The sequence below is a fragment of the Lactuca virosa genome, chromosome 5 (assembly GCF_052849685.1).
Source record: "Lactuca virosa cultivar CGN04683 chromosome 5, Lactuca_virosa_CGN04683_v6, whole genome shotgun sequence".
Taxonomy (NCBI): Eukaryota; Viridiplantae; Streptophyta; class Magnoliopsida; order Asterales; family Asteraceae; genus Lactuca; species Lactuca virosa.
The window spans coordinates 5,253,506-5,325,594 of record NC_136430.1 but is presented as its reverse complement, the minus strand read 5'-3'; positions in this window follow the sequence as shown (position 1 = coordinate 5,325,594).

Below are 72,089 nucleotides of genomic sequence, written 5' to 3'. Positions count from 1 at the left end.
TTGTAAACCTGCTCGCACTCCTGCTGATTTGTCAGCCAAGTTTGACGACTCCGGTTCCCCGGTTAAAGATTCTACTCTTTATCAAAGTCTGCAGGTGCCCTACAATATCTTACATTCACGAGACCAGACATCACATATGTTGTCCAACAGATCTGCTTATACATGCACAACCCTTGAGAATCACATTTTAATGCTTTGAAGCGCATCCTAAGCTACGTCTCACGACCTTCAACTCTTTATCTCTCCAAATCGTGACCTGATTGCTTACTCCGATGCTGACTGGGTGGTTGCCCTGTTACTGATGATCTACTATAGGATATTGTGTCTTTTTAGGACACAATATTCTTTCATGGTCGTCCAAACGTCAAAACACAGTCTCAAGGTCTAGTATAGAAGCTGAATACAGAGGTGTGGCAAATGCAGTGGCAGACACATGTTGGATCCGAAATCTTCTTCTTGAACTCCATTACTCACCACATCGGGCAACCATTGTATATTGTGATAATGTGAGTGTGGTTATATGTCGTCCAATCCAATTCAGCATCAACAAACTAAACATATCGAAATAGATCTTCATTTTGTGCAAGATAAAGTTGCTACCAGGCACATTCGAGTTCTTCATGTTCCGTCTTTGTCTCAGTATGTTGATATATTCACGAAGAGCCTATCGTCTCCTGTGTTTCTCGATTTTCAGTCCAATTTGAACGTCACAGATTCTCCTCCTGTTCTCACTGCAGGGGGCTGTTAGCGATATATATTATTTGTATTTGTATTATTTAGTATATATCCTGGCCCATCTGTATTATATCGGCCCTCATGATTTGTATGATGTATATATTGTTATTAATGAATGATAGATCACTTTTATGGGAAAATATTGATTATTTCAGGTTCCATTATAAGAAACGGTAATTAACTTCTTCTTTAATTCCTCTCTAACCAATTACCAAACCAAATGGGTAAGAAAATAAATGGATCACATTCCCTCCCACCAACAATCCAATAATCCAACACTAAAACAAAGTTATGGAAGATATTAGATATGCATAGAGGTAAATACTCGAGACCTTAATCACGTATAACAAACATGAATGGTCGTTCATTTTACTAAATAAAGTGCTAGCCGATACAATACTACTAAACTAGTAGTATTTATTTTCAGGTAGTAACAAAAAAACACAGCACTATATATACTACTAAGTCATGAACTTCCGAAAATGGTTAATTGAAACTTGATATATAGAAAGATAGGGATATATTTAAACTAAACTACCTAGATGAATAATATTTCTCAATTTCTTATCCTACAACTCTTCCTGACATTTAAAAACTAACAGCTCTGTTAATCAGCTAGCTAGGGTTTATCAATCGAAACATTGATAACCCTTTATACGAATTTCCAAATCCGAAAGAGTGATATGGTAGGTAGGAGTAAGATTGTACCTATTTACGTAAACATGGATAGCGATATTTGATTTTCAATCTCTATTCTTCGGAACTAATATACTCCCAAATAAAAAACTTCACACCATTGGCATTATCAACAATTGAGTGTTTTCTTGTCCTGGCAACATATACAACTCACAAGACATATAAGATCCAACCCACAGAGTAGTAAGTAGTTGTATATTTTTCTGGTGGGAGGTGATGAAAATTCCAAGAAGATTTTTCTGTTCCAAGAAGATTCATTGGGTTACCTGGGATCTTACAATTGCTTCAAAAGAAAAGAGGTGGTATTGGAATTGGAAGTTTAGAAGCTTTCAATCATGCGCTTCTTAAAAAATGGTGACAGAGGTTTATGTGTGAAAAAGACGCATTATGGGTTCATGTTGTTAAAGCAATCTGTGGGAAGAATGCATATATGGTGGGAGGTGTAAAACCTCGTGGGCAAAGTATTTAGCCAAGGATTATGAAGGCTTGGCATAAAATGAATGAAAAAGGTATTGTTCCAATGTCTTCTTTGTGTAGAAAAGTAGTTAGTGGCGAAGATATTATTTTTTGGGAAGATGTGTGGGTTGGTAGTATTCCTTTAAGTATTCGTTTCACTACTCTTTTCGGTCTTGAGAACAATAAAGGATGCATGTTAAATGACCGTTGGGTCGATAACTAGTAGAGATGGAATTGGCGTAGGGACCTTCATGAGGAGGTAGAAATTGATCAATTAAATTCTTTATTATCTTTGCTAAGTAACGTTGTAACGTCCCAAAAATTAAGATGAAACATTCCAAAAATACGGTCCAAAAATTTCGTTTTCAAATCATTATTAAAACCATAAATCATCCATACTCATAAATAAAATCATGTATCATGAATCATAAAGTATCATAATATTTGTTACATGTCAAAATCTCATATCAAAATATCAGAGTAAAACTCCCAGGCTGAAGACTGTGGTGTGTGCCATGCGATCATCCCGAGCCCTTCCCCTTACTAGTGGAAGTACCTGAAACCAAAACTAAAAATTGTAAGCACGAAGCTTAGTGAGTTCCCCAAACTACCACATACCATACAAATAACATGCAACTAGGAGATACACGCCCCTCCCACTCTCATGGAGATTCGGGCCCCTCCCACACTCCGCTGTCTAGGAGATTCGGGCCCCGCCCACACTCCGCTGTCTAGGAGATTCGGGCCCCGCCCACACTCCGTTATCTAGGAGATTTAGGCCCCACCCACACTCCGCTATCTAGGAGATTCGGGCCCTGCCCACACTCCGCTGTCTAGGAGATTCGGGCCCCGCCCACACTCCACTACTAACATGCATACGAGTATCACACACACAACAAGTACATCTACCAATGAATCACATATCTATACTCAAATAATAATATAAGCATCGGGCCCCTCCCACTCTAAACTACTATGAGCTTTGGGCCCCCGCCCACTCTATGCTACTACATATCACTTATACGGGTCGGCCTTGGTGCTGTAGACTCATTCCTACTGAAGGAAACTCACCTCGCAAGACTGACTACTGAAATCTTGAGCGAGGAATCCCTGAATGCTGCTCCGACGACTCTCCGGCTATCAATTCCATAATAACACTTAATCAGAATCTGTTAAACCTCTCTTAGGGTAAAATAACCATTTTACCCCTAGTCAAAGTCAAAGTCAAAGTCAAGGTCAACTCCCAGTCAAACCCAACTGGTCGAGTTATCTCTCAACTTGGCGAGTCCTTGAACGCTTAAACCTGTGGTCAACTGAGTCAACTCGTCGAGTCCCTTAACAGACTCGTCGAGTTCTTGCTGTCCTAACAATCGGGACAACCCGCTTCGACTCGTCGAGTCCTTCCCTGGACTCGGCGAGTTCCCCTGTCTGATTGAGGCATCTCAATGGATTAAGCTCCTACCATTTAGATCTATGTTCCTTAGTTCGTTTTCTCACTGGAAAGGCCATTCTAAGGCTAAAGTTTCGAACTTTACCCGTTCATAACTCTTCTTAAAGGGTTTAGACAAAACCCTAATTCCTTTAGGACATGAATCTTGTCCAAAAAACCTTAGAATCTCAAATCCACTCATGCAAACCTAGATCTAAGGTCTAGCTATCAGATGATCACTGAAAGTCTCAAGCTTGCTTCCATGCATGGCCCTTTTTGGCTCAAAAGGCCATAAATACTTCTTTAGCACTTGCATGAGGACTCTAAGGGCATAAAGTTTGCACCTTTATGTCCTCAAAGCCTCTAAATGAACTAGATCTAGAAGGACAACTCATGGGTCAATCCTTACCCACAAGTTAGCAAATCTTGGACCAAAAACCCTCAAAAGAGGTCATAAATAGATCTAAGAAGAGAATGATCAAGTTTGAGGCTTTATTACCAGAAAATGCAGTGAATGAAGTGTAGCTCCTGGATCTACTTCTTCCCCCTTTGAACCTTGTTGAAAAATGTTTTTATATGTGATCATCACTGAAATAAGACGAATTGGTTTTATATTATCTAACAAATATTATCAGTTATTTCAGGTTGCATGGATTCGTGCTTAATTATGAAATAGAAAAATATGCAAAAGACGAAATACGCAAAGACGGAAAAATAGACGCAATATTTGATCGTTTGAAGACAAAACAAATCAAGACTAAAATTGTCAAGAATTTAAAAACCTCAAGGGTCAAAAATGGAAATTCAATTCACAATTGGATATATATATATATATATATATATATATATATATATATATACAAGTGTTCGTGTGTATATATATATATATATATATATATATATATATATATATATATATATATATATATATATGGAAAGAAATGAACAAAGCAAAAAGAACCCAACACCATGTGTGCTACCAATTATTACATCCACCAACAAATTCTTTTTCATTTACAAACACTAGTGGAAGATTTCTTTTGATTAATTTTGCATATATATATAGATAGATACGTGAGTTTGTTATAGAGAGAGTTTAAGTGTGTTTTGTGTTTCCTTGTAATATATCTCCTATTACTCTCTCATCTCCAGAAGAATAAACACATAGCCAACCTCAAAATACTCTCCAAACACCCTCCAAATACCCTCCTTAAACCTCCTCCAAAAACCCTTTCAAATCACCACAACCATCATCACCTTGCTGATTTTCGACTTCAGAATTTGCAAGTTAAGAAAAAATTCACCGAGCACAACTCAACAAGATAATACGGGAGAGATTTGCACCGCAAATTATTCAGGACCTTACCTACATCCAGGAATTTTCCTCGATTTTTTTGACCACTGCAAACCCCAGAGAGACGCGAGAGAGAATTGGCTATCCAGAGAGATTTACTACGAAAATATATATTCGTAACCACCCAAAGCTCTTTCAACATCACCCTCTTTGTTACCTTATACCACCAAAACTACAACCTTATTACACCTTCTACCACCCTCCAAATACCCACTTCAACCTCATCAAATCACCTTAAAAAACCCCATACCCACATAAAAAAAACATTACCCGTGTATTTTGTATCGTTTTGAAAACAATTCATTGTTACATAAAAAGAACTTATTGTTACTTACCGGATTGAACTTTGAACAAATAGAGACACAGTCTATTAAGATCCAGTCCAATTCTAAACCAGTTCAGTTAATTTATTGACGAACCGACTTTATATATATTTATATATTTATATATTTTATTACAGCTTTACGTCATTTAAATACTGTCATTTATTTCATTTATAGCTTTCAGTCATTTATAGCTTTCCAGTTTATATTTATTCCGCACTTCTTATTTTTTTTCCGCATCTTATCTCCTTAAATATATATATCTGTCACCCAGTAACTGGTATCTGAGCCTTTATTCGTGGTAATCAGATCGTATATTTTCAACAATTGGTATCAGAGCTTGTGTGATTTACCTTGAAATTTTTGTCGAAAACTTTTGGTTAGCGTTTATAAACCTTCCATAAGCTTTTCTTTAAAAATTTCATTTTAATATCACTTGTTCAAAATCCTTAAAAAAAAATTAAAAAATTAAAAAAAAATAAAATCTTAAACAAAAAAATTCAGAGCTTGTGTGATTTACTTTGAAATTTTTGTCGAAAACTTTTGGTTAGCGTTTATAAACCTTCCATAAGTTTTTCTTTAAAAATTTCATTTTAATGTCACTTGTTCAAAATCGTTTCAAAACAAAAAAATGTCTTCTGCTAATTACTCCAACATGAACTCTGTTTCTATTGCTAACAGCTTGGGATCTGGTTCACGGGCACCCATACTTATTCCTGAAGAGTATAATTCGTGGGTTGGCCGTATGAATCTTCATCTTAACACCATAAGTGAAGATGTCTGGAATTGTGTAGAAGGAACATATGTTACTCCAGAAAATATGGCTACTCTTGCTACAAATCAAGCCACTCTTGCTGAAACCGAAAAAAGGCTGCAACTCCAAGCCAAAAAGGAACTTGTGTCTGGAATTCCCCACAGTATTCTAAGTCAAATGGATGACATAATACTGTTGACTGCAAATCAAATCTGGGAAAATTTAAAAAATCGTTTTTGTGGAAATCAAAGAATTATTGGAAACAAAAGAACATCTGTTTTAAATGAATTCGATAATTTCAAGATGCTTTCATCAGAAACCATCCATGATGCTCATGATAGGTTCAATTTTATCATGGTAAAAATGAACAATTTGGGCATCAAAAAGACACAACACGAGATAAATCTCAAGTTTCTAAACAATCTTTACGAAAGCTGGAAGATGGTTAAACTCATCATTCAGGGAAATCCAGCCATTCATACTGAAACTTTATACAATTTGTATCCAGAGAGATTTACTACGAAAATCTATATTTGTAACCACCCAAAGCTCTTTCAACATCACCCTCTTTGTTACCTTATACCACCAAAACTACAACCTTATTACACCTTCTACCACCCTCCAAATACCCACTTCAACCTCATCAAATCACCTTAAAAAACCCCATACCCACATAAAAAAAACATTACCCGTGTATTTTGTATCGTTTTGAAAACAATTCATTGTTACATAAAAAGAACTTATTGTTACTTACCGGATTGAACTTTGAACAAATAGAGACACAGTCTATTAAGATCCAGTCCAATTCTAAACCAGTTCAGTTAATTTATTGACGAACCGACTTTATATATATTTATATATTTATATATTTTATTACAGCTTTACGTCATTTAAATACTGTCATTTATTTCATTTATAGCTTTCAGTCATTTATAGCTTTCCAGTTTATATTTATTCCGCACTTCTTATTTTTTTTCCGCATCTTATCTCCTTAAATATATATATCTGTCACCCAGTAACTGGTATCTGAACCTTTATTCGTGGTAATCAGATCGTATATTTTCAACAAACCTTATATCTTCTTCTCCTTCCACAAGCTTCAAAATGCACAACAACACTCAAAAATGGCAATAACAAACTCCAAATCACTCAAGGTGGATTAGTCTTTCGATAATAGGGTTTGGAGGTAATGGAGGCTGGGGTGGAGGCCAGATATGATGCTTAAATAGGGTGCAAACCCTGAAGATTAGGGTTTCCCCCTGATGGAACTACTCGCCAAGTCCAGGCTCTGACTCGTCGAGTAGACCATTTAAATCCTGCGGCCATGCTGGCATCTACTCGATGAGTTAGGGCTACCAACTCGTCGAGTAGCTCTTACAAAGTGAATATTTTAATAAATTAAATGTGTACCAGGAACGGGGCGTTACAATTCTCCCCTACTTGTTCTATACTTCATCCTCGAAGTATGTTGCATCTAAAAACAACTCCGGGTAGTGCTCCCTCATCTCCTCCTCGGGCTCCCATGTCCACTCTGATCCCTTGCGGTGTTGCCACTGCACCTTAACTAACTCCACCCTCTTGTTCCTCAGTTCCTTCCTCTTGTGATCTAAAATCGCCACTGGTCTCTCGATGTAGTTCAGGTTGTCGTCAACCTGAATGTCCTCAAGGGGTACCACTGCTGAGTATCCACTAAGCACTTCTACAACTGAGAAACATGGAATGTGATGTGTATCTGGCTGAGTTCTATAGGAAGATTTAACCGGTAAGCAACTCGACCCACCCGGGTCAACACCCTAAACGGACCTATGAACCAGGGGCCCAACTTGCTCTACTTCCGGAACCTGATAACACCCTTCCAGGGTGACACCTTCAGGAGGACCATATCACCCACCTGGAACTCCAAGTCTGAACACCGCTTTTCGGCGTAGCTCTTTTGTCGACTCTGAGCAGTCTGGAGCCTGCTCCGGAGCTGCTGGATCCGCTCAATGGTCTTGAGTGCTACCTCCGTACTTCTAATAACTCTCTGACCGACCTCACCCCAAAAGATTGGGGTCCTACACTTCCTCCCATAGAGCATCTCAAAGGGAGGTCGGTCTATGCTGGAATGGTAACTATTGTTATATGAAAATTCCGCTAACGGAAGATACGTATCCCAACTGCCACCGAAATCTAACACGCATGCGTGTAGCATGTCCTCGAGAGTCTGAATCGTCCTCTTACTCTGCCCATCCGTCTGGGGATGGAAAGCGGTGCTGAAGTGGAGACGAGTACCCATCTCCTCGTGAAACCGCTTCCAAAATCTGGAAGTAAAACGAACATCTCGGTCTGACACCACCGAGACAGACACTCCATGACATGCCACTACCTCTCGAACAAAAATCTCGGCTAACTTCTCGGCCGAGATGCTCTCCTGGATCGGTATGAAATGGGCGCTCTTGGTCAATCGATCTACGATGACCCATATCGAATCGGCCCCACGTGCGGTCCTGGGAAGCTTAGTGATGAAATCCGTGGTGATATCTTCCCATTTCCACTTGGGAATGTTTAACGGCTGCATATTGTCGTGCGGTCTCTGGTGCTCTGCCTTGACCTTCCTGCAGGTCAGGCATATTTCCACGTACCAAGCCACGTCCCGCTTCATGCAGGGCCACCAGTAATCGGGTCGAAGATCTTTGTACATCTTTGTCACCCCGGGACGGATGGAGAACCTCGACTTATGGGCCTCATCCATCAAAACCTGTCGTACTTCGCCCCAGTACAGAACCCAAACCCTCCCATGCAGGGTAAACAACCCTCGGCTGTCATAATCAAACGAGGCCACCTGGCCCACAATCCTCTCACACTTCTGACGCTCCTCCTTCAGGCCCTCGACCTATGCCTCTCTAATATGCTCCAATAGTGGAGTAACCACTGTCATCCTCAGACAGATGTTTCGGATCGGGTCCGCTATTGCCATGCGGCTCAGGGCATCGGCCACTATATTGGCCTTGCCCGGGTGGTAAAGGATCTCACAATTATAGTCCTTAACCACATCTAACCACTGACGCTACCTCATATTCAGATTCGGCTGATCCATGAGGTACCTCAAACTCTTGTGATCCGTGTATATGGTACACCGGACCCCATAGAGGTAATTTCGCCAAATCTTGAGGGCGAATACCACATCCCCCAGCTCTAAATCGTGCGTCGGATAGTTAGCCTCGTGAGGCTTCAACTGTCTCGAGGCATAAGCTATCACATGACCCCGATGCATTAATACTGCTCCCATGCCTGTGATCGAAGCATCACAGTAGACTACGAAGTCATCCACACCCTCTGGCAGAGTGAGAATTGGCGCCTCGCAAAACCGCTGCCTGAGCGTCTCGAAGGCTGCCTGCTGCTTAAGTCCCCAGCGAAAAACTACCGACTTCTTGGTCAGTCGGGTCAACGGAACTGCTATCTTGGAGACGTCCTGAATAAATCTCCTATAATACCTTGCCAGACCCAGGAAACTCTGAATCTCGGTTGGAGACCTCGGAATCTCCCACTGCATCACGGCCTCTATCTTGGCTAGATCGACCAAAATACCCTTCTGGTTGACAAGATGCCTAAGGAATTGCACCTTGCGCAACCAGAACTCACACTTGGAGAACTTCGCATACAGTCTCTCCCTCCTCAGTGTCTTTAGCACCTCCCTCAGGTGCTCCTCATGCTGCTCCTAAGTCTTGGAGTAAACCAAGATGTCATCAATGAAGACTATTACAGACCGATCCAGCATCGGTTTGCACACGCAGTTCATGAAGTCCATGAACGCGGCTGGAGCATTGGTGAGCCCAAACGGCATCAACACAAACTCATAATGACCATAGCGAGTCCTGAAAGCTGTCTTCTGCACATCATCATCCCTGACTCGCATCTGGTGATTCCCTGACCGTAGATCAATCTTGGAGAACCAAGATGCACCCTGAAGCTGATCAAACAAATCATCTATCCTCGGAAGTGGGTAATGGTTCTTCATCGTTACCTTATTCAGCTCCCGGTAATCGATACACATGCGTTGTGACCTGTCCTTCTTCTTCACAAACAGGATCGGGGCTCCCCATGGTGAACTGCTCGGCCTGATGAAACCCTTGTCTAGCAGCTCCTGCAGCTGCGTAGACAACTCCTGCATCTCGGGAGGAGCCAACTGATATGGTGCCTTGGCTATCAGAGCCGCACCTGGAACCAGGTCAATCCTAAACTCAACCTGTCTCAACGGAGGTACCCTAGGTAAATCCTCTGGGAATACATCCGGGTACTCTCGCACTACCGGCACATCATCAACATTCGCCTTACCCTTATCCCGGGTATCCATGACATAGGCGACGTATCCTGCACAACCCTGCTGGAGGTGGCGCCTCGCCCTCGCTGCTGAACATAAGATCGGTCCGCGCTGTGGCCTCTCGCCCTGAGTCACTATCTCTCCCCCACTAGGAGTACGAACCCTAACTAGCTGCTGCTCACAATCAATCATTACCCCATTCGAGCTCAACCAATCCATACCCACTATGAAATTATTCCTACGCAGGGGAATAGGAACCAGATCCACTGAAAATGGCTGACTGAATAATCGTAGTGTACATCCTCTATCAACCCTCGCAACCCTGACGGTCCTATCGTCGGCTATCTCTATATCAAGTGGGCAATCCAGCTCCCCTGGAGCTCTAATAAATCACTTGCTAAGTGCGAGCGACACAAAAGATCGGGTAGTCCCCGATTCAAACAATACCATAGCTGATATGTCGTTCACTAAGAACGATGCTATACACAAACATACAAACATGAGTAATAATCAGAAATAATAAAGAGATAATGGAGAAGATATATACCCGTAACCACATCAGGGGCTGCATGTGTGTCACACCCCGCTAAAGTGGAAACACGAGGCGTTGCAGTATAAAGGGTTTCATAGCAAAAGTTAAAAGACAACACCAACCATAGTATTAAAAATCATTACAATTTTACAATGGGTTTGAACAACTTTTAAAAGAAATTACAATGTAAATTGAAATACAACACATGCGAATGCTCCTAAAAGTGAAGTGTCCCTAAGTGCCACTTACTCGATGATTCCTGAAAAAGCATGTAAAACGAGCGTCAACTATAAAAATAGTTGGTGAGTACTCACAGATAAACAAAATAATATTGGTTCCATGAATTGAAATCAAAGTTTTGATAAAAGTTTCCAATAATAAAAGTATATTGTTAAAATGAGTAAATAAGTTTGTAAAAACAAAGTTCTTTGTCATCATGAGAGATAAAGTATGTTGCCTAATAAGATGCAACATTCATATTCTCATGGAAGATAAAGTTCGTTACTCAAACGAGTAAACAAGTTTCATTGCTAAAATGAGCAATCAATTTCGTTGCTACAAGGAGCAAACAATTTCATTTCTAAAACATGTATATACGTTTTCAGTAATAAAAGTTCGTTGTTGTAATGAGAAACAAAGTTCATTGCTATAATTAATAACAAGTTTATTGCTATAACGAGAAACGAGTTTGTATGTTTATGAGCAAACAATGAGTCTCAACCAAACCTATGACTGAAGCCCTATCAAGATCTATGTTTATCGTTCCATAGATGAATATGGTATCATGCACTCCAGCAATAGGGCGAGTGAGGAGTTGTCAATTCCTAAAAGCGCTATCCATAATGACCATTGGCTCAAAGAGTTAATGGTTAGAGATAAGGGAAGGGCCTTAATACGATAAGTTCTCATGTTCCGTGTTGCATAGACATACATAGAGAGATATAGCAATAAAATAGCAATCATGTTTGATACAAATCAATTTAAATACAACATTCAAATAATAGTTTTTCGGGACATGTTTTTCCACCCCAAAACATAAAAACTGAAAATAGGGGAGTGCGTGAATACTCACAATATGCAAAATATAGCAACCAAGTTTATACGAGTAAAATAAAACAACGAATATAAATAGTTTAGGACATGCTTTTCCACCCCAAAACATTTAAAAACCGAAAATAGGGGATTGGTGAATACTCACAATGTATTTAGATGATGCAAATGGTGCCTTGAACTACGTTCCACGTGTACCACTACCGATTCCTACAATAATGGTATTCGCTAGTGAGTCTCTAATCGAAATCTAACACTAGTATACTTACTACTACAATAGAATTATGCCAATAATGTGTCAAAATTTAATATTGATAAGTTACAAACATTTTTATGTGGAAATTAAGTTTCAAAGAATTAATTGTTATATAACAATTTAAGTGGAAAATTTCCATTATTGAAATGTTAATATTTAACATTTTAGAGGTGTTCCAATGATTAAATATTCAAAACTAAATCAATTTAGTTCTAAACTTTCCCAAACTTTGCATTTAAGTTTTAATTGAAGTCAAAGACCTTAAGATAAATTTTCTTGAATTTTTGATTTGTCTGACTATTTTTCACGATTTTAGTTTCTTGAATAACCATAAAATCATGAAAAATACTAAACAGTTAATAAAAATTATCAAACTTCAGGTTTTGGTTCTAAATGTACTAAAACACTTCTAGATAAATTTTCATGGATTATGAATATGTATAACCATTTTTCACATATTTAATTCTCTAAATACATACAAATTCATGAAAAATAGAAATCAGTTATGAAAATACCCCAAACTTTTTATAACAATGTCATTACACATACTTAAGCTGGGAAAAATATAAAAAGGGATTTCTAAACTGTTTAACCCAATTTTATGATTTTTATGCATTTATTCTAATAAAAATGGGGATAAATAGAAAACAGTTTCCAAAATTACCCAAAATTTTTGTAACACTTTTACTATACATGTCGAAGCTGGGAAAAATATAAAATATATTTTTCAAATAGTCTTTCTATTTTTCTTTGTTTTATCCTCTTAAATAACCATTAATTGGAGAATAATTATTAAACAGTTAAAGTAAATTACCAAAATTTTTGTACACTTCATTTACAGAGTAAATAATCTGGGAAAAATACCAAATGTGGTTTTTATATACTGAAATCCGATTTTGTGTATTTAAGTGTATTTAATCTTAGAAAATAGGAGAAAAATAGTATACAGAAGAGAAAAATCATCAAAAGTTTTATGTAGCCTCCTAATGTACTAAAAAGTGTTCTGGTAAATTTTCATGAATTTTGGGTGAGCAGAACTATTTTTTCGATTTTTAGGCCATTATAAATACAAAAATCAGGGACAAATAGGAATGCATTATGAAAAATTCTGAGAATATTTTTCTGAGTCTTATACCTCTGGTAGTAACTGCGAAAATTGTTATAAATCATTTTAAGATTTTCTAAAGTGCTTTTATGATTTATTGGAGCGAAACAAAAAGAAAATTCAAAACCATATTAAACAGTAGCAAAAATCGATGAAACTTAATGAGGGATCATTATTTATCATAGGGGTCATCCACGAATTTAACTAGGATTTATAGACCCCAGAAAGTATTTTATATGATTTATTGCCCTATTTTCTTGCATTAATTATAGTAATTCGAGATAAATGAATTATCTTCTGGAAGTTTACAGAGCATCTTATTTTGTTGATGGGAATCTGGGAAAAATTGGATTTGGTCAGAAAAGGAGTTTTAGATATTTATTTGGAAATAAATCCTTCATGAACATCTTTGAAAGCTTTTAACAACATACTTTGATGATCTAGCATCTAAGCTTGAAGAGCATCATATGCATGTTTGTTTGAAGACCATTCATGAGTTTGAAATATTCAAAAATCGTTTTTGAAAGAAAACTTAGAGTGCATGTGGTGATTTTACACCAAAACTTGTAGAAAAGTGCATTTTCATGATCTTGACTTAGGTTTAGGTCCTTGGATTTCACCATTTTCAACATGCATGTTGTTTTTGGATGAAATCCTACCACCATCATCATCAAAACTGAAGTGAATGAACATTCACACAAATTTTCTAAGAGAATGGTGTAGAAGAACAAGGAAATGCAAGAAAAACCTTTAAAACTAGAAAGAAAAGTGAAGGAGATTGAAGGATTTTCGTGATTACCATGAAGAACAACCCTAGAAGATGAAGATTTGAAGGTTAAGAGATGTTCTTGGCTGGAGAATTTCGTGGTTTTAGAGAGGGAAAGAGAGAGTTTGAGTGTGGTAAATGGTGGAGTGTGAGAGAGAGTGTAGAGAGAGAGAGAGAAGTGAAGGAGATGGAGTGTGAGAGAGGAGTGATTATGTGTTTTGGGAAGAGGGGAAGCATCTTGGGAAGAGGGTGGACGGTTTTGAGTGTAAAATGACCTCCCTCTCTTTTAATTTTATAAAAAAATTCAATTCTTTTATAAAAATATCAAACTTTTTATAAAATATACACCCTAACCAAGTTTTTGCTCATGAAACCTTGATTTTTGACTTATAAATTTAGGGCAATTGTTAATGACTTAAATTTTATTTTCCTTAAATGCATTTTCATAATTTTAATTATTATAAGATCATATTATAAGTTTCATAATTATTTTTATAGAATTTTTAAGGTTAAAGTTTATAAATATGAGTTTTTATGGCTTTTAGGGTCTTGAGATTTTGTAAATCTTTGGATATCAAAATAAATAGAATATTTGAGACTTTAAATTATCTTATGGTATTATAACTCTTTTATAGTTATAAATAATGTTTGTAATTTATTTTTATCGGTTTATTGGCATTCTATGTAGTGATTCCGAGATTCAAGCGAAATTGAGGAATCAAGTATACTAGTCATAGTCTTCAACTTTGACTTAAGTTTCTATGAGACTTTGACCTAATTTCTACTACTAGGTCAAGTGCATGATGTGTGTATATGATTCATGAAATGGTGTTCGAGTCAAAGAGTGACCCAAATATGGATAGTCACTACAGTTAAGTAGTAGTAGAATTCACATATCAATGTGAAATCTAAGTACACTATCATTCGATCCTACTTGTTTCCAAGTTTCTAGTAGGTTATAACTTAGCTTCTAGTTACTAAGTCTATTATGTGTCGTGCCTATATGTGCAACTAAGTTTATTCAAATCTAGAACCGACTCGAATTTTGACGGTTGTCACATTCTCCCCCGGTTAAAAGAATTTCGCCCCGAAATTCAATTCGTGACGTATTCTATTAGAACTCAGTCGAATACAATTATATAGCTGGAGAGGCGGTGACTTGCAGTGTTCTTTGATTATTTCGGGTTTATTTCCTCAAAGGAGGAACCCAATTCTTTAGCTATAGTCAAATTAATGTTTTCTTAATTCGAGTTCTACAATTTAGATTGCGAGAAATTAGGATCATGGAAATCATGATCCAAACATGGCGACCTAGTCGAAAAAGATCATCTAGTTAGATATTATCTGAATTAAGAGAGCTATAAGTTTTGCTGAAGCACTAACTGCACTGAGCGTTAAATCCGCATTGATCCTTAAGTCGCGTTCTAAATTAGCACTAAGTGTAAATTCACCGCCTAATAAAGAAGAGATTAGGAACAATTTGTTCACTTCCGGGTTGGCTACTACATCTGGAAAAGATATATTTTGAAATAAGAAGGGGTAGCATGAATGTAAGAGAAGCGATTGAGGGTAAGTTCCTAAAAATACGTACTAAGGGTAGGCAACGAAGTTTTGGTACATCTCAAATGTAAAGGCTAATTAAGTGTCGTCGACAAAATAAATTACGAAATGATTGAGCATCTCCGAGGCTATAATTACTACTACGGTTACTCTTACAATAATAAAACCTTATTCGAAGAATAAATATATTTAGAGAGTCATTGGTGCAAATGGAGGCGATGAAAATTTATGATAAATTAAATCACATTGTGTATATAGCATTTTAAGTGTTTAGAAGTGAAAAAATCTCATTGTTATCAAAATGTGTGTTTAGAAATGATAATTAATCTCACTATTATCAAAATGTGTAATAATTCCAAGATAATGAAGATACATGTGTGGCGATCCAACAAAGTAGTAAAATAATATAAAGATTAATTAAGGTTAAAGGTTTAAGTCGTCATTAAAGGAATTTGTATAGAAATATTTGTATTAAACTTTTGAGAAATTGTCCAATTGTCTAAGTCAGGACAAATTCAAGTTTACGAGGAGTCAGAATACTTATGAAAACAAGTTTGAGAGTTTAGAAACTCACTGAAAATTGCAAAGTAAAATACTATTTTAAGAAAGGTGTAAAAATGTTAATCTTTGAAAATAGTGCATTCATAGTTTAGTGTTTCTACAAAAACAATCATTTAGAGAATAGATAATCGTAAAATTCAAAACTTTTGATGTATTTAAAGAAAAGAAGAAACATAAGGAAATATATCTTTCACATATATTTTCCGGATATAGAAAAATTATAAGCATAAGAGTATTCATCTTGTGTATTAATTATAAGGAAAAATACAATGAAAATTGCATTTTATATCAAGTTTCTGAATTTAGAACGAAAGAGCAAATGTAAATAAGGATCACTTGTTTATAGAGATTTCAAAATAAAAACAAGATGTATATGATAAAAGGCGTAATTGAATATATCAAAGTTGATTAAATAAAAATTATTCCTCACGGCTATACATGTATTAATCGCTCAAAACGAAAGGATAGACTTCTAGTATGTATGTGTACAAACATGATACCAGAAGAAGCAAAATAGACAGAAACAAGGTTAGACAATGTATTATGTTACTATTATGGGTGTGCGAGATCTAAAATCATAAGGAGAGCAAGAAATCAAGTGCGGGGGAAAGAAAAAGGAAGGTAGCGGCGGCAATGATTGTTATTGTTAAAATTATAAGAACAATACCAATAGGTAGATTAAAACCAGGTTGAGATATATTTCAAACTTTAATATTTGATGTATATTGATGATTAAATAGACATGTGGGAGTTTTAAAGTGTTTTCTAAAAATTTATGAGTTATCTATTAAGTTAAACTCCATTTGTGAAAAAGAAGAAACACTAAAACTTGTAATTGAAATTCCGACAGCTTTGACATTTTTGACTGGAGTCCAACAATGGTTAAAACGGATAAGGTAAAGACTTAACATATTTAGATGAATAATTGTGCATTGTCGAAAGTGCGCCACTGGAAATTTAAAAGTGAACACTAAGTTTTGCAATGCTTTGTATTTTAGAATCTTTATAGATTATAAAACTATATTGAAGCAAAGTACACAAATAAGGTATGTTTTGAATTACAAGCGTTAGATATGTCTTATAAACATGTTTGAAGTAGACATTTGCATAAATATCATGTTGTGTTTTCGAGAAAACACATTAAAGTAAATTACAATTTCTAAATGAGAAAGCGGTTAAATGTGTCAAAGCAAAAGTGGTTTGGAAAATCCGAGGACGCTTTTACATATAATAGGACTTCAATGTTATATGTTTAAGTTTTATAGAATAGAGTTTAAATACTTTTATAAAAGAAAATGTTTCTAAGTTTTTCGAAAACGTGTCAAAATGGTAATCAAGGTTTAAAATGGTTTATATGCCCTTAAAAGCACATCTATCCATTGAAATGGATTGAAATGAAATTGAAATAGCAATGTTAAAACCAATATTGGTTAAATTGAGTTTTGAAGAAAAGTGTTAAATTAAAGCAAGTTGTCAAAATATTTTTTTTTTAGCGAGAATATGGCTTACATTGTTAGGAAATGTCTACTAAGTTGACTGAAGTGGTTATAAAATATTTTATCGATGATAAATAAAACCGATGAAGCGAAATAATTTTTCGATGGAAGATTAAGAAGTAAGGAGAAAGTATGTTAGTGTAGTTGATCGTACCTAAATACTAAGGCGAGTATAAGGGGAGTACCGATGTCTTTTTCCCCAAGATAAAGGACAAGAAAAATTGTTTGAAAAACATTTTATGGTGTCAATGCAGTCGACGACCTTTTATAGAGGTCAAAGGGATATCCTATGTTAAGTTTTAACCTCGAGGTGGAAACAACCTAGAGCTAAATCGTAGCGTAGAAATAAGACCTCACATATAGGTTAAACCTCTGTGTCTCCTTGTGAGTCAAATCCGGAATGCCCGCCAATGGTATCCAAGTGATTACTTAGTGGCGAATCATCTACCTCCTTACGCGATGCTCCAATTATCATTCGTGTCGGTATCGAAACGCTTTTTCCTAGTTATAACTCTAGTACGAAGACGATGAAGAGGTATTGAGGAATAATTGGTATAGGTTTCGACTTATGATTATTACTAGTGTATATCTAGCTACTAACCTTATATCTAAAGTCAATAGCTACTGAGGAATACCCATTCGTATTACTATGTGCATTGCTCCTAGAGTGGCTAGTGATATAACCTAAGTGGTTAACCTAGCACTTGATAAGGGACATGAATATTTCTAAATAAAGGCATTTTTATAAAAGTGCACTTAGTTTCTAAGTGTATCTAGATGAATGCCTATAATATGCAATGCCCGTACGCACACCGAAAAATTTTGTTTTTCAAAAGTTTAAGTTGAAAAACGTTTTGAACATAATTCTACTATAACCGTTTCAAGCCTCACATTAAGTTTCCTTAATTAAGCATAGTTGGCCAGGCTATACTTAATTAAAGTCCAATAATGCGTACTCGAATTAGTTCTACCAGTAGTATGTTCTATATTTTAAAAACATTTAGAATTTTTTTTTTGGCTATAGTTGTGGTTTTCCAAAGGAAAACCGGTATTCTCTATAACCTTCGGCTCTGATACCATTTTCTGTCACACCCCGCTAAAGCGGAAACACGAGGCGTGGCAGTATAAAGGGTTTCATAGCAAAAGTTAAAAGACAACACCAACCATAGTATTAAAAATCATTACAATTTTACAATGGGTTTGAACAACTTTTAAAAGAAATTACAATGTAAATTGAAATACAACACATGCGAATGCTCCTAAAAGTGAAGTGTCCCTAAGTGCCACTTACTCGATGATTCCTAAAAAAACATGTAAAACGAGCGTCAACTATAAAAATAGTTGGTGAGTACTCACAGATAAACAAAATAATATTGGTTCCATGAATTGAAATCAAAGTTTTGATAAAAGTTTCCAATAATAAAAGTATATTGTTAAAATGAGTAAATAAGTTTGTAAAAACAAAGTTCTTTGTCATCATGAGAGATAAAGTATGTTGCCCAAATAAGATGCAACATTCATATTCTCATGGAAGATAAAGTTCGTTACTCAAACGAGTAAACAAGTTTCATTGCTAAAATGAGCAATCAATTTCGTTGCTACAAGGAGCAAACAATTTCATTGCTAAAACATGTATATAAGTTTTCAGTAATAAAAGTTCGTTGTTGTAATGAGAAACAAAGTTCATTGCTATAATTAATAACAAGTTTATTGCTATAACGAGAAACGAGTTTGTATGTGTATGAGCAAACAATGAGTCTCAACCAAACCTATGACTGAAGCCCTATCAAGATCTATGCTTATCGTTCCATAGATGAATATGGTATCATGCACTCCAGCAATAGGGCGAGTGAGGAGTTGTCAATTCCTAATAGCGCTATCCATAATGACCATTGGCTCAAAGAGTTAATGGTTAGAGATAAGGGAAGGGCCCTAATACGATAAGTTCTCATGTTCCGTGTTGCATAGACATACATAGAGAGATATAGCAATAAAATAGCAATCATGTTTGATACAAATCAATTTAAATACAACATTCAAATAATAGTTTTTCGGGACATGCTTTTCCACCCCAAAACATAAAAACTGAAAATAGGGGAGTGCGTGAATACTCACAATATGCAAAATATAGCAACCAAGTTTATACGAGTCAAATAATACAACGAATATAAATAGTTTAGGACATGCTTTTCCACCCCAAAACATTTAAAAACCGAAAATAGGGGATTGGTGAATACTCACAATACATTTAGATGATGCAAATGGTGCCTTGAACTACGTTCCACGTGTACCACTACCGATTCCTACAATAATGGTATTCGCTAGTGAGTCTCTAATCGAAATCTAACACTAGTATACTTACTACTACAATAGAATTAGGCCAATAATGTGTCAAAATTTAATATTGATAAGTTACAAACATTTTTCTGTGGAAATTAAGTTTCAAAGAATTAATTGTTATATAACAATTTAAGTGGAAAATTTCCATTATTGAAATGTTAATATTTAACATTTTAGAGGTGTTCCAATGATTAAATATTCAAAACTAAATCAATTTAGTTCTAAACTTTCCCAAACTTTGCATTTAAGTTTTAATTGAAGTCAAAGACCTTAAGATAAATTTTCTTGAATTTTTGATTTGTCTGACTATTTTTCACGATTTTAGTTTCTTGAATAACCATAAAATCATGAAAAATACTAAACAGATAATAAAAATTACCAAACTTCAGGTTTTGGTTCTAAATGTACTAAAAGACTTCTAGATAAATTTTCATGGATTATGAATATGTATAACCATTTTTCACATATTTAATTCTCTAAATAGATACAAATTCATGAAAAATAGAAATCAGTTATGAAAATACCCCAAACTTTTTATAACAATGTCATTACACATACTTAAGCTGGGAAAAATATAAAAAGGGGTTTCTAAACTGTTTAACCCAGTTTTATGATTTTTATGCATTTATTCTAATAAAAATGGGGATAAATAGAAAACAGTTTCCAAAATTACCCAAAAATTTTGTAACACTTTTATTATACATGTAGAAGCTGTGAAAAATAAAAAATATATTTTTCAGTTAGTCTTTCTATTTTTCTTTGTTTTATCCTCTTAAATAATCATTAATTGGAGAATAATTATTAAACAGTTAAAGTAAATTACCAAACCAGAACGGCGGAAACGTTTGGGGGCGGAGGACGTCATGTACAGTATCACAACAATGCATAATAGTAAAAAAAGCAACAACATCATCCATTGCATTAATAGTATAATTTAATACAAGTGTGTTATGTATAGTTTATAAGACACCAAAATATGAATCAAAATTAAAGACTAGTCTTGAACGTGCTCCGTCTTCTCAAAGGTGTTCATCGGTACCTGTCTACTGGTGACCTGAGAATACAAGTTATTTTGAAAGCGTAGATCAGCATTAAAGCTGGTGAGTTCATAAGTATTTTAGTGTCATTGTTTGTATAAGTTTGATGAAAGTGTTTGTAAATGTTTAATGTAAATGTTTGTAAGTGTTTTTTGTAAATTTTTGAATACTTCCTAGAAAATCCTATATTTTCTACTAAAGTAGCCTTCTACCAAGACTCGACTGTTTTGTAAGTTTGTTCTTTTGTAAAAGTGAGTGTTTTTCCCAAGTATGACTATCATTACCAAAATATAGTTTACATTACCGTTTATGTGAGAAGATCACAGTGTGAATGTAATGGGAAAATAAGTATGTATTGTAGTATTGTATATAAGTAACTACTGATGCACTAGCTACCTTAAACCAGATTGTTTAATTAAGGTAAAATGTGATGAGGTTATAACCATACTTGATTGACTAGTAAAACACGATGTTCGAGATGTCAAAATGGTATGACATTCGTCACTCGTAGACCTGCAGGTCCCACTGTAGCTAGCAACAAGGTGTAGGATGGTCAATCCCGTATAGATCTATACACAAACTCACGCTCTCCCTCTAGGAGACTCTGGTTACAAAATGTCACACAGCAGTATATTGTCGCGCCATGAAGTAGTGGCTCACATAAATGTTATAGTATTCTTGTATTTGTATAATATGTTCTCTCTGTTCTAGTGTATAGTATGTTCTCTAGAGTATAGTATATTCTCTCTGTTTCTCATTATAGTATGTTCTCTCTGTTCTAGTGTATATTATGTCTGAACTGACTCATGTATGAACTGACTCTTGTATGTTTCATTGTTCTAGAATTAGTGTGTAGTAATCCTCTAAACTATACCTATTATAGTTTACTAGTAATGTTGTTTGTATGACTGAATCATGTTTGTACACCTTTGCTAACCAACAGTATTGAACTGATGTAAGAAATTTTATATATATACACATATACATAATATATAACTAAGATTCAAACGACACTCGGACAAACAGCCGACACCCTAAGTCTACAACCAAACAAGGAACAGGAAATAAGGCGAGTGTTCAATCCTAAGCCCTTTCAACCTTATTTATATAACTATATCTGTACAGACATGATTTTGACGATATATAAGTTTAAAAAGAGTTTTGTAAAATGATAAAGAGTTTAACATATAAAAGAGTTTATAAAACGATTTGAAGCAGTTTGTTTGATAACACAGTTTTGAAATATAAGAAATCCACTTGTTTGATAGTTATTAATCACATGTGATTGATACAATAACTATAATGTTTTCTACTTGTATTCACCCCCCCCCCCCCATAAAAGCATTGAAAATCATTTAAAAGATAAGTTAGGGGTATGAACTCACCTGTAGTGAGTGATTCGAATGTAAGATCGATAAAGGATGCTAAGTGTCAAGTGAAGCCTCGAGCACAAACGGGTCCTATTAAGCATATAATGACACATATATGTATATAATTAGTGTATATAACAACTAATCATGATAGGGAACCACCTTAGGGGCTAGGAATCACTTGGATTGAAGTGTTACAATCACATGTGATTGTACTAAAGGGGTTTACGGCCACACAAGGGTGTTTACGGCCAAGGTGTATACGGTCAAGGAGTATACGGTCAAGGAGTATACGGTCAAGGAGTGTACGGTTGTACACTAATGGAAGAAACATGCAAAAGAGGTGCTTTACGGCCCTATCTAGCATCCATTAAGTGTTCACGATCCTATGTTGGAACATAAGATGAGTTTGACGCCAAGACATGCACCAAACAAGGGTTTACGGCCAAGGGAGATGCTCATGGCCGTAAACTCTTATTGTTCTTAGGAAATCGTTGTTTCCAAGGTGTAAGTTAAGAGCTTCTATAGGATAACTATCATATGGAAGGATTCTTACGTTTTGAAGCTTGAAGGGTGTGTTCACGGTCCAAAGAGCTAGTGTGTGTTCTTGGTGTTCTTGAAGATCTAACCCAAAAGAGGTGATTTCACGGATGAAATCAAGGGATTTTACTAGATTATGAAAGGTATCAACTAATAAACGGATGAATCACTTACAAATTTGTCAGGAAATCGAATAATGAAGGATTATCCTCCATAAAGGAGGAGTTCACGGCCACCTTGAGTTTACGGCCGTACACTCATGTTTTCGGTCGTAAACTCCTCTTAATGGAGTTTTTGGCTCGAATGCAACCCGATGAACTTAAGTTAACTCATCCCTAAACCCAAACCTTGAATGTACTAGGCTTAGAACACTCTATCAGACCCTAAACAATGCTAAAAGATAGTAGAAACGAGTCTGACTTTGATTGAATTGAATGACTGTACAAGATAGAAATTTCGGGTTGTTACATCATCCCCCCGTTAGAGAGAATTTCATCCTGAAATTAGAGTTTAAGCAATTAAGAAATTACATATAATAATGTAATTCCGGCGAACCTTCATTTGATCCGGAGAATTTCATTTGATCCTCGCGCTTCCAAGTGAATTCAGGTCCTCTCTTGGCATTTCGGCGAACCTTCACTATCGGGATACGACTTTGCTTCGTTTGCTTGACCTCTCGGTCCATGATCTCTACTGGTTCTTCCACGAAGTTGAGGCTCTCGTTGATCTCGATCTCTTCGAGTGGGATTACAAGAGTCTTGTCGGATAGACACTTTTTCTAGTTTGAGACGTGGAAAGTAGGATGTATGTTACTGAGTAGTTGAGGTAGTTTGAGTTTGTAAGCTACAGGGCCAAATCTAGCGAGAATCTTGAAAGGCCCTACATATCTTGGATTTAGCTTTCCACGCTTTCCGAAGCGTATCAAGCCCTTCCAGTGTGAGACCTTCAATAGAACACGGTCGCCCACCTAGAATTCCAAAGGTTTCCTTCTCATGTCTGCGTAGCTTTTCTGTCGGTCTCTAGAGGCTTTCAATCGCTCACGAATCAGAACAATCTTCTCTGTCGTTTCCCGAATGATCTCTGGACCTGTGAGAGTGCTGTCAGGAACTCGTCCTTTAGCTAACTGAGTGCCGCCCACCTCAGCCCAGCACAGAGGGGATCTGCACTTACGGCCATAGAGGGTTTCAAATGGAGCAGCCTTTATGCTCGTGTGATAACTGTTATTGTAGGAGAACTCGACAAGGGGTAAATGAGTATCCCAAGCCTTCCCAAAGTCTATTACACATGCTCGCAACATATCTTCCAAAGTTTGAATAGTCCTCTCACTTTTTCCGTCGGTTTGTGGATGGTAGGCTGTACTCATGTCCAGCTTAGTTCCCAGGGAACTTTGTAGCGACTGTCAGAACCTTGAAGTGAATCTACTATCTCTATCAGAGATAATGGATATGGGAACACCATGCAGTCGTACAATCTCCCTAGTGTATGTTCTAGTTAGTTTCTCCATCTTGTCAGTTTCTTTGATAGGCAGGAAGTGTGTGGACTTTGTTAACCTGTCTACAATCACCCAAATGGTATCGAGACCACCCATTGTCTTAGGTAACTTGGTTATGAAGTCCATTATGATCCGCTCCCACTTCCATTCAGGTATCTCCGTTTGTTGAAGTAAACCTGAAGGTTTCTGGTATTCGACCTTAACCTTGGCGCAAGTAAGACACTTACTCACGAAGGTAGCAATCTCTGCTTTCATGTTAGGCCACCAGTATAACTTTTTAAGATCCAAATACATCTTATCTGAACCTGGGTGGACGGAATATCGAGTGTTGTGCGCTTCGGTCATGACCAAGTCTCTGAAACCACCGTGCCTCGGTGTCCAGATCCGATCCATGAGATATAAGGCTCCGCCACCCTTGACTTCTAAGTTTTTATCCATCCCTCTCAGGGATTCACCCGCCACATTTTCAGGTTTCAAGGCTTCTAGATGAGCCTCCTTAATTTGTGTGGACAAGTGTGAATGGATAGTCATAGTCAATGATTTGACTCTACGACCAGAGTATTCTTTCCGACTTAGGGCGTCAGCTACTACGTTGGCCTTGTCGGGATGATAACGAATTTCGCATTCGTAGTCACTGAGTAGCTCAACCCACCGTCGTTGTCTCATATTGAGCTGCTTCTGGTCGAATATATGTTGAAGGCTTTTGTGGTCTGTAAAGATAATGTTTTTTGTACCATACAGGTAGTGTCTCCATATCTTTAGAGCAAATACCACTGCTCCTAACTCAAGATCGTGTGTGGTGTAGTTGACTTCGTGTGTCTTCAGCTGTCTTGAGGCATAGGCGATGACCTTACCGCGTTGCATCAGAACACAACCAAGCCCTTGGTTGGATGCATCGCAATATACCACGAAGTCTTCTATCCCCTCGGGGAGGGATAGTATCGGTGCGCTGCATAAGGCTCTCTTTAGCGTTTGGAACGCCTTTTCTTGTTTCTCTTCCCAGTCAAAGGCCATGCCCTTCTAGGTCAGTGTAGTAAGCGGTTTTGCGATTTTCGAGAAGTTCTGAATGAACCTGCATTAGTAGCCAGCGAGACCTAGAAATTAACGAATTTCAGTAGGCGTCTTCGGAGCTGACCAGTTCTCAATGGCCTTTATTTTGGAAGAATCCACGTGAATTCCCTCTTCACTAATCACGTGACCCAAGAATTCGACTCTTCGGATCCAAAATTCGCACTTAGAGAACTTCGCATAAAGCTTCTCTGCTCGTAGGGTTTCTAGAATCTGACGTAAGTGTTGACTATGCTCTTCCTTACTACGAGAATAGATAAGAATGTTGTCGATGAATACAATAACGAATTGATCTAAGTAAGGACGGCACACCCGATTCATTAAGTCCATTAAAAATTGTGGGCGTATTGGTCAATTCGAATGTCATCACTACAAACTCGTAGTGTCCATAACGAGTTCGGAAGGCTGTCTTGGGAACATCCTCCTCTAACACTCGTAATTGGTGATACCCGGATCTCAGATCTATCTTTGAATAGTAATTTCTCCCCTTGCAGTTGGTTAAATAAGTCGTCTATGCGAGGCAGAGGGTAACGATTCTTGACGGTAAGTTTGTTCAGTTCCCAGTAGTCGATGCACATACGGAACGATCTGTCTTTCTTCTTGACGAACAAGACCGGTGCTCCCCAGGGTGAGAAGATTGGTCTAATAAAGCCCTTGCTGAGCAGTTGTTAAGTTGACCGGATAGCTCCTGCATCTCGGCTGGTGCTAGACGATAGGGCGATTTGGCTACTGGGGTAGCCCCTGGAATTAAGTCGATTCTGAACTCGACTTGACGCTGCAGAGGTAATCATTATAGTTCTTCTGGAAAGATTTCGGGAAAGTCGCATACTTCTGGGATGTTCTTTATGTCTTTCGTCTCTTGGCTCACATCGACAACATGAGCAAGGAATGTGTGACATTCCTTTCGTAAGTACTTCTGGGCTTGTATGCTCGAGATGATACGAAGGTTCGTGCCTGGTTTGTCGTCGTAGATAATTATGGTTTCGCTAGACGGTAGATTTAGACGAACGGCTTTCTCATAACACATGATGTCATCACGATGAGAACTCAAACAATCCATGCCGATAATGACGTCGAAACTTTTAATTGAGACCGGCATGAGGTCGATTGGAAATGAATGGCTATCTAGAGTTAGTGTACATCCTATGTATATGCAGCTAGTGCTCTCTGTCTTTCCGTTAGCCATTTCTACAGTGAACGGTTCTTTAAGTGCACGTGATTTTTGTTTAAGTAAGTGAGCAAATTTCTGGTTCACGAAACTCCTCTCCGCTCCACTATCAAATAGTATGCATGCATATGAGTTATCGACGAGAAACATACCAGTGACCACTGTAGGGTCGGCAACTGCTTCCTCGTGGCCTATAGCCAAAACTCTTCCCACTCCGCCCGCATTCCCTGCCTTCGGGCAGTTTCTCTTGTAGTGGCCCACCTCGCCACAACAGTAGCAAGCCTGGCCCACACCAACGTCGGGGACTTGGGTGATTGGCTTTGTCTGAGCCTTGCAGAAACGGGCAGTGTGCCCCTTTCTGTTGCAGTTAGTGCACTGCATTTCCCGGCAGGGCCCATTATGGTGGGAGTTTCATTTGTTGCACTTAGGAAAGCTTCCAGCATACTGCTTCATCGGCGCATTAGCAGTAGGTATTATTCCACCATGAACAGCTACAACCTGCTGTTTTTTGGCAGTGTTCTGCGCCGCGTTCTTTTTCTTGTTGTCCCAGAACTTTCGCTTGTTGTCAGCGGCTTTGGAGGGTTCTGGGATGGCCAATGTTGTTGTCATTGTCGGGGTACGGATTCCATGATCAATGAGCCGTTGTGCCAATCGCTTGGCACTGTCGAAGGTAGTGGAGTTTGAAGCTAATACATTCTCCTAAAATGGAGGCACCAGCCCCCAGGTATACCTCTCTATCTTCTTTCCCTCAAAAGGGACCATTCCCGGACATAGTGCCACTAGATCGCTAAATCTGGCAGTGTAGGAGACTATGTCGGAGCCCTTCATGGTTAGGCTCCATAGTTCCTGTTCCAGTTTCTGAACCTCGCCCCTGGGGCAGTATTCCTCGACCATGAGCTCCTTCAGAGCTTCCCAGCCCATAGCATTAGCCATTATTAGAGTTAGTGACTTGACATGGCTATTCCACCACATCAGGGCTCTGTCCGCAAAGGTGCAGGCAGCAAATTTTACTTTTCTCCCTTCCGGACAGGAGCAGATCTCGAAGATCGACTCTGCTTTCTCGAACCATTGCGAGAGGGCAATGATTCGGCCAGTCCCATTGAAGGTCCTGGGTTTGCAGTTAGTGAAGTCCTTATACGAGCACTCCCTAGAGCGCACTGGAGCATCACCTTGAGTGGAATGAACAGTTGTTCCACTCCCGCTAGTTCCACTAGCACTGAACTGAGCTAGGGCTGCCGTAACAGGCACATTCACTGCAGCTTGGATAGCTGTTGGATTGTATTGTGGAGGAGGTGGTGGCGGTTGTTGATTCGGAGTTATCGAAGTAGTGCGTCTCGCTAATCGACGTAGAGGCATCTTGTAGCTATAAGTTTATAAAGATGAAGATATTGGTAAGCATTCAATAGAGAGTATGATGAAAGTGAATCATGGACTAACTCTCCATAGCCCAACAAATAGATGAGAGTATGATTGAAATGGAGATCTAATAATAGAAAGATGAAAGCATTTGAATAAAGATTTCCCATGGAATTAGATATCTGTCAATAATACTGGTATTAAAGATGTAACAAGTTCGGGAAAATGACCTAGGAGTAGGTCTTACATCAAACCAAAATAAGAAATTTTTGACAGCATAAAGACCTAATAGACTGAAAGTTCAAGGTCTTAAGATAAACAGGAAATTATAGGGAAAAGTGATACTTAGAGCATAGACAAGAAGGCTATTCCTTTAACCGAAAGAAAGGATGTGCAGAGCATCTCCTACTGGCGACGGGCACCCCTCGGTCGAACCCTCAATTCAGCCAGCTGACGCTCCATATCTAGCAGGTGTCGCTCATACACTCGCTGGCATACGTGGAGTTCTATGATTTTAGCCCGAGTCACAGCTAGTTCTTGCAGCAGCATCTCATTGTCTCTCGTAGCTCTCTCACGATCATCCTCAAGACGGCGAATGCGGACTGTATTAATTCCCGCATTGGCATCAACTTCCATGATTCGGTTGATGGTTGTCCTACCCTGTATTTCATTTCGAGCAACCATGCGGACCAGAATTGGCAGGACTCTGTCTGCTGAGCCTCCCTCGCTCAGGTTGTAGAAGCTTCTGTCTCTGTTGTATGGCATGGGTTGACCCAGCTCTTGACTCCATGTTTCCAAGCTTTCCGCCCACAGAGGGGTCGGGCCTTGAAAAGCCGGACGAGGGTTAGGATTTGGGATTGCACCTACCAGGGGTAGATCATTGACTTCTGGCTCGGAGTCAGAATCCTCCGGGAAGTTCTCTGCGAAGTCATCATCCAATGGGATTGCATGATCCTCTTCTGGCTCATCATCGAGCCATCCACCATTACCTTGGTTGGGGAAGTACGAGTTGTCGTGGGGATGGAATCCAGCCATGTTATCTACACGAGAATAGGGGTAAAATAAATAATTAATAGACGTACTACTTAATATAATTATAAGATGATCCTTACCAGTTACTCCAACATTTGCGTAGTGCATACTAGTCATATGTAACCAAAACAGGATAGACCTTCGAATAAGTGATCCTAACTCTAAGTCCACAACCAAACAAGGAACAGGAAATAAAGCAAAGATCACAGATTCTAAGTCTATGACACCTTAGTCACATATAGCCTTAGCATATCCACTCAGTAACTATTGACATACTAACAAAGACCTTTTTAGTTTGCACATAAGTAATTATAGTAACACAAAATACTCCTATAGTATTTTAAGTTTATGTTTTGTTCTAATGTTTTCATTGTAGTAGTGTTGGTAAGTTTTTAGACTTGCAGCAACACCACAACCATTCTTAGGCACATGCTAATCACTTCTCGGAAAGATATAGTTGATCAGGCTATATCACACCCAGGTCTGATTATATGTCCCCAAGCCTAATTGTGCTGTCCAACAATCGCAATACTTTTGTTCTGTCCTAGTGACACTGATTTTAGTATGAATGCAGGTATGTATACTTCGGTTAAATATTTTATTATTTAAAACTATAAACTCTTGGTCAGAGTATTTTTAATCCTGATGTGTTTATAGTTGTATATCTTTTCTGGATTGATATACTCAATTCACTATAAACAAAGCTCTGATACCAATCTGTCACACCCCCAAACCAGAACGGCGGAATCGTTCGGGGGCGGAGGACGTCATGTATAGTATCAAAATAATGCATAATAGTAAAACAAGCAACAACATCATCCATTGCATTAATAGTATAATTTCATACAAGTGTGTTCTGTATAGTTTATAAGACACCAAAATATGAATCAAAATAAAAGAGGAGTCTTGAACGTGCTCCGTCTTCTCAAAACCTGGTTATCGGTACCTGTCTACTGGTGACCTGAGAATACAAGTTATTTTGAAAGCGTAGATCAACATTAAAGCTGGTGAGTTCATAAGTATTTTAGTGTCATTGTTTGTATAAGTTTGATGAAAGTGTTTGTAAATGTTTAATGCAAATGTTTGTAAGTGTTTGTTGTAAATGTTTGAATACTTCCTAGAAAATCCTATATTTTCTACTAAAGTAGCCTTCTACCAAGACTCGATTGTTTTGTAAGTTTGTTCTTTTGTAAAAGTGAGTGTTTTTCCCAAGTATGACTATCATTACCAAAATATAGTTTACATTACCGTTTATGTGAGAAGATCACAGTGTGAATGTAATGGGAAAATAAGTATGTATTGTAGTATTGTATATAAATAACTACCGATGTACTAACTACCTTAAACTAGTTTGTTTAATTAAGGTAAAATGTGATGAGGTTATAACCATACTTGATTGACTAGTAAAACAAGATGTTCGAGACGTCGAAATGGTATGACATTCGTCACTCGTAGACCTGCAGGTCCCACTGTAGCTAGCAACAAGGTGTAGGATGGTCAATCCCGTATAGATCTATACACAAACTCACACTCTCCCTCTAGGAGACTCTGGTTACAAAATGTCACACAGCAGTATATTGTCGCGCCATGAAGTAGTGGCTCACATAAATGTTATAGTATTCTTGTATTTGTATAGTATGTTCTCTCTGTTCTAGTGTATAGTATGTTCTCTAGTGTATAGTATATTCTCTCTGTTTCTCATTATAGTATGTTCTCTCTGTTCTAGTGTATATTATGTCTGAACTGACTCATGTATGAACTGACTCTTGTATGTTTCATTGTTCTAGAATTAGTGTGTAGTAATCCACTAAACTATACCTATTATAGTTTACTAGTAATGTTGTTTGTATGACTGAATCATGTTTGTACACCTTTGCTAACCAACGGTATTGAACTGATGTAAGAAATTTTATATATATACACATATACATAATATATAACTAAGATTCAAACGACACTCGGACAAACAGCCGATACCCTAAGTCTACAACCAAACAAGGAACAGGAAATAAGGCGAGTGTTCAGTCCTAAGCCCTTTCAACCTTATTTATATAACTATATCTGTACAGACATGATTTTGACGATATATAAGTTTAAAAAGAGTTTTGTAAAATGATAAAGAGTTTAACATATAAAAGAGTTTATAAAACGATTTGAAGCAGTTTGTTTGATAACACAGTTTTGAAATATAAGAAATCCACTTGTTTAATAGTTATTAATCACATGTGATTGATACAATAACTATAATGTTTTCTACTTGTATTCCCCCCCCCCCCCCCATAAAAGCATTGAAAATCATTTAAAAGATAAGTTAGGGGTATGAACTCACCTGTAGTGAGTGATTCGAATGTAAGATCGATAAAGGATGCTAAGTGTCAAGTGAAGCCTCGAGCACAAACGGGTCCTATTAAGCATATAATGACACATATATGTATGTAATTAGTGTATATAACAACTAATCATGATAGGGAACCACCTTAGGGGCTAGGAATCACTTGGATTGAAGTGTTACAATCACATGTGATTGTACTAAAGGGGTTTACGGCCACACAAGGGTGTTTACGGCCAAGGTGTATACGGTCAAGGAGTATACGGTCAAGGAGTATACGGTCAAGGAGTGTACGGTTGTACACTAATGGAAGAAACATGCAAAAGAGGTGCTTTACGGCCCTATCTAGCATCCATTAAGTGTTCACGATCCTATGTTGGAACATAAGATGAGTTTGAGGCCAAGACATGCACCAAACAAGGGTTTACGGCCAAGGGAGATGCTCATGGCCGTAAACTCTTATTGTTCTTAGGAAATCGTTGTTCCCAAGGTGTAAGTTAAGAGCTTCTATAGGATAACTATCATATGGAAGGATTCTTACGTTTTGAAGCTTGAAGGGTGTGTTCACGGTCCAAAGAGCTAGTGTGTGTTCTTGGTGTTCTTGAAAATCTAACCCAAAAGAGGTGATTTCACGGATGAAATCAAGGGATTTTACTAGACTATGAAAGATATCAACTAATAAATGGAAGAATCACTTACAAATTTGTCGGGAAATCGAAGTGATTTTGATGATACTTGAGAGAGAGTTGAGAGTTCTTGAGTTGAAAGTGTAAGAAATGAAGAATAATGAAGGATTATCCTCCATAAAGGAGGAGTTCACGGCCATCTTGAGTTTATGGCCGTACACTCATGTTTATGGCTGTAAACTCCTCTTGATGGAGTTTTTGGCTCGAATGCAACCTGATGAACTTAAGTTAACTCATCCATAAACCCAAACCTCGAATGTACTAGGCTTAGAACACTCAAAGAGACCCTAAACAATGCTAAAAGATAGCAGAAACGAGTCTGACTTTGATTGAATTGAATGACTGTACAAGATAGAAATTTCGGATTGTCACATCCGTTGTCAACTGGAAGGCTCTGCTCTTCGCCGCTGGCGCCTCTGTGCGGCCCTGGTCGTGAAATCACTCCATGACACCGCATCCAACACTGCACCATCACCAATAGCTCTCCAAACCTCCTCCCAACAGTCACGTGCCCTGTCCTTCAGGAGACAGGACGCTAGTCTGACCTTGTCCCCCTCGGGACACCTGCTGGTACGGAACGCGTTGGCAACATCATCCAACCACCTGCTGCTAGCGATGGGGTCCCGATCCCCATGATAGTTGGGAGCTCCACATGCTCTGAACTCCCGGAAGGTCAGTGTGCGCGACCCCATCATGGCCGCTATCTCAGTACGAAAAGCGCTCAACTTCTCATACAGAAGCTCTAAAATACCCTCCTTGACCGACCCAAATATCACAGGAGTCTGCTCTACAATGTTGTGTGTAACCTCAGACAAAAAAAACTCCCATGTCTTCTCATCCATCTGCTCGGATCCAGAGCCCGAGCCTGATCCCTCACCTGAAGTGCCCGTCGGCCTAGGTCGTAGAACTACCATACTGAAAATACACCATAACAAACATCAGTATACTCATCAAATCTCGAGGGATCTAACATACTACAAGTTCCATGGATTCATCTCATCCTTTCCTGATTCGAGTACGGATCCTCTTATTTCAATAGTACGGGGCCATACTACCTTCCACATCTATCCGTACTTTCCTCAAGAACTGCCTCGACTCCACTAAGTCCCTTCCACTACTACTACTGCTGATCTCATACTAAACTCTTCCTAGGCTTGCCCTAGGGTAATCACCAACCCACTCTCTGCTATCAGCTGCATAAGAAGTCCCTGCTACCTCCCCCTAACTAGCTCGTTAATATTATTACATATTACTAAGACTAGATAATTCTTCGAATGAGAGATCCTACCCTACAACGGTTAGACTCAAACAAGAGTTGCGCAATAGAGCTAGACCTAACCTTCTGAAATTATTTAATCCTCGCAATATGTAACGTAACATATTCATTTACTAGTAGTAAAAGATAACTAAGACTCCTAAAAGCACAAAGCAAGCAACATTCGTTCATCGAGTAAACATAATCAAGCATATCTCTTACAGGCTATCCCTGACTAATATGTACTAGCATGGAGTTCATAAGCTGAGATACATATAATAGGCACATAAGGCATCCTTCCTAGATCCTTAGTCCTAATCTAGCATGCAATTCTCATAAAGCTGATACACATAGAATAGGCACATAAGGCCTCCTTCCTAGATCCTTAGTCCTAATCTAACATGCTGATCTCAAAAAGCTGATAATCATAACATAACATAAACTTGTATGGGTAATTTGGGAATACTTACTTGAGCTCGGCTGATTGCATGCACCACACCCTTTTCTCTTTTTCAAAATTCTTTTCTCTTTTCAAAATTCTTTTCTTTTTCTCAAAGTTTTTTTACCAAAATGATTTTCTTTGAAAATTTTCATACCAATTCCTTAGTTTGAGTTTAGACACACCCAAGAGCGTGCATGAATCCCTCAAACCAAGGCTCTGATACCAACTTGAAACATTCCAAAAAAACGGTCCAAAAATTTCGTTTTCAAATAATTATTAAAACCATCAATCATCCATACTCATAAATAAAATCGTGTATCATGAATCATAAAGTATCATAATATCTGTCACATGTCAAAATCTCATATCAAAATATCAGAGTAAAACTATGAGGCTAAAAATTGTGGTGTGTGCCATAAGATCATCCTGAGCCCTTCCCCTTGCTAGTGGAAGTACCTGAAACCAAAACTGAAAACTGTAAGCACGAAGCTTAGTGAGTTCCCCAAACTACCACATACCATACAAATAACATGCAACTAGGAGATATGGGCCCCGCCCACTCTCATAGAGATTACGGGCCCCGCCCACACTCCGCTGTCTAGGAGATTCGGGCCCCGCCCACACTCCGTGGTCTAGGAGATTCGGGCCCTGCCCACACTCTGTTATCTAGGAGATTCGGGCCCCGCCCACACTCCGTTGTTTAGAACATTCGGACCCCGCCCACACTCCACTATTAACATGCATACGAGTATCACACAGACAACAAGTACATCTACCAATCAATCACATATCTATACTCAAATAATAATATAAGCATCGGGCCCTGCCCACTCTAAACTACTATGAGCTTCGGGTCCCGCCCACTCTAAGCTACTACATATCACTTATACGGGCCGGCCTTGGCGCCGTAGACCTGTTCCTACTAAAGGAAACTCACCTCACAAGACTGACTGCTGAAAAATCGAGCGAGGAATCCCTGACTGCTGCTCCGACGACTCTCCGACTATCAATTCCATAATAACACTTAATTAGAATCTGCTAATCCTCTCTTAGGGTAAAATGACCATTTTACCCCTGGTCAAAGTCAAAGTCAAATTCAGGGTCCACTCCCAGTCAACCCAACTCGTCGAGTTATCTCTCAACTCGGCGAGTCCCTGAATGCTTAAACCCGTGGTCAACTGAATCAACTCATCGAGTCCCTTAACAGACTCGCCGAGTTCCTGCTGTCCTAACAATCGGGACAACCCGCTTCGACTCGTTGAGTCCTTCCCTGGACTCGGCGAGTTCCCATGTCTGATTGAGCCATCTCAATGGATTAAGCTCCTACCATTCATATCTATGTTCCTTAGTTCGTTTGCTTACTGGAAAGGCCATTCTAAGGGTAAAGTTTCCAACTTTACCCGTTCATAACTCTTCTTAAAGGGTTTAGACAAAACCCAAATTCCTTTAGGACATGAATCTTGTCCAAAAAGCCTTAGAATCTCAAATCCACTCATGCAAACCTAGATCTAAAGTCTAGCTATCAGATAATCACTGAAAGTCTCAAGCTTGCTTCCATGCATGGCCCTTTTGGGCTCAAAAGGCCATAAATACTTCTTTAGCACTTGCATGAGGACTCTAAGGGCATACATTTTGCACCTTTATGTCCTCATAGCCTCTCAAGGCACTAGATCTGGAAGGACAACTCATGGGTCAATCCTTACGCACAAGTTAGCAAATCTTGGACCAAAAACCCTCAAAAGAGCTCATAAATAGATCTAATAAGAGAATGATCAAGTTTGAGGCTTTATTACCAGAAAATGCAGTGAATGAAGTGTAGCTCCTGGATCTACTTCTTCCCCTTTGAACCTTCTATCTTCTTCTCCTTCCACAAGCTTCAAAATGCACAACAACACTCAAAAATAGCAAGAACAAGCTCCAAATCACTCAAGGTGGATTAGGGTTTCGATAATAGGGTTTGGAGGTGATGGAGGCTGGGGTGGAGGCCGGATATGATGCTTAAATAGGGTGCAAACCCTGAAGATTAGGGTTTCCCCCTGATGGACCTACTCGCCGAGTCCAGGTTCTGACTGGTCGAGTAGACTATTTAAATCTCGCGGCCAAGCTAGCATCTACTCGACAAGTTAGGGCTACCAACTCGTCGAGTAGCTCTTATAAAGTGAATATTTTAATAAATTAAATGCGTACCAGGAACGGGGTGTTACATAAGACCAAAAATTTCGATTTTTATATTAATAAAACCATTATCCATAACAATATCATAAACCATAGTGAAATCGGAGTATATTAAATAACATCCAAGTACAATCAGAGTCATATAAAATGCGAAACAACATGGTGTGTGCGCTGCAATCATCTCGAGCTCTTCCCCTTCGAACCAGAAGTACCTGAAAACATAAACAGAAAACCGTAAGCACAAAGCTTAGTGAGTTCCCCAAAATACCACATACCATACATATCAAACATATAATGGGCCCCACCCATCATCGGGCCCCCGCTCGAAACAAATCTGACAGTCATCATGCCTCGACTGACATTGGGCCCCACCCGGTATACATACAAACACATAAGCACCTGCAAGAATCACAAAGATAAATAACATACAATAATATCATCAGGCCCCGCCCTGCATCGGGCCGCGCCTGGTAAAGATATCATAAAACATACATGTAGAGTCACGCAGACAACTAGCATGCTAATCATAGTAAACCATGGGCCGGCATTAGTGCCTTCGACCTGCTAAACCCAGTGAGGAAACTCACCTCAAGCTGTTGAATCTCTCAGATAAGATCTCGGTCTGTTGATCCGGAAAATCCTCGCGCAAACACCATCAAATAATATCCCATTAATAATTGGATCTCGACCCATAATCAAGAATCTAAATTACTTGTCCAATATCCAGGGTAGAAGACAATTTTACCCTTTTCTTACTTGGCCATAGGGATGAGAGCGGGTCCAAACCCGGACCGGTAGACCCGGACCCGGAAAACCCAGGAACCGGTTAACGAGATTTTTTAGGACCGGAAACCGGACCGGTATATAGGAACCGATTCCGGTTCGGTTCCGGGTAAGGTACCGGGTAAAGTGGGTCTAGAACCGGAAAACCTGGAAATATCAAAGTGGGTTGAATGGAACCGGGTAAAGTGGGTCTAAAACCGAAAACCCGGGGAACCGGGTAAAGTGGGTCGAATGCATGTTTTAAAATTTCACAAAATACAAAAATAAAGTTGAGAAAAAAAAATCGCAGCTTTGATATCCTAACTTTGGGAGACTATTAATCAATTAATATGAAACCAAAAATGACAATATTATAGTTTAAAATCATGTACAAACTCTATACTACACTTTGGAAAAAAACCGCATGCTATTCCGGCTTCAAACGAATTAGATATGCATGTTTTAAATCTATTACAAAATACAAAGAAAGCTGAAAAACATAAAATTTTCAGCTTTGATATCCCTACTTTGAGAGACTATAAGTCAATGAATAAACACCCAAAAATAACAAAATTATATTCTAAAATCATGTAAAAACTATAAACTACACTCTGGAAAAAACCTCATGCCAATCCAACTTCAAACAAATGAGATATGAATGTTTTAAAACTATCACAGAATATAAAAAAAGCTGAAAAACATAAAATTTCCAGCTTTGATATCCCGACTTTGAGAGACTATAAGTCAATAAATATAAACCCAAAAATGACAAAATTATAGTCTAAAATCATTTACAAACTTCAACATACACTACGGAAAAAACCTCATGCCAATACGACTTTAAACGAATGAGATATGCATGTTTTAAACCCGGGACCCGGACCGGTTTTACATATTCCGGTTCTAACGGTTCCGATTCCGGTTCCGGTCTGGTTTTCCGGATCTAAATCTCATCCGTACTTGGCCAAAAACCAAGGCCCAACACATTCGCTCAAAACACCCAAATTCCTAAATGGCATCTCATGACCTAATATGGCCCAAATTCCTAATCGGGCCCAAAAACAACATGGACCTAATTCCTATAAAGCCCAATAGTCTAGCAATGGCCTAAAGTCAGAACTCCAATGGCCCAACAAGGCCCAAACCCTCAAAGTCCAAAAATAAGGCCCAAACCCGTGAAAGCCATCCGAAGGTCCAACTGTTAAGTACGTTGGGCATACTCACACTTACGCTTAGCGTACTTCTTATGAGGCCAGTACGCACAGCATACGAGCTGGGTACGCCCCGCGTACTCGACGGTCAAACAAATCAATCCGTTAAGATCTTAATTGGTTAAGCCATCAAGCCAAACTCTCAGACCTGATCCTAAATGGTGACTTAACTGTAACACCCTGTTTTGAAAAGTACTTTGTTTGTGGTCTAGGAGGCCCATGGTATAGGCGATTCGGTCGTTTATGGGTCCCGGGTTCTATTTGAAAGGTCTTAAGGTTTGGGTGTGTAGTTAGGAGCGTGAGGCTTCTCGCCACCTTTTCGTGGATATAAAGTTCGTCGGAAATGAACTTAGGATGAAGGAGTTGTAGCACTTTCAAGTTATTGACAATATTGGTCCTTAATAGAGAAAGATGGCAAGAAAGGACCATGCATGCAAGGTGGCCAGCGCAAGAGTACGCCCAGCGTAAGCTGGGGTACGCCCAACGTAGAAGGGTTAAGTGGTCGCGAATACTGGAGACGTACACCCAGCATACGAGATGTACACCCAACGTACGCTCAGAGACCCAAAACCCTAATTTTTAGGGTCAAGCACTATATAAGGAACATTAGCACTTAAACCCTAGCCCCTTATCATCCTCCCCAACCTCAGAAAAACCCTAGAACGCCTCATCCCTCCTTTCTTGTGTGATCTTGATCTTGAGAAGCTCATCTTGGTGGTTTTAAGCTTGGAAGAAGAAAGAAGAAGTGGCAAAGAAGGACTTGGGGATAGCTTGAGCTCATAGATCCAAGATAGCGTCATCATTTGGGACTCTTTGGAGGAATAAAGTTCATAACTTTCCTTAAGTATGATTAGATCTAGTGTAGTGTGATTTTGAAGTCATTTTGGTCCCAAGTATAAAATTTTATGGTTCAAATCCAATTTCTGGACTTAGAGTTGCCACTCTCTGTTCTAAATGAGTCCCTAAGGTAGAAAGTTGCCATCTTGAATGTTTTATTGAGATCATGCATGAGTTAAGATCATTTTTACGGGAATGGAATGCTATTTTGGAGTTTGGGCTCATTAGGGCCATGAAAAGTCACCAAGTCATTAACTTTATGGATTAAGACGTTGAAAATGAGTTGGATCTGCGATTGTAGTTTCTGGATTAGAGTATTAAGCACTTAATGAGAAAGTGACTTAACAGGGGAGTACGTTGAGCGTACATGCAGGTACGCCCAGCGTACGCACCATTTAGCTTGTACACTTAGCGTACATGGGAGTACGCCCATCGTACTCATCAGATATGGGCTTGGCTTTTTTTGGGCCTCGGTTTGGGCCATGCATTGGATTTTAGTTCTTTGGGCCTTAGTGGGCCATCAGAAGTCAGATGTTTTGGGCCAAGAATAGTTTTGGGCTTAGGGTAAGGCCTATTAGAGGGATTGGGCCCAATTTAGCAAATTGGGCCATTAGTGGGCCACTAATGGACTTGGGAAGCCTACCTAGTGTTGGGCCTTTTTGTATTATGGCTTTGGGCCTTTGTCATGGACCAAGTTAGACTAGGGGTAAAATGGTAATTTTACCCTAAGGAGGATTATTGAGTTGGACTAAGTGTTATTTTGGTACTGATAGCTCGAGGAGCCGAAGGAGCAGCAGCTCGGGGAATTGCCAGTTAGCAGCCAGAAGTTTATCGGTGGGACTTCAGTAGTGCGAGGTGAGTCTCCTCATTGTGTGCATGGGTCTATGGCTACAATGTCGGCCCATTATGTTTGTGTATAGTAGGAAGACCCGGGGGTTAGCCCTAGGAATTTTTATGATATATGTTCCGGATTACGATCCGATGTCGGGCGAGGCCCGAGGTATGTTAGTATGCTAGAGGTCTTTTTTATTCTTGGATGTGTCGGTAGTATGTTTCCGGACTAGGGTCCGATGTCGGGGTAAGCCCGAGGAATGTTATATGTTGCATAGTAGATTATACTTGTTGTCTTTGTGATACATGTATGTGCATGGTAGGGAGGTGAGTGTGGGCGATGTCCCGTATCTTACCACTAGCTGAGTACGGGCGGGTTTCTGTATCTCATTATTAGCAGAGCAGGGGCGGCGCCCGGGATAGGAGAAAGGTGAGTGTCGGCGGGGGTTCGTATCTCACCATTAGCAATAGCGTGGACGGGGTTCCATGACTCTTTAGTAGGAGGACAGGGGCGGGGCCCAAGATAGGCGAGGCCTTAGAACAGGAATACAGTAGAGTATGTTTGCTTATTGTGCTAGTATGTTTATGTGATTATATATGCATAGTGGGCGGGGCCCGAAGACAGGCGAGGCCTAAGAGAAGCAGATCTGTATACCGAGCGGGGCTCGATGCCAAGCGGGGTCTGATACCGGGTGGGGCCCGATTCTGGAGCGTGTCCGATGTCGGGCAAGTCCCGATGCAGCGGGCGGGAGGCCAGTATGTGGTTATGTGTATGGTATGTGGTAGGTTGGGGAACTCACTAAGCTTCATGCTTACGATTATCGGTTTTGGTTTTAGGTACTTCCGGTAGCGGAGGGAAGAGCTCGGGATGACTGCATCGCACACACCATGATGTTTAGCCTGGGATGTTTTACTCTGATTTTTTATATGGAACTCTGATGACAGTGTTTTGATGAGATTTTTTGATAACTTATGGTTTTATTAATGAATTAAAATGATATTTTTAGTCTTGAATTTTGGAATGTTACAAGTTGGTATCAGAGCCTTGGTTTGAGGGATTCGGGCACACTCTCGGGTGTGTCTGAACTCAAACTGAGGACTTGGTATGAAAATTTTCAAAAGAAAATCATTTTTATATAGATCTTTGAAAAAGGAAAAGAATATTGAAAAGAGAAAAGAACTTTGAAAAGAGAAAAGGGTGTGGTGCATGCAATCAGCCGAGCTCAAGTAAGTTCTCCCAAATTACCCATACATGTTTGTTTAGTTATGATATGCTTATGAGAACTGCATGCTAGATTAGGGCTAAGGATCTAGGAGGATGCCTTATATGCCTGTTATATGTGTATGAGCTTTGAATCGCGTGCTAGTACAGATTCTTGATATGTGGACATAATTGCTTGATTATGTTTCTGGATAGATTTTCCGTTTTTCCGAATGTTGCTTGCTTGGTGCTTTGTGGGACTTTGAGTGATGGGAGTTAGTTACTGGGTGAATATGTTAAGTCACATGTGATCAGGGTTGAATAATCTCAGAGTGCTGGATTTGAACCTACTGCGCAGCTCTTGTTTGAGTCCAACCGTTGTAGGGATGAGTCCTTTACTCGAAGGATTATCCGAGCCTCGTTACATGTGATGGTATTCACGTAGTGGCTAATTGGCATTATGAAGAGTCCTTCAGCAGCTGAGGACCAGGTTGGGTTATAGATTTCCCTAGGGCAAGCCTAGGATGAGATTAGTGTTGGGAGCAGTAGTAGTAGTGTAAGGGATTTGGTGGAGTCAAGGCAATCTTTAAGGAAAGTACAGATAGATGTGGAAGGTAGTAGGGGCCCATACTACTGAAAGCAGATGATGTGTACTCGAGTTAAGGAGGGCTGAGATAAAACCAGGGAACCTCTAGTGCGTGTGTGATCCATCAGAAATGATGAGTATTCTGGTGATTATTATGATTTGTTGCAGAATGGTGACGCTACGGGGTAGAACAGTTGGCGATTCAGGCGCCGGTGAGGGATCAGGCTTGAGCTTAGGAGCCGAGCAGCTCGGGGAGCAGATGAGAGAGTTTATTTCAGCAGAGATTACGCGCGGTATTCCAGACCAGACTCCTGTGATCTTTGGTTCGTTCAAGGAGGGTATTTTAGAGCTTCTGGATGAGAAGCTGGGACTTTTCTGTACTGAGATGATGGCCATGATGGGCACGCGTACCGTGACATTCCGAGAGTTCAGAGCGTGTGGAGCTCCAGATTACCATGGGGCTCGGGACCCCATCGCTAGCAGCAGGTGGTTGGATGATGTTGCCAACGCTTTGCGTACGATTCGATCTCCCGAGGGGGACAAGGTCCGACTTGCCTCCTGTCTTCTGAAGGACAAAGCACGGGATTAGTGGGAGGAGGTTGGAAACGCCATTGGGGATGATGCCACGTTGGACGCGATGACATGGAGTGATTTCTCGTCCAGGTTCAAGGCCGAGTTTACACCGGTGATTGAGGTGCAACAGTTAGCGTGGGAGTTTCAGGACCTCCGATAGATGACTGAGACTGTGGCGGAGATTACCACCAAGTTCAGGGAGAGGGCTCTTCTTCTTCCGCAGTATGTGGCGGACGAGGAGATGAAGAAGGCCCGATATCACGAGATGCTGAGGGATGAAATTAGGTAGTTTGTGAGCAGGTCCAGCTGCAAGACACTGGAGGATATGATTGCTCGAGCCAGGGAGAGGGAGATCGACCTAGAGCACCTCAGGAAGAGGAAGCCGGATGAGATTCAGGTAGCCACGGGTTCAGGCAAGAGACCCAAGGGGTCAGACTCGAGATCGAGGGACTATCAGAGCCGCAGCCGATGTGGAAAGTATGGCAGGACGCACGAGGGTGCGTGCAGGAGTGGTAGTGGTGGTGATTCTGGCTGCTTCAAGTGCGGTCGCACTGATCATTTTAGCAGAGATTGTACAGCTACCACCACCCAGGGATCAGACCTGATCTTCTTCCATTGCAGTCAGAGGGGCCACAAGAAGGCCCAGTGTCCGAGTTTGGTTACCAAGGGACAGGTGATAGCACCTTCCCCTGCGATGTTGAGGATCACCGAAAGTCGTCAGGGCCGGGCAGAGGAACCCACGGTGAGGAGCAGGGCTTTCCAACTGACCACAGAGGAGGCACGAGCAGCTTCCGATGTTGCAGGTTCGTATCTTTTGCTTTCTTATCAGCTTTTATTTATGATTTTATTGTTATGGTACTGCATCGATATTAAGTTATATGCCATTTGCATACCTTGAATTTTAGAATAGTAGTTAGAGGTCGTTCCCTTTTAGAGAAGGTTATCAGGATGCAATAACTGTAGCAAGCGTGACTAGAACTCAGGATATGTGTCGCTAGTATTTCAAGAGAGGTATTGATTGGTTATTGGTCAGTAGATCACTAGCAGTGGTGAGCATCGTATTGTGAGAGGATCGATCGTTGGACGGTAAGAAGGATGAGGAACCCTTTCCAAGGCTGTGAGCTGTAAGGAGTTAGTTGAATCGAAGTGGGGGAGAACCATCCAAGTATTCAGGAGCAGAAGTAAGTGCGAGTCGGGATAAGCTCGCATCATGTTGGGTACGGAAGCAGCCTGATTGACCATGTGGATAGAATAGTGCAGGAATTTGAAGTTTGGGAAACTTCCCGACATAGGGTTCGTGTATGCACGACATCAGATAGCTGGTTTGGGAGACCGGGTCATAGAATTTCCGACAGGACGCGGGTTTTAGCCAAGATGTAAGACTACGGGATGGCTGTAGCGTCCACCAGTAGTCAGACAGTGGGAAAAGGGTTGTAAGTCTACGGGATAGCTGTAGTATTCATTAGCAGCCTAGTTAGCGGAGTGTGGGCGAGGGCCCGTATCTCCTAGATTGCGGAGTGTAGGCAAGGGCCCGTATCTCCCAGTTAGCGGAGTGTGGGTGAGGCTCGCATCTCCTAGTCAGCATGATAAGAGTCAGGAAAGGATAGAAAGCTGAGATTCGAGGATGAGTGGGCCTGCATATCCCTAGAAAGGTGAGACCTGTGGGAGAGGCTGCTCGGAGTCGGAGATATAGCTTGGATGGGACCCGTGGGCGAGGCCCGTGTACTTATAGCAGCACAGGTGGGACCTGGTAGAGACCGTATGGTCAAGGAAGGGGATCGAGGATCCCAGGACTTATAGAGCCAGAGTGGCATGGTAGATAGTGTAACATCCCAAAATTTAAGACCAAAAATTTCATTTTGATTAATTAAAAATCGCTTAATAAATTTTGCTCAGTCATTTAATAACATTCTTACTAAAACACTTATCAGAGTTCAAATCCCAAAGATCATAAAATGCGGAAATCATAGTGTGATGCGTTGCGATCATCCCAAGCTCCTTCCTTTGAAAACATGAGTACCTGAAACAAAAGATGAAAGTCGTAAGCACGAAGCTTAGTGAGTTCCCCAAATACCACATACCATACATATCAACTGATCCATACATGCCATACGTAACCATGAGCCATACATACAAACATATCCATAATCAATTAAGGTGCTATGTGCCAAACATAGTCTTGTTGTTATGCCACGGGCCGCACGTGGTCTTTCTTGTCAAGCCTGGGGCCACTCCCTGGGTCTTATAGACAAGTGCCAAGTACCACCCCTAGTCTTCCATGCAAGCATCACAAAGACAACTATACATACTACTCTACTACGCTACTCAGCATACAGTGTGCCAGGAGCCACCTCCTGGTCTTTCATAGCATACAGTGTGCTAGGAGCCACCTCCTGGTCTTTCATACATGTTGCCTAGGGCTAACCCCCGGGTCTTCCTACCATACATAATAACATACTGTGTGCCAGGAGCCTCCTCCTGGTCTTTCATGCATAATGCCTAGGGCTAACCCCCAGGTCTTCCTACCATACATAAACTAAATGGGCCGGCATTGTGCCCGTAGACCCATACAAACAGTGAAGAGACTCACCTTGCACTGTTGAACCTTGCTGATACTCCTCTGGCTGCTGACTGGCAATTCCCGAACTGCTGACCCTTCGGCTTCCCGACTACCAATACCAAACATCACTTAGTCCAATACAATAATCCTTTCGGAGGTAAAATGACCATTCTACCCCTAGACCAACTTGGTCCATATCTAAGGCCCAAAACTAAGGCCCAACACTATGTAAGCTTTCCAAGCCCACTAATGGCCCAATTTGCTATATTTGGCTCAATCCCTTTATTGGGCCTTGCCCTAAGCCCAGACACATATACTTGGCTCATATTAACTGACTCCTGATGGCCCACTAAGGCCCAAAGATCAAAGTCCAAAGCACAGCCCACACTAAGGCCCAATACTCAAAACCCAAACTGGCATAGTACGCGGGGCGTACTCCTAGGTATGCTAAGCATACTGGCTGATGGCTAGTACGCCGTGCGTACCTCATTGTACGCCTAGCGTACAGCCCTGTTAAGCCACTTTTCCATTATGTGCTTAATACTCCGATCCAAAGGCTACAAACTCAGATCCAAGTCCTCTTCCATGTCTTAATTCATAAAGTCACTAACTTGGTGACTTGCAATCCACCAAATAAGCCCAAACTTAAAAGGGGACAACATACTTTCATTCCAAGGGCTAGATCTCATGCATGAACATAAATAAGTCCTAAAGGTTGGAACTTTACTGCTTAAGGGACTTATATGACTCTAAGGGAGGCAACCCTGTACTTAGAAACGTGCTTGAGTCTCAAAGATCCATTCTTGGGACCAAAAGATTCCATAAACTTGTACTAAGAGAGATCTAAGAGATTAATCATCAAGCTCAAAACTTTTTACCTTGAAAAGGTCCGAAATGAAGCCAATATCCCAGATCTATATCTTCTCCTTTGGTCCACCACTCTCCTTGCTCTTCACTTGTTTGAGAAAATGGCTTTACAACACTAGAATCCTTCTTCCAAGGCCTCCAAGCTCCAAAAACACACAAGGGAGGTTTAGGGTTTCGTGAAAACTGTCTTGGGGGTGATAAGGAGGCTGGCCTTGAGGGTATAATGTTCCTTATATAGTGGCACACCCTAAATTTAGGGCTTTCTGGACTCTAGGCGTACCTCCAGTACGCTGGGCGTACGCTAAACACACCCGCGATCCTTTCCCTTTATACGTTGGGCGTAACCCAGCTTACACTGTGCGTACCCAGCCAAACACGTGCATGCCTTCTTTGCATGCATGGGTCCTCCTTGCCAAACATTTCCTTTAGGGACCATTATTGTCAATATCTTCAAAGTGTCATAACTCCTTCATTCTAGATCCGTTTCCGATGAACTTTATTTCCACGAAAAGGTGGCGAGAAGCCCTACGCTTCTAGCAACACACCCCGGCCCGGAACCTTCTCGAATAAAACTCAAAGCCCATAAGTGACCAAAATGCCCCTAGCCTTGGCTTCTAAAATCCATAAATGAATATTTTAGAACAGGGCGTTACAGATAGAGCAGGTTTAGATAGCCAGAGTTTCTTCGGAAGTCGCTGGGAGCGACTGAGGGATTGAGCTTGGGTTTAGTGACCGGTAGGAGTCCGGTAACCCAGATGATGGCAGACCAGTTGGGACCAGGGTGGTCCCGGTTCATCCGGAAAGCGGATAAGAGACAACAGGATCTTCGGACAGGTAGTGATAAGAGAATTCTGGAATGGAGCAGCTAGTTGACCGAGAGGTGCTAAGTCACTCATAGCTGGATTAAATAATCTCAGAGTAAAGGGTTTGACTCTGTTATGCAGCTCTCGTATGAGTCTAACCGTTGCAGGGATGACTCTTTTTGTAACACCCGAAAAATTCAAGCCAATTTAAACTTTTAAAAAACATTTCAAACCATTAAAATCATTACAACTTTGTTTTCAAAATGTATAATATCAGAGTTTTCCCAGAAACATAATCAAGACATGAGGAGCTATACGATCACGCCTTCGCCTTGTCGCGATCCCCTGATGTACCTGAAACAATAAACTGAAACTGTAAGCCCGAGAGCTTAGTAAGTTCCCCCAAAATACTGATACAATGCACATAACACATATATAAACAACGGCATGTACTGGGTCCACAGCTTTACAGACTGGATTACCCCCTGGGCCCACAGTGTGAGTCTGGATTGCCTTACGGACCCACAGCTCACATCTGGCTTGCCATTGAGCCCACAGTACGAGTCTCCCTTAGCCCGTAACTGGATTGCTCCCGAGCCCACAGTACAAGTCTCCCTTAGCCCGTAACTGGAATGCTCCTATGGTTTGTTGGCTACTGCACGGAGCGGTACAACCTCAACCCATCCCACATAACATGTATCATACAACATCACCACTGAGCATGCAACAATCATATAACATAACAGGTAGTTCTACAGGTCTACCTAACTGGCATAACCACTAGCATACAACACTAACTCATACTCAACATCTTTCACTGCTAGAATAACATATCCAATGGGCCGGCCTTGGTGCCTTAGACCCTTTAGTATAGTGAGGATAACTCACCTCGCAACTGTCGTCTGAAACTAGAAAGCTCAACTTCCGGATCACCAACACGAACTCCCCCACCTATATCTACCATAAAACCCTTTTTCATAAGTTTCCAAATTACCAAAATACCCTCAGAAGTCAACTGGTCAACTCTTGGTCAAAGTCAAAGCCCACAGTCAAAGTCAACAGTCCATGTTGACTCGACTCGTCGAGTGTAGTTCACCGACTCGTCGAGTCCTTCCTGAACTCGAGAAGTCGTGAAATCCTTGGTTGACTCGTCGAGTTTTCCTTTAACTCGCCGAGTTCATACGTGTCCAAAGATTGGGAAAAGCCCTAGCCGACTCGCCGAGTCATTCGACTGACTCGCCGAGCCCAAGGCAATCTTCATCGGACTCGCCGAGTTGTTCATCAACTCTACGAGTTCATGACCATCTTCATATGACTCGCCGAGTCGACCTTGCGACTCGTCGAGTCCCTTCAATCCATCATCCATACAGACGCTTTTTAAGCCATGCTAAGGCTCCATATTGTAGATCCAGCTTCCCAGGGCATGTTTATCACGTAAACTTGCAAACTTTACGTGCATGCAAGGTGATAATGACCTAAAACAAGCTAAAGAAAGGGTTCTAGGCAAAAGAGCTCCACCAACATGCTAAAGACTGATACTTTATGATGATAAGGGCCAAGATGAGCCTAGATCTGAAGTTGCAACTTCAGATCTTGGTTCATCACTCAAAATGCAACACCAAATGCCCAAAATGGTCCCAAAACTCAATATATAAAGGGGATTAACTAGAAGAAGCTCAAGGTGGTGACTTGATACCTCCAAATGGTGATAAATTGAGCTGGACTTCAGATCTCCAGCTGTTCCTTGCTCCAAGCTTCTTGATCTTCAAACCTTTCCTCACCAAAATCCCTCTTCCAAGCTAAGAAGCACACCAATAAAGAGAACAACACGAATTAGGGTTTCTGGATTCGAGGGGAGCAGTAAGAGAGGCTAAGGGGGGATAAGTGATCCTTAAATAGGGTGCAAAACCCCGAAATTTAGGGTTTCATCTTCCAGCTCCTACTCGTCGAGTCCCTTATTGGACTCGGCGAGTAGGTCACTAAAACACGCGAACCAACCCGCTGCTACTCGACGAGTAGGGCAACCAACTCGTCGAGTAGACCTTGAAAGCAAGAAAATTCTTATATAAAATCGATACCTGAGAATCGGGGCGTTACACTTCTACTTGAAGGATTATTTGATTTTCACGCTGAGTTGAGTGTTCAACATCTAGACATAGTAAGTGGAAGCATTCAGTGGGTAACAGCAAAGGTACCAGCACTGGGAGTGGCTGGAGATTAGCTATAGCGAAGGATCTGTCCTTCGCAGAGACATGAAAGGTTGTCACTTATGTACAGTTGCCTTGGGAAGGCCATCGATTGCGCAGGGTAATGGTTGGACGTCAAGAGGTCAAGTGTAGCGGTCCTTTCAGGGAATCAGACTGAGTAGATAAGGTTAAGCGTTGTATAAGAAGGGTTATGAGCATTCAGCCTAGCTTGGAGTGGCTACTGTCACCCATGAGAAGTAACCAAGATAAGTATCCGCAGAAGACTTCGAGGAAGAATTCTAATTTAAGTGGGGGAGAGTTGTAACACCCCGTTTTGAAAAGTACTTTGGTTGTGGTCTAGGAGGCCCAGGGTATAGGCGATTCGTTCGTTTATGGGTCTCGGGTCCTATTCGAAAGGTTTTAAGGCTTGGGTGTGTAGTTAGGAGCGTGGGGCTTCTCGCCACCTTTTCGTGGATATAAAGTTCGTCGGAAACGGACTTAGAATGAAGGACTTATAGCACTTTAAAGTTATTGACAATATTGGTCCTTAATAGAGAAAGATGGCAAGACAGGACCACACATGCAAGGTGGCCAGTGCAAGAGTACGCCCAGCGTAGAAGGGTTAAGTGGTCGCATATGCTGGAGACGTACGCCCAGCGTACGATATGTACGCCCAGCGTACGCTCAGAGACCCAAAACCCTAATTTTTAGGGTCAAGAACTATATAAGGAACATTAGGACTTAAACCCTAGCCCCTTATCAACCTCCCCAACCTCAGAAAAACCCTAGAACGCCTCATCCCTCCTTTCTTGTGTGATCTTGATCTTGAGAAGCTCATCTTGGTGGTTTTAAGCTTGGAAGAAGAAAGAAGATGTAACACCGGGTTCATGGTATGATTTTATTTAAGTTTTTATCTTAATTTTGCCACGAACTCGGCGAGTCTGCGTCCCGACTCGCCGAGTAGCAGCAGGGTGGACACGGGATTTGAGCGGTGAACTCGGCGAGTCGATGCATGGACTCGGCGAGTCCACCTGTCTGGATGAAACTCTATTCTCAGACATTTCACCCTATTTTACCCATTCAAAAACACCCATTTCGTCCCATTCTCTTCCAGAAGAACTGTAGAGCGAAACCCTAGCCCATTTTGATCCTTGAGAGTGATTTTGGCTTGGTGAAGGAAGTTTGAAGCTTAAAAGAAGAAGGAGGAAGTTGGAGGGTGCAAGGAAGTGTGGTAGATCCGAAATCTACCCTGGGAGAAGCTCCTAACCAGGTAAGAAAGATCCTTCTTGATCTTTAGTAAAATAGATTCCCTTTTTGTCCCTTATATGTGGATTGCAAGCCCTTAAACCTCCCAAACTCCGTGTGTTTATGCCCTAGGAGCTTAGATTTATGGTTTGGAACCATTGCATGTCTCAGAATTGGCCAGAATGGGTGAAGAGTCGAAGGGTACTCGGCGAGTGCCAAAGTGCACTCGGCGAGTTCCATGAAGATGGCCTTAGACTCGGCGAGTTGGATAAACAACTCGGCGAGTCCTATGAAGATTGTCTGGTACTCGGCGAGTCGTTCTTCAAACTCGGCGAGTCCCTTGAATATAGCCTTGAACTCGACGAGTTGTTCTTCCAACTCGGCGAGTCATATGATCAGTCATTAGGATAAGAAGGGTTTAAGTGTAGGAGGTCCAACCCTCCGTAGTCGCACGTGGAATTAGCAATTTAACGTGTAGTTATAGTCCCAGAATCTCCAAATCTCCAAGGTTGATGTTATGATGGAAGATTGGAGCGATTTGTGAGATCTGTTCGTCGGACTCGGCGAGTCTCCCCCTTGGACTCGGCGAGTCCAGTCGCGGGTTTGTTAGTTGTCCCCGTCTAGCGAGTCAGGCTGACTCAGTGAGTGGGAACAGGGACCCGATGAGTCAGAGTCGGGCTAGACATAGAAGGACTCGGCGAGTCGCCATATGGACTCGGCGAGTCCAGTCAATCAGAAGGTTGACTTTGACCAAGGAGTTGACTTTGACCAGTCATTTGACCTTAGGGGTATTTATGAGTACCTAATCCATGTTTACTGATTTATAGCCGGAGGGATTACCGGTGCGGCAGCCAGGCGTAGTCTGAGCAGGTTTTCGGCAGCTACTCCCGAGGTGAGTTTCCTTCCAGTAGGGACGGGTCTAAGGCACCAAGGCCGGCCCGTATAGACGATATGTTAGTATTAGAGTGTGGGCGGAGCCCGTATCTCATAGCCGAGTTTGATTGTGTTATATGCCAGTATGATAGAATTGCTTATACTTGTTGTCTGTGTGATACTTGTATGTTATGGTTTAGTAGCGGAATGTGGGCGAGGCCCGTATCTCCATGGATAGCAGAGTGTGGGCGAGGCCCGTATCTCTATGGGTGTGGGCGAGGCCCGTATCCCTTAGTTACTCATTATATGATTGCATGGTATGTGGCATTATGGGGGAACTCACTAAGCTTCGTGCTTACGTTTTATAGTTTTGTTTTCAGGTATCTCTTCAGCTAGGGAAAAGGAGCTGGCGCGGTAGCGGCATATCACACACACTCTTGTTTCCGCACTATGGATTTTCTGGGATGTACTCTGAATATTTTACTATGATGTTACCAGTTTTCAGACATAAATTAATATTATGAATGTTTTGTAACGATGTTTTTATGTATTAACCTAATTTAAAAATGAAATTTTTAGTTGGTATTTTTCGGATGTTACAAGTTGGTATCAGAGCCCTGGTTTGAGGGATTCGGACACACCTTCGGGGGTGTCTGGACTCAAATCGAGGGATTAAAAGATTTTTGTAAAGAAATGATTTTCTAAAGACTAAGTAAAAGGAGTTTCTAAAAAGAACGAAGTGTGTGATGTGCGCGACCGGCCGAGCTCAAGTAAGTTTTCCCCAAAGTACCCGTACAAGTTTATGTTATGATTATCAGTTTTAGCTTCAGTAGAACAGCATGCTAGAATAGGACTAAGGATCTAGGAATGATGCCTTATGTGCCTGCTTTATGTTTTTCAGCTTATTGAGAACTGCATGCTAGTATTGAGTAGACAACAGTAGGATAGCCTGTCTAGGTTATGCCTGATAGTAGGAGCTTATCATTGTATGCTAGTACAATTTCTCGTTATGAGGATAGATTTGCTTGAGTAGTTTCCTGTGTCCGAATGCTGCTTGCTTCGTGCTTAGTAGGGCTCGGAGTGATGGGAGTTAGCCATTATGTGAATACGTCACGTCACATGTGATCAGGGTTGAATAATCTAAGAGTGCTGGATTTGGACCTATTGCGCAACTCTCGTTTGAGTCTAACCGTTATAGGGACGAGTCTCTTACTCGAAGGATTATCTGAGCCTCGTCACATGTGATGGTATTCAGGTGATGGCTAGTTGGCATTACAAGGAGGCCTTCAGCAGCTGAGGACTGGTTTGGGTAGAGTCAGAGATTTCCCTAGGGCAAGCCTATGATGAGAGTAGTAGAGATCAGTAGCAGTAGAAGAGACTTGGTTGATTTAAGGTAACTCTTGAGGAAAGTACGGATAGATGTGGAAGGTAGTATGGGCCCGTACTACTGAAAGCAGAGGATCCGTACCCGACTCAAGAGGGGCCAAGACGAAACCAAGGAAATTGTGGAGTATGTGTGAGAACCCTCAACAGCAATGAGTATTCTGACAGTTATTGTGATATGTTTTCAGCATGGTGACGTTGCGCGAGATATCAGTTGGCAGTTCAGATGCCGGGGAGGGATCTGGCTCTGACTCTGGAGCCGGGCAGCTTGATGGTCGGATGAGAGAGTTTATTTCAACAGAAATTATGCGCAACATCATTGATCAGACTCCTGTGATCTTCGGTTCGATCAAGGAGGCCGTCGTGGAGCTTTTGGACAGTCGTCTTGAGGCCTTTAGGGCCGGATTAGTCTCAGGGCAGTTTGGGGCTCGTCAAGAGCCCGATTCTTGTGGATCCCAAGGATCCATCAGGGAGGGGGATCCCATTCTTAGCTCTTTCCATCAGGGGTCGGGAGTGAGTGGGGCACCCTGTCCCCAGGAGAGTCAATTACAGGATTGGATTGCTGCAGAGGTTTTGCGAGCCCTCCGCGAAGAGCTACCAGACACCATTGGGCGTGTCACTGATAGAGTGGTCGTCGGGATGGAAAGGCGGGCCTCAGCTATCCAGACGATAGGTGAAAGGGTCACTGTGACACGGGAACAGGAGATTGGTTCAGATAGTCAGCTGAGGAAGAGAAGGCGGTCTTCCGGACTAGTTCAGCAAGATGGGCAGATAGACACTGTCGTAGCTGGTGTCAGGGACCCACAGGGTCGAGATGGTTGCACGAGGAAGGAGGGAGCACGGGATGACGTGCGCAGCAAGTCTAAGTGCGGCAGATGCGGATGGAGGGGTCATAGACGCCAAGAATGCACAATAGAAGTAGAGTTATGCCATCGTTGCCATCAGCCTGGTCATGTCAGGGCAAATTGCCCCGCTCAGCGGATGGGACAGCCTCAGTATCATCGTAGGCCTCGGAAGGAAGGAGGATTCGGGGGTTCTTTAGAGAAGGTTGCGGGTATGAATCTTCCTCTCCCTGTCAGCTTATGTTATGATTTTATTGTTATAGTTCTGCATCAGTAAGGATAATAATATTTCGGAATTTTATGGCCTGCTTATGATTGAGTTATATGCCATCTGCATACCTTGGATACTAGAACAATAGTTGAGGACATTCCCTGTAGAGTAGGTTACTTCGGATGCAGTATTAGTAGCAAGTATGAATAGGACTCGGTAGTGTCTCACTATTTTCAGGAAGGTGTTATTTGTATTTAGATCGGTTATATTCTCAGCAGTGGTAAGCTTGAGTTCCCAGTAGGGTAACCAGAGGACGATAGGATAGTAGTTCGAAGATGTTTCCCCTTAAGCGCAGGTTCTCAGGATGCAGTCAATGAAGCAGGAACAATCGGGGATTGAAAGGTGCTCGACTAGTTGACAAGGCTGGTTTAGGTCTGACGATGGGTTAGTTGAAGAGCCAGCAGAGATAAATGTTGATTGTCAGCGGATCGAGCTTTTAAATGATAGGAAGGATGGGGAATCCTTTCCAAGACTGAGGAGCATCACGAGAAGCACCTGAGGGAGGTGCTAGAGACTTTGAGGAGGGAGAGAATTTTTGCAAGGTTCTTCAATTGTGAGTTCTGGTTGTGCGGGGTGCAATTTCTTGGGCACCTTGTCAATCAGAAGGATATTCAAGTCGATCCGGCCAAGTTAGAGGTCGTGATGCAGTGGGAGATTCCGAGGTCTCCAATTGAGATTCGGAACTTCCTGGGTCTAGCGGGTTATTACCGGAGATTTATTCGGAATTTTAGAAGTTGTGTGATCTTTTGGATTAGCTGGTATTGCAACCCTAGCAATGGTAAGTGTGGGTTCTAGGAGATTGGTCATGGGTGATCGGAAGGATTGAGAATCCTTCCAGTATTGTGTGTTGTGGAACGTTAGTTGAATCAAAGTGGGGGAGAATCATCCAAGGATTCAGAAGTAGGAACAGTCTTGAAACTGGGATAAGTTTCGCGTGCTTGTGTGGAAGGAAGACAGCCCAAGCGGCTGTATGGTTAGAGGATAGTGCGAGAAGGAAGTTCGGAAAAACTTGCCAATAAGGAGATCGTTTTTCCCGTAATATTTGCTAGCAGCCAGATAGTGTTAGAGTGTTGTAAGTCTGCGGGTGTAGCCGTAGCATTCACTAACAGCCAGATAGTGTTAGAGTGTTGTAAGTCTGCGGGTGTAGCCGTAGCATTCACTGGCAGCAGATAGTGCTTGAGTGATGTAAGTTTGTGGGTGTAGCCGCAGCCTTCACTTGGTTGGTAGATAGCGTGAGCGCGTTGTTAGGACGTGGAAGGAACAGTAGTACCCACCAGTTTGGGTGTAGCAGTAAGGATATGGAAATCCACGGATTGGATTTCGGAATTACCCCGAAGGATTAGATCGGGTTGAGTCGGTGATACGACTGCAGGAATGCCACTGCAGTTGTGGCGTCAGGGAAGCAATGGACTATATAAGATTGCTTGTGATATAGGGCTACCATCGGTTAGGAGGCAATCACTTTTAGCCTGTATTCGGTGACGTCAGGATTCGACGTACGAACCCGATCGGTTGGATCGGGAGGTTGTTAGAGTCTCAGTGGCATGGAAACTAGTGGCAACTAGTTCTAGAGAAGGAATTTGTTCAGAAGTCGTGTGAGGCGACTAAGTGGGAGTCCTTTGGATCCGCAACCGGGCCGGAACCCGGTATTTCAGATAATTGGTGAACGAACTGAGACCAGGGAGGTCTCGTTAGATTTTGGAAAGCAACCATGTGGCAGCATACTGCTTCAGGCAGTTCAGTGTTCGGGCAGTTTCAGCGTTTGGGCAATGTTAGTAATTGTGCCCTAAGTGCAAGTTCGGGCAGGATAGCTGGTTTATTAGGAAGTGACAAGTCACTCACAGCGGAACTAGCTGAGCATTGGCCAAGTATAAGTGATCTATAGGGATGTTCGGTTCACTTCCAGGTTTTGGAAGAAATTCCACGACGAGTTGGGTACTCGTCTGCATTTCAGCACCGCCTTCACCCCCAGACGGATGGCTAGAGCGAGCGAACCATCCATACTCTGAAAGATATGCGGGGGCGAGGTTGGACAGAGAGTCATGGGGAGCACCGAAGTAGTGCTCAAGACGACAGAGAAGATTCAGCAGGTCCGGAGCAGGCTTCAGACTGCTCAGAGTCGGCAGAAGAGTTATGCCGATAGGCGCCGATCAGACCTGGAGTTCCAGGTCGGGGATATGGTTCTCCTGAAAGTGTCGCCGTGGAAGGGCGTCATCCGATTCAGGAAACGGGGCAAGTTGGGTCCCAGGTATATTGGACCGTTTAGGGTTGCAGCCCGAGTGGGCAAGGTGGCATATCGGCTGGACCTGCCAGCCGAACTCAGTCAGATCCACAGCACTTTCCACGTCTCCCAGCTGCGGAAGTGCCTGGTGGACGATTCAGCAGTGGTACCTTTGGAGGACATCCAAGTTGATGACAGCCTGAATTATATCGAGCGGCTTGTGGCTATCCTAGACCGGAAGTCGAAGGAACTGAGGAACAAAAGGGTGGAGCTGGTGAAGGTGCAATGGCAGCATCGGAAGGGCTCGGAATGGACTTGGGGACCCGCGGATGAGATAATGGAGCATTATCCGGAGTTGCTCCGGGAGGGAGCGGCAGACTTCGAGGACGAAGTCTAAAATAAGTGGGGGAGATTTGTAACACCGGGTTCATGGTATGATTTTATTTAAGTTTTTATCTTAATTTTGCCACGAACTCGGCGAGTCTGCGTCCCGACTCGCCGAGTAGCAGCAGGGTGGACACGGGATTTGAGCGGTGAACTCGGCGAGTCGATGCATGGACTCGGCGAGTCCACCTGTCTGGATGAAACTTTATTTTCAGACATTTCACCCTATTTTACCCATTCAAAAACACCCATTTCGTCCCATTCTCTTCCAGAAGAACTGTAGAGCGAAACCCTAGCCCATTTTGATCCTTGAGAGTGATTTTGGCTTGGTGAAGGAAGTTTGAAGCTTAAAAGAAGAAGGAGGAAGTTGGAGGGTGCAAGGAAGTGTGGTAGATCCGAAATCTACCCTGGGAGAAGCTCCTAACCAGGTAAGAAAGCTCCTTCTTGATCTTTAGTAAAATAGATTCCCTTTTTGTCCCTTATATGTGGATTGCAAGCCCTTAAACCTCCCAAACTCCGTGTGTTTATGCCCTAGGAGCTTAGATTTATGGTTTGGAACCATTGCATGTCTCAGAATTGGCCAGAATGGGTGAAGAGTCGAAGGGTACTCGGCGAGTGCCAAAGTGCACTCGGCGAGTTCCATGAAGATGGCCTTAGACTCGGCGAGTTGGATAAACAACTCGGCGAGTCCTATGAAGATTGTCTGGTACTCGGCGAGTCGTTCTTCAAACTCGGCGAGTCCCTTGAATATAGCCTTGAACTCGACGAGTTGTTCTTCCAACTCGGCGAGTCATATGATCAGTCATTAGGATAAGAAGGGTTTAAGTGTAGGAGGTCCAACCCTCCGTAGTCGCACGTGGAATTAGCAATTTAACGTGTAGTTATAGTCCCAGAATCTCCAAATCTCCAAGGTTGATGTTATGATGGAAGATTGGAGCGATTTGTGAGATCTGTTCGTCGGACTCGGCGAGTCTCCCCCTTGGACTCGGCGAGTCCAGTCGTGGGTTTGTTAGTTGTCCCCGTCTAGCGAGTCAGGCTGACTCAGTGAGTGGGAACAGGGACCCGATGAGTCAGAGTCGGGCTAGACATAGAAGGACTCGGCGAGTCGCCATATGGACTCGGCGAGTCCAGTCAATCAGAAGGTTGACTTTGACCAAGGAGTTGACTTTGACCAGTCATTTGACCTTAGGGGTATTTATGAGTACCTAATCCATGTTTACGGATTTATAGCCGGAGGGATTACCGGTGCGGCAGCCAGGCGTAGTCTGAGCAGGTTTTCGGCAGCTACTCCCGAGGTGAGTTTCCTTCCAGTAGGGACGGGTCTAAGGCACCAAGGCCGGCCCGTATAGACGATATGTTAGTATTAGAGTGTGGGCGGAGCCCGTATCTCATAGCCGAGTTTGATTGTGTTATATGCCAGTATGATAGAATTGCTTATACTTGTTGTCTGTGTGATACTTGTATGTTATGGTTTAGTAGCGGAGTGTGGGCGAGGCCCGTATCTCCATGGATAGCAGAGTGTGGCCGAGGCTCGTATCTCTATGGGTGTGGGCGAGGCCCGTATCCCTTAGTTACTCATTATATGATTGCATGGTATGTGGCATTAAGGGGGAACTCACTAAGCTTCGTGCTTACGTTTTATAGTTTTGTTTTCAGGTATCTCTTCAGCTAAGGAAAAGGAGCTGGCGCGGTAGCGGCATATCACACACACTCTTGTTTCCGCACTATGGATTTTCTGGGATGTACTCTGAATATTTTACTATGATGTTACCAGTTTTCAGACATAAATTAATATTATGAATGTTTTGTAACGATGTTTTTATGTATTAACCTAATTTAAAAATGAAATTTTTAGTTGGTATTTTTCGGATGTTACAGAAGAAGTGGAAAATAAGGACTTGGGGTAGCTTGAGCTCATAGATCCGGGATAACATCATCATTTAGGAATCTTTGGAGGTATAAAGTTCATAACTTTCCTCAAGTATGCTTAGATCTAGTGTAGTGTGATTTTGAAGTCATTTTGGTCCCAAGTATAGAACTTTATGGTTCAAATCCGATTTCTGGACTTAGAGTTGCCACTCTCAGTTATAAATGAGTCCCTAAGGCAGAAAGTTGTCATCTTGAATGTTTTATTGGGATCATGCATGAGTTAAGATCATTTTTATGGGAATGGAATGCTATTTTGGAGTTTGGGCTCATTAGGGCCATGAAAAGTCACCAAGTTAGTGACTTTATGGATTAAGACGTTGAAAAGGACTTGGATCTGTGATTGTAGCTTCTAGATTAGAGTATCAAGCACTTAATGAGAAAGTGACTTAAGAGGGGAGTACGCTGAGCGTACATGCAGGTACGACCAGCGTACACACCATTTAGCTTGTACGCTTAGCGTACATGGGAGTACGCCAAGCGTACTCATCAGATATGGGCTTGGCTTGTTTTGGGCCTCGGTGTGGACCATGCATTCAATTTTAGTTCTTTGGGCCTTAGTGGGCCATCAGAAGTCAGATGTTTTGGGCCAAGAATATGTTTGGGCTTAGGGTAGGGCCCATTAGAGGGATTGGGCCCAATTTAGCAAATTGGGCCATTAGTGGGCCACTAGTGGGCTTAGGAAGCCTAACTAGTGTTGGGCCTTTTTGTATTATGGATTTGGGCCTTAGTCATGGACCAAGTAAGACTAGGGGTAAATTGGTCATTTTACCCTAAGGAGGATTATTGAGTTGGACTAAGTGTTATTTTGGTACTGATAGCTCGAGGAGCCGAAGGAGCAGCAGTTCGGGGAATTGCCAGTTAGCAGCCAGAAGTTTATCGGTGGGACTTCAGCAGTGCGAGGTGAGTCTCCTCATTGTGTGCATGGGTCTACGGCCACAATGCCCTCCCATTATGTTTGTGTATAGTAGGAAGACCCGGGGGTTAGCCCTAGGCATTTTTATGATATATGTTCCGGATTACGATCTGATGTAGGGCGAGGCCCGAGGCATGTTAGTATGCTAGAGGTCTTTGTGATTCTTGCATGTGTCGGTAGTATGTTTCCGTACTAGGGTTCGATGTCGGGGTAAGCCCGAGGAATGTTATATGTTGCATAGTAGATTATACTTGTTGTCTTTGTGATACATGTATGTGCCTGGTAGGGAGGTGAGTGTGGGCAATGTCCCGTATCTCACCACTAGTTGAGTACAGACGGGGTTCCGTATCTCATTATTAGCAAAGCTGGGGCGGGGCCCGGGATAGGAGAAAGGTGAGTATGGGCGGGGGCCCGTATCTCACCATTAGCAGGAGCGTGGACGGGGTTCCATGACTCTTCAGTAGCAGGACAGGGGCGGGGCCCAAGATAGGTGAGGCCTTAGAACAGGAATAAAGTAAAGTATGTTTGCTTATTGTGCTAGTATGTTTATGTGATTGTATATGCATAGCGGGCGGGGACCAGAGACAGGCGAGGCCTAAGAGAAGCAGCTGTATACCGAGTGAGGCTCGATGCCAGGCTGGGCCTGATGCCGGGCGGGGCCCGATGCCGGAGCGTGTCCGATGTCAGGCAAGTCCCGATGCAGCGGGTGGGGCCCAGTATGTGGTTATGTGTATGGTATGTGGTAGGTTGGGGAACTCACTAAGATTCGTGCTTACGGTATTCATTTTTGGTTTCAGGTACTTCCGGTAGCCGAGGGAAGAGCTCGGGATGACTGCATCGCACACACCATGATGTTTAGCCTGGGATGTTTTACTTTGATTTTTGATATGGAACTTTGATGATAATGTTTTGATAACTTATGGTTTTATTAATGAATTTAAATGGAATTTTTAGTCTTAAATTTTGGGATGTTACATTAACACGTAAAGTTGGCAACTTTACTCCCATGCATGACTTAATGGGACCCAAAACTCAAAAAGAACCATAACAAGGAACCTAACACATGCATGGACCAAAATAACTCATAAAGGTTGCATTTTTATGGACAAGGGACCTCAAATGTGCTAAGATCTAACATCCATGGCTTCTGGAGTAGACCATAGTCTCAAATATGGCTTAAAAGACCCAAAAATGCACAAATAACACCCTAAGTTGGATCTAGCATAAAGAACCATCAAGATGAGAGCTTTTTACCTCAAATGGCTTGCCAAGATGAAGATGATTGTGGATCTACAAACTCAAGCCACTCCCAAGCAACCTCTAAGCGTTCTTCTTCTTCTACTTCACCAAAAACACCACCAAAACTCACTTTCAAGCTCAAATATCACAAATGACAACTAGGGTTTCGATTTTAGGGTATTGAGGGATGGAGGTTGTTCATTAGGAGGTCCAAGGGTGTTATAAGTTACTTAAATAGGGTACAAACCCTAAAAATTAGGGTTTGCCACTGCATTACGTACGCCATGTATACTCCCACGTACATGGGTGAACCCGCGATCCATCGATGAGCTAGTATGCTAAGTGTACTCATAGTGTACGCCCCGCGTACTAGCTAGGGACTAAAAAGATAGAAATTTTTTATAATAAGGGGGGTTAAAGGAAACATACCAAAATCTCGAATGTTACAAACATCAAACTAGAAGATGGGGTCGATGCCTGGATTTGGGAATTTAGTAATGATGAAAATTTCAATGTTAAAGATACGAGAAAATAAATTGAAGATATTGTTTTTGCCGGATAGTGAAAGGGAGACTTCTTGGAACAAACTCATTCCTAAGAAAATTAATATTTTCTTTTGGCATTTATCAGTGGATAAGTTACTGACTCATACTAATTTAGCTTATAGAGGTGTTGGCATTCCTAACATATGACATCCCCATTTTCACGGCCTGAAAAAACCGATTTGTTTATGCTTCATTTTCAAAATCAGACTATACTTCTAAAAAAAAGTGTTGCGGAATTTTTGTTCCCAGAAAAACATGATAAAGCATTTCCGAAGAAATGTACTTTATTTATTTTAAAACTTTTGGGATGTCAACGTCAATACAGAAACATAAGCATAAACAGAACTTACATTCATTTACACTAGTGATCTACATCTCTTTAATCTCTCAGTGTAGTGCAGCTTTATATCGACACCTGTGATACAAATAAACTGAGTGGGTCAGGTTGGGAAACCTCCCTCTACAAATTGTTTTCAATTGAAGTCCTTATGTTACCAAATGGCCCCTCCTCTACCAAAACCTTTTCAACTTAGGTCCATAATTTACTCTTTAGCCCCTGCTTCCATAAATCTTTTCATATTAAGTCACATATTTACCAAACACCCCCTGCCTTCTAAAAATCTTTACAAAATAAATCCCAGAACTTACACTTTTAACCCCTAACTTCTAAAATTGTGACAATTAACTCCTCTAGACCAACACCTTGCTATATAATTATTGATTTTAGGGCTACTATTCATTTATTAATTTGTTTATTTATTTATTTAATAAATGGGGTGTTACACCTAGGGCATAAAGTTAGCAACTTTATGCCCTTGTATGCCATGAATGACTCCAATAGCCCATACTTTCCATTAAGACATCATTTAAGACTTCTAACTTATGCATGGAGTCCAAACCATCATCAAGATGTCACCTTTATGCATCTAACAAGCTCAAGGAGTTCATATCTATCTATTCTAGTCTCTGGAGTTGCTCAACTCACAAGATAATGTCCAAAAGCCAAAAAGGGACTCCATAACAAACCCTAGCTCAATATAATGAAAAGCATGACAAGGTTATGACTTTATACCTCCAGAAGTTCCTCAAAATGTTTTAGATGCAGGATCTAGAAGCTCAATGACAGCCAAGGCTTGCACACCACCTTCTCCTTCTTGAATGCTCTCTAAAATGGCCACCAACACACCTTCTAAGCTCAAGAACCACACTTACAAGGAAATCTGAGATTAAGGGACGATATGAGGCTATAGAGCCTAGTTAGCGTTTAGTCCCAATGACTTAAGGATGCTTAAATAGGTGACAAGTCCGAAAATTAGGGTTTGGTTGTCCATCGCGTACGCCCGACGTACCTTCACGTACGCCCTGCGTACTCGATATTCCTTCGCGATCCTTCCTTCATAGTACGTTAAGTGTACACTTAAGTACTGTGACAACCGTCAAAATTCGAGTCGGTTCTAGATTTGAATAAACTTAGTTGCACATATACGCACGACACATACTGGACTTAGTGACTAGAAGCTCAACTATAACCTACTAGAAACTTGGAAGCAACTAGAAACAATGGATAATGTACTTAGATTTCACATTGATATGTGAATTCTACATCTACTGAGCTGTAGTGACTATCCATATTTGGGTCACTCTTTGACTCGAACAACATTTCATGACTCATATACACACATCATGCACTTGACCTAGTAGTAGAAATTAGGTCAAAGTCTCATAGAAACTTAAGTCAAATTTGAAGACTAGGACTAGTATACTTGATTCCTCAATTTCGCTTGAATCTCGGAATCACTATATAGAATGCCAATAAACCGATAAAAATAAATTACAAACATTATTTATAACTATAAAAGAGTTATAATACCATAAGATAATTTAAAGTCTCAAATATTCTATTTATTTTGATATTCAAAGTTTATTAAACTCCAAAACCCTAAAAGCCCTAAAAACTCATATTTATAAACTTTAACCTTAAAAATCCTATAAAAACAATTATGAACCTTATAATATTATCTTATCATAATAATTATTATGAAATAAAATTCAATGAAAAATAAAGATTTAGTTATTAACATTTACCCTTGATTTATAAGTCAAAAATCAAGAGTTTTATGCATAAAAACTAGGTTAAGGTGCACATTTTATAAAAAGTTGGATATTTTTATAAAAGATTTGAATTTTTATAAAAGAAACAAGAGAGAGAGAGCCTCTCCTCCCCTAAAATCGGATCCCTCTCTCCCCATATCTCTCTCACACTCTCATTCTCCAACACACACACATTTCTCTTCTTTCTCTCTCTAGAAAACTCTCTCTACCTTCTCTCTACTTTTTCTCTCCAAACACCACTCCATTCTCTCTTCCTCCCTCTAAGAACCAAGAAATTTTCCAGAAAACAAACCCAAGAACACTCCTCAAACTCGAAATCTTCATCATCTTGTGGTATTCTTGAAGGTAAAATCGATTTCTACTTCACTTTTCCTTCAAGTTTTGCTCTTTTTCTTACACTTTCTCCTTCTTCATCTTCTTCAAACTTGTTTTCTTTTTTGTTAAAATGGTTTTTACAACATGATGGATGTGTTTTAACACCATGCATGTATGATAAACAAGGTTGCATGTTCATGATCTTAGTGCAAAAATCGATTTTAAGGATTAAAACATCAAACTCAAGTTAAGAGTTTTTGAGAAACAAAATTTTGTTCATAAATGCATGTATACATTTTGATAAGTTTTAATCTTTTGATCTCTGGAAACATGACTAAAATATGAGTTTATCATGATATATTTAAAATACTTGAAAAGATTTACTCAAGGAAATGATGAAAACCCACTTTTCTAACCAATCATCATGCATGCAATCTGCCAGATTTCTTTACCTGACTTTAAACTGTCATATCTCACTCATTTCTTAGCCAAAATTCGTGATTCTTTTTCTGAAATATAATATTTTGAGTTAGCTTTCAAACCCATCTGACCTCACTGGAAAATTCCAATATTTCGATTTTTACCAATTTTTACAAAACTGTTGCTCAAACAGCACTTTCCTTATGAACATTTGTTTTGTGTTGCATGTTCAAAGGACTTATTCATCACTAAAAATCATTCAAAAATTATTTTAAACTCTTAATATCATGTATTAATAGGAACAAAAAGATCTTGATTCAAAAGTCTTTGTAACATGTTGCAAAAATTGTCAAAGTAACATCAATAATCTTTACATAAATCACAAGAACCAAGTTTTCTCTATACATTTTATTGAGCCTTTAGGCATGGTTTTCAACATCAAAAATAAGAAAACAATTTTTCATTGTTGTTAAATTGTATGAAGATGCATTCTGGAAATTTTCAGCTCAATATATATTTTCTTTATTTTTATATGAAAATAATAAGAAAATAGAGTGTTAAATCATATAAAATACTTACACTAGTAAATAAATTCTGGAAAAATTCTTGGATGATTCTTTAAGTTAATAAATATCTCCCATGAAGTTTCAATGACTTTTGTTACTGTTTAATATGGTTTTGAATTTTCTTTTTGTTTAGCCCCAATAAATCATAAAACCACTTTAGACAAGTTGAAAAGGCTGTATAACAATTTTCGCAGCTTCTACCAGAGGTATAAGACTTAGAAAAATATTTTCAGAATTTTTCATAATGTATTCCTATTTTTCTCCGATTTTTGTATTTATAATGGACTAAAAATAGAAAAAATAGTTCTGCTCATCCAAAATTCATGCAAATTTACCAGAACACCTTGTAGTACATTAGGAGGCTACATAAAAATTTTGATGATTTTTCTCTTCTTTATACTATTTTTCTCCTATTTTCTAAGATTAAATACACTTAAATACACAAAATCGGATTTCAGTATATAAAAACCACATTTGGTATTTTTCCCAGATTATTTACTCTGAAAATGAAGTGTACAAAAATTTTGGTAATTTACTTTAACTGTTTAATAATTATTCTCCAATTAATGATTATTTAAGAGGATAAAACAAAGAAAAATAGAAAGACTAAATGAAAAATATCTTTTATATTTTTCACAGCTTCTAAATGTATAATAAAAGTGTTACAAAAATTTTGGGCAATTTTGGAAACTGTTTTCTATTTATTTCAATTTTTATTAGAATAAATGCTCAAAAATCATAAAATTGGGTTAAACAGTTTAGAAATCAATTTTTATATTTTTCCCAGATTAATAATGTTTAATAACAGTAATACAAAAAGTTTGGGTAATTTTAGAAACTGATTTCTATTTTTCATGAATTTGTATCTATTTAGAGAATTAAATATATGAAAAATGGTTATACATATTCATACTCCATGAAAATTTATCTAGAAGTCTTTTAGTACATTTAGAACCAAAATCTGAAGTTTGGTAATTTTTATTAACTGTTTAGTATTTTTCAAGATTTTATGGTTATTCAAGAAACTAAAATCGTGAAAAATAGTCAGACAAATCAAAAATTCAATAAAATTTATCTTGGGGTCTTTCACTTCAATTAAAACTGAAATGCAAAGTTTGGGAAAGTTTAGAACTAAATTGATTTAGTTTTGAATATTTAATCATTGGAACACCTCTAAAATGTTAAATATTAACATTTCAATAATGAAAATTTTCCACTTAAATTGTTATATAACAATTGATTCTTTGAAACTTAATTTCCACAGAAAAATGTTTGTAACTTATCAATATTAAATTTTGACACATTATTGGCATAATTCTATTGTAGTAGTAAGTATACTAGTGTTAGATTTCGATTAGAGACTCACTAGCGAATATCATTATTGTAGGAATCGGTAGTGGTACACGTGGAACGTAGTTCAAGGCACCATTTGCATCATCTAAATGCATTGTGAGTATTCACGCACTCCCCTATTTTCAGTTTTTATGTTTTGGGGTGGAAAAGCATGTCTCGAAAAATTATTATTTGAATGTTGTATTTAAATTGATTTGTATCAAACATGATTGTTATTTTATTGCTATGTCTCTCTATGTATGTCTATGCAACACGGAACATGAGAACTTATCGTACTAAGGCCCTTCCCTTATCTCTAACCATTAACTCTTTGAGCCAATGGTCATTATGGATAGCGCTATTAGGAATTGACAACTCCTCACTCGCCCTATTGCTGGAGTGCATGATACCATATTCATCTATGGAACGATAAGCATAGATCTTGATAGGGCTTCAGTCATAGGTTTGGTTGAGACTCATTGTTTGCTCATACACATACAAACTCGTTTCTCGTTATAGCAATAAACTTGTTATTAATTATAGCAATGAACTTTGTTTCTCATTACAACAACGAACTTTTATTACTGAAAACTTATATACATGTTTTAACAATGAAATTGTTTGCTCCTTGTAGCAATGAAATTGATTGCTCATTTTAGCAATGAAACTTGTTTACTCGTTTGAGTAACGAACTTTATCTTCCATGAGAATATGAATGTTGCATCTTATTTGGGCAACATACTTTATCTCTCATGATGACAAAGAACTTTGTTTTTTTTTTTTACAAACTTATTTACTCATTTTAACAATATACTTTTATTATTGGAAACTTTTATCAAAACTTTGATTTCAATTCATGGAACCAATATTATTTTGTCTATCTGTGAGTACTCACCAACTATTTTTATAGTTGACGCTCGTTTTACATGCTTTTTCAGGAATCATCGAGTAAGTGGCACTTAGGGACACTTCACTTTTAGGAGCATTCGCATGTGTTGTATTTCAATTTACATTGTAATTTCTTTTAAAAGTTGTTCAAACCCATTGTGAATTTGTAATGATTTTTAATACAATGGTTGGTGTTGTCTTTTAACTTTTGCGATGAAACCCTTTGTACTGCCACGCCCTGTGTTTCCGCTTTAGCGGGGTGTGACAGGAAATGGTATCAGAGCCGAAGGTTATAGAGAATACCGGTTTTCCTTTGGAGAACCACAACTATAGCCAAAAATTTTCAAAATGTTTTTAAAATACCGAACATACTACTAGTATAACTAATTCGAGTACGCATTATTGGACTTTAACTAAGTATAGCCTGGCCAACTATGCTTAATTAAGGAAAATTAATGCGAGGCTTGAAACGGTTATAGTAGAATTATGTTCAAAACAATTTTCAACTTAAACTTTTGAAAAACAAAATTTTTGGTGTGCGTACGGGCATTGCATATTATAGGCATTCATCTAGATACACTTAGAAACTAAGTTCACTGTTATATCAATGCCCTTATTTAGAAATATTCTTATCCCTTATCAAGTGCTAGGTTAACCACTTAGGTTATATCATTAGCCACTCTAAGAGCAATGCACATAGTATTGATAATGGGTATTCCTCGGTAGCTATTGACTTTAGATATAAGGTTAGTAGTTAGATATACACTAGTAATAATCTTAAGTCGAAACCAATACCAATTATCCCTCAATACCTCTTCATCGTCTTCGTACTAGAGTTACAACTAGGAAAAAGCGTTTCGATACCGACACGAATGATAATTGGAACATCGCGTAAGGATGTAGATGAGTCACCACTAAGTAATCACTTGGATACCATTGGCGGGCATTCCGGATTCGACTCACAAGGAGACACAAAGGTTTAACCTATTGCTACTAATACGTGAGACCTTATTACTACGCTACGATTTAGCTTTAGGTTGTTTCCACCTTCAAGTTAAAACTTAACATAGGATATCCCTTTGACCTCTATAAAAGGCCACGAAACTGCATTGACACCATAAAACGTTTTTCAAACAATTTTTCTTGCCCTTTATCTTAGGGAAAAAGACATCGGTACTCGTCTTATACTCGCCTTGTACTCGCCTTAGTATTTAGGTACGATCAGCTACACTAATATACTTATTCCTTACTTCTTAATCTTCCATCGAAAAATTATTTCGTTTCATCGGTTTTATTTATCATCGATAAAATACTTTATAACCACTTCATACAACTTACTAGACATTTCCTAACAATGTAAGCCATATTCTCGCTAAAAATCTTTTGACAACTTGCTTTAACTTAACACTTTTCTTCAAAACTCAATTTAACCAATATTGGTTTTAACCTTGCTATTTCAATTTCATTTCAAATTCATTTCAATGGATTGATGTGCTTTTAAGGGCATATAAACCATTTTAAACATTGCTTACCATTTTGACACGTCTTCGAAAAACTAGAAACATTTTCTTTTATAATCGTGTTTAAACTCTTTACTATAAAACTTAAACATATGACGTTAAAGTTCATATTATGTGTAAAAGCTTCATCGGATCTTCAAACCACTTTTGTTTTAAGACTTTTGACTACTTCCCCATTTAGGCATCGTACTTTACTTAAATGTGTTTTCTTGAAACCCAACATGGTATTTTTACAACTTTCTAATCCAAATGTGTTTACAAGACATCACTGATGCCTACATTTCAAAACACACCTTATTTGTTTATTTTATTGCAAATTAGTTTTATAATCTGTGTTTATAAAACTTACAACATTGCAAAACTTAGTGTTCACTTTTAAATTTCCAGTGACACCTTCAACAATGTATAATTACTCTTCTAAATCTATTGAGTCTTTACCTTATATGTTTTAACTATTATTGAACTCCATTCTAAAAAGTCAAATTGTCAGATTTTCAACTACCGTTTGTAGTGCTTCTTCTTTTTCACAAATGGAGTTTAACTTAATAAGGTAACTCGTGATTATTAGCAAACATTCTAAGACTCTCACATGTCTATTTAATCATCAATATACATCAAATATTAAAGTTTGAAATATATCTCAACCTGGTTTTAATCTACCTATAGGTATTGTTCTTATAATTTTAACAATAACAATCATTGCCGCCGCTACCTTCCTTTTTCTTTCCCCCGCACTTGATTTCTTGCTCTCCTTATGACTTTAGATCTCGCACACCCATAATAGTAACATAATACATTGTCTAACTTTGTTTCTGTCTATTTTGCTTCTCCTGGTATCATGTTTGTACACATACATACTAGAAGTCTATCCTTTCGTTTTGAGCGATTAATACATGTATAGCCGTGAGGAATAATTTTTATTTAGTCAACTTTGATATATTCAATTACTCCTTTTATCATATACATCTTGTTTTTATTTTGAAATCTCAATAAACAAGTGATCCTTATTTACATTTTCCCTTTCGTTCTAAATTCATAAACTTGATATAAAATGCAATTTTCATTGTATTTTTCCTTATAATTAATACACAAGATGAATACTCTTATGCTTATAATTTTTCTATACCCGGAGAATATATGTGAAGGATATATTTCCTTATGTTTCTTCTTTTCTTTAAATACATCAAAAGTTTTGAATTTTACGATTATCTATTCTCTAAATGATTGTTTTTGTAGAAACACTAAACTATGAATGCACTATTTTCAAAGATTGATATTTTTACACCTTTCTTAAAATAGTATTTTACTTTGCAATTTTCAGTGAGTTCCTAAACTCTCAAACTTGTTTTCATAAGTATTCTGACTCCTCGTAAACTTGAATTTGTCCTGACTTTGACAATTGGACAATTTCTCAAAAGTTTAATACAAATATTTCTATACAAATTCCTTTAATGACGACTTAAACCTTTAACCTTAATTAATCTTTATATTATTTTACTACTTTGTTGGATCGCCACACATGTATCTTCATTATCTTGGAATTATTACACATTTTGATAATAGTGAGATTAATTATCATTTCTAAACACACATTTTGATAACAGTGAGATTTTTATCACTTCTAAGCACTTAAAATGCTATCTACACAATGTGATTTAATTTATCATAAACTTTCACCGCCTTCATTAGAAACAATGACTCTCCAATTATATATACTCTTCGAATATAGTTCTATTATTGTAAGAGTAACTGTGGTAGTAAATATTGCTTCGGAAATCCTCGATCGTTTCGTAACTTATTTTATAGATGACACTTAAATAGCCTTTACATTTGAGAGGTACCAAAACTTCGTTGCTTACCCGTAGTGCGTATCTTTAGGAACTTACCCTCGATCGCTTCTTTTTCATTCGTGCTACCCCTTCTTATTTCAGATTATATATATTTTCCATATTTAGTAGCCAACCCGGAAGTGAATAAATTGTTCTTAATCCCTTCTTTATTAGATGGCGAATTTACACTTAGTGCTAATTTAGAACGCGACTTAAGGATCAATGCGGATTTAACGCTCAGTGCAGTTAGTGCTTCAGCAAAACTTATAGCTCTCTTAATTCAGATAATATCTAACTAGATGATCTTTTTCGACTAGGTCGCCATGTTTGGATCATGATTTCTATGATCCTAATTTCTCGCAATCTAAATTGTAGAACTCAAATTAAGGAAACATTAATTTGACTATAGCTAAAGAATTGGGTTCTTCCTTTGAGGAAATAAACCCGGAATAATCAAAGAACACTGCAAGTCACCACCTCTCCAACTATATAATTGTATTCGACTGAGTTCTAATACAATACGTCACGAATTGAATTTCGGGGCGAAATTCTTTCAACCGGGGGAGAATGTGACAACCGTCAAAATTCGAGTCGGTTCTAGATTTGAATAAACTTAGTTGCACATATACGCACGACACATACTGGACTTAGTGACTAGAAGCTCAACTATAACCTACTAGAAACTTGGAAGCAACTAGAAACAATGGATAATGTACTTAGATTTCACATTGATATGTGAATTCTACATCTACTGAGCTGTAGTGACTATCCATATTTGGGTCACTCTTTGACTCGAACAACATTTCATGACTCATATACACACATCATGCACTTGACCTAGTAGTAGAAATTAGGTCAAAGTCTCATAGAAACTTAAGTCAAATTTGAAGACTAGGACTAGTATACTTGATTCCTCAATTTCGCTTGAATCTCGGAATCACTATATAGAATGCCAATAAACCGATAAAAATAAATTACAAACATTATTTATAACTATAAAAGAGTTATAATACCATAAGATAATTTAAAGTCTCAAATATTCTATTTATTTTGATATTCAAAGTTTATTAAACTCCAAAACCCTAAAAGCCCTAAAAACTCATATTTATAAACTTTAACCTTAAAAATCCTATAAAAACAATTATGAACCTTATAATATTATCTTATCATAATAATTATTATGAAATAAAATTCAATGAAAAATAAAGATTTAGTTATTAACATTTACCCTTGATTTATAAGTCAAAAATCAAGAGTTTTATGCATAAAAACTAGGTTAAGGTGCACATTTTATAAAAAGTTGGATATTTTTATAAAAGATTTGAATTTTTATAAAAGAAACAAGAGAGAGAGAGCCTCTCCTCCCCTAAAATCGGATCCCTCTCTCCCCATATCTCTCTCACACTCTCATTCTCCAACACACACACATCTCTCTTCTTTCTCTCTCTAGAAAACTCTCTCTACCTTCTCTCTACTTTTTCTCTCCAAACACCACTCCATTCTCTCTTCCTCCCTCTAAGAACCAAGAAATTTTCCAGAAAACAAACCCAAGAACACTCCTCAAACTCGAAATCTTCATCATCTTGTGGTATTCTTGAAGGTAAAATCGATTTCTACTTCACTTTTCCTTCAAGTTTTGCTCTTTTTCTTACACTTTCTCCTTCTTCATCTTCTTCAAACTTGTTTTCTTTTTTGTTAAAATGGTTTTTACAACATGATGGATGTGTTTTAACACCATGCATGTATGATAAACAAGGTTGCATGTTCATGATCTTAGTGCAAAAATCGATTTTAAGGATTAAAACATCAAACTCAAGTTAAGAGTTTTTGAGAAACAAAATTTTGTTCATAAATGCATGTATACATTTTGATAATTTTTAATCTTTTGATCTCTGGAAACATGACTAAAATATGAGTTTATCATGATATATTTAAAATACTTGAAAAGATTTACTCAAGCAAATGATGAAAACCCACTTTTCTAACCAATCATCATGCATGCAATCTGCCAGATTTCTTTACCTAACTTTAAACTGTCATATCTCACTCATTTCTTAGCCAAAATTCGTGATTCTTTTTCTGAAATATAATATTTTGAGTTAGCTTTCAAACCCATCTGACCTCACTGGAAAATTCTAATATTTCGATTTTTACCAATTTTTACAAAACTGTTGCTCAAACAGCACTTTCCTTATGAACATTTGTTTTGTGTTGCATGTTCAAAGGACTTATTCATCACTAAAAATCATTCAAAAATTATTTTAAACTCTTAATATCATGTATTAATAGGAACAAAAAGATCTTGATTCAAAAGTCTTTGTAACATGTTGCAAAAATTGTCAAAGTAACATCAATAATCTTTACATAAATCACAAGAACCAAGTTTTCTCTATACATTTTATTGAGCCTTTAGGCATGGTTTTCAACATCAAAAATAAGAAAACAATTTTTCATTGTTGTTAAATTGTATGAAGATGCATTCTGGAAATTTTCAGCTCAATATATATTTTCTTTATTTTTATATGAAAATAATAAGAAAATAGAGTGTTAAATCATATAAAATACTTACACTAGTAAATAAATTCTGGAAAAATTCTTGAATGATTCTTTAAGTTAATAAACATCTCCCATGAAGTTTCAATGACTTTTGTTACTGTTTAATATGGTTTTGAATTTTCTTTTTGTTTAGCCCCAATAAATCATAAAACCACTTTAGACAAGTTGAAAAGGCTGTATAACAATTTTCGCAGCTTCTACCAGAGGTATAAGACTTAGAAAAATATTTTCAGAATTTTTCATAATGTATTCCTATTTTTCTCCGATTTTTGTATTTATAATGGACTAAAAATAGAAAAAATAGTTCTGCTCATCCAAAATTCATGCAAATTTACCAGAACACCTTGTAGTACATTAGGAGGCTACATAAAAATTTTGATGATTTTTCTCTTCTATATACTATTTTTCTCCTATTTTCTAAGATTAAATACACTTAAATACACAAAATCGGATTTCAGTATATAAAAACCACATTTGGTATTTTTCCCAGATTATTTACTCTGAAAATGAAGTGTACAAAAATTTTGGTAATTTACTTTAACTGTTTAATAATTATTCTCCAATTAATGATTATTTAAGAGGATAAAACAAAGAAAAATAGAAAGACTAAATGAAAAATATCTTTT